Genomic DNA, 71,118 nt, shown 5'->3' with positions numbered 1-71,118 from the left:
CTGTCCTGGACTAGCTCTGTAGCCCAGGCTGGCCTCGAACTCACAGAGATCCACCTGCCTCTGCCTCCCGAGTGCTGGGATTAGAGGCATGCGCCACCACCGCCCCGCCTTTTTTTTTTTTACAACCCCCCCCCCCCCCCAGGGTTTCCTCTGTGTAGCTTTGCGCCTTTCCTGGAACTCTGCCCTCGAACTCAGAGGCAGGAGATAGGATGTTGATTATTACAAGGCGTAAGAAGCTGAGTGGAGCTGGACTTGGGGGAGCCACTGTTGAATGGGTATGGGCTCTTTCTGGGGATGATGGAAATGATTTAGAACTAAAGGTGGTGGTTGCACAATGTTATGAATGTACTAAATGTCACAGCAGTGCTTGACTTACTATGACTAATTTTATGCTGTGAGACCCACTTCAGTTTAAGTATGTGTATGTGACGGAGATCACAGACCACAGGGGAATTCTGCTGCCCTCCAGAACTTTCTAATGGGAAAGTACGGAGCTCTGAGTAATTCTGGGCCCTCCTCTGCCTTTAACCCTCATTTTCTTGTTCACAGGCCTTACAGCCTGGCCTGGTGACTCACTGCTCCCTGTGCAAAGTGGCCACGAAGCAGATGTCCCTTTGGTCCCGGAGAGACCCTTATCTGAGCCTAAATCTCTGAGCTAGCACAGCACAATGCCCCTTTTGTTGTTTTTGCTATTGTGTTGATTTGTTTTGGTGATGGGGATTGAGTGAGTCCAGAGCCCTGCGCAGGGTAGGCAAGTACTCCAGCACTGAGTCCCCTGTGTGAGCCCTCTGGGTCTGGGGAAGGGTGGCAGAGGAGCAGACCCAGTTTTGCAAGAAGAGGAGTTTTGTTTGTGTGTCTAAGAAAGTCTCCGGTCCTTGTAGCTGTTGTTTTAAAAATGATAAGCAGGTTACCATGTGGAAAGGTCATGAGGCAAGAGCCACAATAAAACCCAGGGTCAGAGCTTTAGTAGGGGCGGGAGGGAGGGACTAAAGAACCAGGTCTGGGGAGGAAGCATGTGCAGAAAACAGAAAGATAGAGACAGACAGAGGTAATGGGGGGGGGGGGGAGAACAGGACAGAGTGGGCAGAGAGTCTGCATCCGGCTTTTTAAGGCGCAGGTGGGCTTACGGAGCTATACCAGCATGCGCAGATTGTGTGACCACTGATGACGTAAGATTTAAGACCCCCTTACTTAGCCGCTGAACTGTGCATGTGTGGTCCTGCAGCTGGAGTGGCGGCAGAATCTTAACAGTAGCCTGTGATCATTGCCTTACGTATTTGCCCCTGTAAGTGTGAAGAGCAGCTAATTGCTGGTGTCACGGAGATTAAACCTCAGTTACTGCATGCTCCAACTTCCATGACATTTCCAATAGTTTGTAGCACAAAGGGAACTAAAAACTTGTGACAGCATCGCGTGATCTCACCGAGTACTGACCTTTTAAGTTCTGGGAGGCATTTGTACAAAAGAAACCTGGGAATAGGTGGTGTAGCTCTGTGGTGGAGCCCTTGCCTAGCAAATACCAGGTCCCGACTTCAGTCTCTTATCTCCCTGCTTCCCACAAGGAGAAAGCTGGCCTTGAGGAGCAAGGACTTTATGAGACAATGGGCTTTGGTTAGAAAAGCAGAGAAGAAATACCTGGTTTTTCTATGATTTGAGAGTACAGCCTAAAACTCAGGTGTGGCTGGATATTAGATGGTCATGAGGCTGGAGGAAGTTGGGTCCTTGGAGGACAAAGGGAGCTTGTACAGAAGGATTGAGTTACTTCAGCCTCCCACCATTCCCAGGTGGGAAGTAGGGCCACTCCCCGAGGCTTGGCTTCTTGGTATAACTGGGCACAGCTGGCAGGTAATGGCTATAACAAGATGTTTGCCTAAGTCCTTTGTCCTTTGCTCCGCACAGGAGGCAAAGCCAAGGTTCTGGAGACTCACCACAGTAGACCCTTCACTCCCTTGCTGCTTTTCTCCAGGGGAACTCACATCATAAACTCAGGTCTGTCTGTCACTGACAAGCGCCTGCTGCTGCTACGATAAAATGACGCCTCCTCTAGCCGTGCAGCATCAGACTAGACAAATGTCATCAATGTTACCATGGTGTCCTCTAGTCGCTAGACTCAACATCTATTTCCCAATCTACAGAAAGTTGTATTTAGATCTGTGCCGTGCCCTGCACCTCCCTTGCCAATGCTGAGTAAGCTGTCTTGATTTTTTCCATCGGGCAACGACAGCCTTCTTAGACTCCAGGTTAAAGTGGCTGCCTTGGCATATTTTTAGCCTTTGTTTTCTTTATCCTTGAGATGATAGACTACACAACACTGGAATTTAGAGAATACTGAGCATTTCCTTTAACTAAAGTCTTGGGTTTCATAAGTCCTTCTTTAATCTATTTGGCTTTGAATTAAAAACAACCAAACACATAGAATATGCTGGTTTGTTTAAAATAATTTAATTAAAACAATTTGTGAGTGAGCGTGCATGTGAGCACGTAGAAAGCTAGGTCTCAAATGGTTAAATAAGTGTCACCATCAAATTAAGTCTCAGTGTGATGACCTTTGATGGGGGCATTCTCAATGCCTGACATCCACCTTCAGAATAGTTCTGAGTCACGATTTCATCCAGAGTGAGGCCAACTTAGGTTGGAAAGTGAAGTGAACGGGCAGAGCTTCTTCTAGCAGCCCTTAGAAGTCGAGATGCTGGTCTGGAGGCTGTTGTGGGAACACAGAGCTTCCACACACTGTAAAGTCTGCCTCCACAGATGAAGTGGACAAAACAAACCACCAAAACAAACCCCACCTTTCTCGCTGCTGCCAGGAAGCGTGTCCCCCCCCTCCCCGTTCCGTGCCCCACCCCCATCCCCCCCTTCCAGGGACATGGAGACTCTGGTCTGCTTCCTTTCCTCCTACTGCCAGAAGTGTCAGCATTCTTAGGGGGCTCTTTGTTCTTTGGGGGCAGACGTTCTGTAGACAGGAATTGACTGCCCAGCCTGGGCTGTAAGGTAAGAATTGCTCTCCTGGGCAGCTCTCCGGCGGCTGCTGCTGCTCCCAGCCTCTCCCAGGATTTCCATGTTGAGTCTTTGTGAGCATATGACTCATGGAGTCCTGACATTTCCCCAGGCTGTCGTATCAGCTTGTGGTGCCTTTGATTTAAAGCCAGCAGACTCTGTTTCCCCGCTGCTAGAGTTTAACCTGACATTACTCTTAGGAAGGGCAGGTTCCTGGGGTATGACTCGGTCTGCGCAGACTCTGCTTCCTTTTGATAGTTAAAGGCGCAGGACATGGATAGAGTGATGGGCTACAGAGGCAGGTCCCTGGAGTCTATATTTAAGCCCCAAAGCTCTCAAGACAGTGCAATCAGGTTGGTGGTGTCGCATGCCTTTAGTCCCAGCTCTCGGGAGGCAGAAGCAGGTGGATCTCTAAGTTTAAGGCCAGCCGGGTCTACACGGTAAGTTTCAGGACAGCCAGGGCTACACAGGTAAACCCTGCCTTGAAAACCCAAAAGAAGAAAAATAGAAGTTGGGGTGGGGGTGGGATAAGAAAAACAAAACCCACAAACTTACATCAGAACAATTAGCTTTAGAACTGAAAGCAAAGAAGACAATGGCGAACTTGTTCATATGCCCATTTGAGACTAAAATTGGGATATTGGAAAACTTCTACTTCCAATGCCATAACCGTTTCTTATGACTTTCTTTGTAGCACAAATCTTAAAGAGTCTCATTAATAAAATCAAACCTGAGGCCAGTTATTGGGGTGAATGCTGGAAGTTCAGAGAAGCAGAACAAGCCACAGCCACCTCACCTTGCCAATTCCTCAGCTGATCCCATTTCCTCAGACTGGAAGCCTCTGAGTCCTCATATCCGAATGGATCTCAGTTGAACTGCTGCTAAAAGCCTAAAAGCTTAACCAGCCAAATGCTGCTAGTTTCTGGTCCTCACCCTGTTTCTTATCAACTGATTTGTGTCCTTCCCAGCAATGTAAAGAATGGGTAACCTAGCTCATTCCACCTCTAATTTGGTTTCCTCAGCATCATCCCCTGGCGGAGCTAAAGGTGTGGGACAATTTCGGGAGCTTCAGGAACCAGTCAACCACTATGTCATTCGCCTTAAATTTCAATTTTAGGTTGTCTCAACACTACCTTCGTGTGTGTGTGTGTGTGTGTGTGTGTGTGTGTGTGTGTGTGTGTGTGTGTTTAAAGCCAGGGTCTCACTATGTAACCCTGTGTGGTCTATAACTTGCTATGGAGACCAGGCTGGCTTTAAACTCACAGAGATCCACCTGCCTCTGCCTCCTGAGTGTTGGGATTAAAGACGTGGGCCACTGAAACTAGCATGCTTATTCTTTTTTGGATGCCTGGAAATTTTATAGATTATTACCGTGAGAGCAGCAACTGCGGATCATGAATGTGTCAGAGCAGAGAAAGGAAAGTCACTGGGTGAATCCTAGAACTCTGTGAGCCGCTGTTCTCGGGGGTCTGGACACACCCAACCTGCAGACTTCTTGCTGCTCGAAGTAAGGAGTTTGCTTGCTGTTAATGGGAAATAAGAGCCTTTCCCCGCAGACTGTTTCCTGCTAAGGAAATTCTAAGTTAGAGGAGACTTTGTGTTCTCTGTTGGTCTTAAGCATTACCACCATCCCCCGCTGTCACACTCAGGAGAGAAAGAAGTAGGCTGGGTAGAGAGGCCACGAAAGATATGCTTAATGGCTTATTTCCAGCTCAAAGTCAACGTTATTTATGGATTCTACCCTGCATGCTAACTCCCACCCTTTATTATTTACCTGCTTTCAAGCCCTCTGCCAAATAAAGATCTTTTCCTACTGAGTAGGATGTGGGCTCTTGAAAACCAACAGGCCTTCCCCAGGGATTGTGTTCCATTTCTAGCCTGAGGCTCAAGAGACCTCTAGACTGGGTTATCTGGAGAGACCTTTCCTTTTGAACTCCAGAAAGCTTTCTAGGATTTGAAGGTGATGAGCAGCTGCTTGGGAGGCGTGAGGAAGAGGACAGAGGACAGCAATGGAAGACAGAGGAGGGAAGTTTGCTTAGCATCAAGGTCAGCGTGACCTTCCAGTATTGAGCATTTTATCAATGCACTGTCCTGAAACTGGGTTCCATAATCACCATTAGCATCATGGATCATTAAGCCTCTGGCCAGATAATTTTTGAATAGGAGCCCAGATGACTCCAAACTCAGCCACTCTTGCGGCTCCCATCTCTAGTTCACCCTGACCAAGACAGTGGCCTTGGACACTTTCTTCCAGTCATAAGCCAGGCCCAGGGCAGCCATGCAGTCGATGAAGAATGTGGTGAAGTTGATGTGCCAGCGGTACTCACTGGCAGAGTAGTCGTAGGGGAAGGTGTGGTGGTAGTTGTGGAAGCCCTCGCCTGGAACAGAAGCATGGAGAACAGTTAGGGGGCTCGGTGATTGCTGCCTCCTGCTCTTTCCACACCTCTTACCTGGAAGGTACCTTAAACCTTAGAAAATCCTAATGTTGCTGCGTGAATGAACAGACCCAGTATTTTCTACACTGGAGTAATCCCAGGCACCATAAACAAGGATTTCAGAGACCCTGGTTACCTAGGACCTGATCTGGAGCCCCGTGAGAAGAAAGTTTCTGTCAAAGTATAAAGGTATAAAAGAGAGGCTGGTTTTGCTAGAAGGGTCTGCACTGGAAGAATTAGTGTGCAGATCAGAAGAGGAATGACCACTCAGACTCGGAGATCCGCCCGCCTCCGCCTCCCGAGTGCTGGGATTAAAGGCGTGCGCCACTGCCGGCCGGCTTATGGGTATGGTTCTTACAAAGGTGAGTAAGCAGCATCTTTTCATACAGCATTGGTGTTCCCTGTAAAAAAGCTACAAGAGAATGGGGAGCTTGACTGAAGAGTCAGAAGAAGGAGGTCTAGCTAGTAACCAGAGAGTTCCTTCAACCGCTGTAGGTTCACCACGGGCTGCTCTGGCTACTGATTCTCTCAGCCTTGACCCTTTGATGAGGGAAGTGATGTTAAGCAAAAGCACTCTGGGTGCTGGGAATGTAACACAAGTGATAGAATCCTTGCCTTCATGCACAGCATGCACAAAGCCCTGGGCTCATCCCTAGCATAGTACAAACAGGCCATTGTGCATACCTCCAATCCAAGCACTCAGGAGGTAGAGGCAGAGAGACTAGAATTTAAGGTGGTCTTCAGTTACACAGCAGAGTTAGAGGCCATCCTGAGGTACATAAGACCCTGTCACCTAAAACAGAACAAACAAAAACCCAGGACCACTCTCGCAAGCCTTAGAGATTCCCTCCCTGTGCCGCAATTCTGAGAACTCTCAAAATTAACTCGTCTCTCTGACTGAAAGGTAAATAAAGTTGTTCTTGACTCAAGATAGTTGGCATAGTGGATAAATGTGGAAACTCCACAATAGTTTACCAATTATTGGCAGCATTACTCTCCCTGAACCTACTCCAACACCAACAATGCTCAGCACTTATCAGGTTAGTGCAATTGACAGGAAATGAGAAGGGTTGTTAAACAAAAAATACCCCCAGCTAGAGTAGCAGATATATAAATCAATAAGCAAGATGAGCCTTACTGCGGAAGCAACTCTAGCCAGGGTTTCCCAAGGCATGTTCATCTGGTTTTCCACGTTAGGGCTGTACACTGTAAGAACATGTAACATGGGGAAGTTGCCAGAAACTAGAGGAGGGAGTCATAAAACAATGAAAAGATAAAAATTCCTTCAGAGTGGTGTGTTTAAAGTGTCTTGAAGCATTTCTTAATTATTTCCCCTATACATTATAAAGCATAGATCAGTATGAAACATTAGAATGTGGGCCTCTCTGATTCTACTGTTCGACTTATCTACCTCCTCCCCAAAACAAGACAGCAGGCCAGGTGACTAGAGAAAGGCAAATTATAAAGCCAATGTAAATGGCATCTGATGATGATTTGGGGACCAGACATGCTGCCTGATTCTATGGGTTTTCCAAGGGTGTGGCTTCTAGTTCACCATGGAAAGCGTGGGCTTCACAGATGGACTAGGCTGGTGTTTCTGGTCCTGTTATGCATATTCTAATCGGGAGACCACTAGAAGAAGTCATGCTCTGTCTGCAGTGCTAACTTATGGAAAGTTTCCAGTGAAGCCAGGCATGGTCCAGTACACCTTTAATCCCAGCATTTGGGAGGCAGTAGAAGATGGATCTTTGTGAGTTCAGGGCCATCCTGGTCTACACAGCAAGTTACAGAATAGCCATCCATGGCTACACAGAGGGAAAAAAATCAAAGCAAAGCAGAACCCCCCAAAGTTCCCAGTGAAAGACAGTCATTTGATCAGAGGTCAATGTTTTGTCATAGGGATTATATCCATAGAGATGGACAGCATGGCTTATCAGCCAAGTGACATGGCACCATAATGATTCTTAAGAAAGTGCCAACGCCAGGGCACCACTGTGAGCAAGGCGAAGCATGTTAACAGAGCAGCAGGTTTGCAGTACTGAGTCTGTGGAGGTGAGACTCTTACCTGCTTGTGTGTGTTCTCCAGTCTGGGCTGTGTTTTTCCTCTCAAACCATAAGGACAGGGCAGAAGCCGACAAGAGGGAGCAGTTGGAAACTCTTTGTTAAAGAGTAAGTTTTTGATGAGGCAATGCCTTCAATGCCTTTTGGAGCATCATCTCATTAGGCTCCAGTAGTCTAAAGGATTGGAACACTCACTCCCTCTTTTGGGAGGGAGGAATTAAAACTGGCTGTCCCCGTAGTCCAGACTGGCCTCAAACTCACAAAGTAGCCAAGGCTGGTCTTGAACTCTTGCTCCTCCTGCCTCTGCCCACAAGTTCTGGGGTTACCAGCGTGTACCACCATGCCTCAAGAATACCATCTTTTGACTAGAAACTCATAGTTCTTTTTCCTAGGAGTATAAGGCCATGTTGGTTTAACAGGTCAAATCACAAATTTACTTGTCAAGGGCCGCTGCCTAGGCTGCTGTTTATGTATTGTTGTATGTTGTGTGATATTTTGTTTGTATTCTGACAAATCTGGAGATCAGAGGGCGGAATTAGCCACTAGTTAACCATAGAGGCCAGCCAGTGGTGGCTCATACCTTTAATCCCAGCACTTAGGAGATCAGGAGTTCAAGGCCACTCTGGGCTACATGAGATTGAACTAGTCTGAAAGAGAAACAGAGCCAATCAGTAGAGGCTCACATCTTTAATCTCAGCACCAGGCTCATGCCTTTGATCCCAGCACCAGAGAGGTGGAGACAGGAATATGTAAGGTGAGTCTCGACCCATTCTGTCTGAGGATTCCTAGAGACAGAGTCTGCACCATTCAGTCTGAGAGTTTCATAGAGGTAAGAAGTCTGGTGGCTGGCTGCTCTGCTTCTCTGATCTTTTAGCTTTCACCCTGATATCTGAGTTTTTATTATTAAGACTAATTAGGGTCATGCTTCAGTTATACCTTCTTTCTGTAGCCTGTCTGCATCTTCAGTGTGTTACCCTGTTCCCTCTTACTTACTGGATTTATTCCTCATGGGTAGGACACTGGGTGTTCTTCACCAATACAGGTCAGTCCCTGGCCTGTCCCACTCATTTTTTTTCACAGAGTCCAGGTCACTGACATTCCTAGGGAACTGATTGATTGCCTATGTCACTACACAAGTGATATGTTTGGCTTTCTTGTCACTTAGAGTCTCTGCATCATCTCTGACACTGCCCCTGCCCTGGGCTCCTGGAGAATCCTTAAGGTTTCCCCCTGAGTGAGTTAACCCTAAGTTGACCTCTAGGTCTCCCCAGGAAGGGCTTCACCTGTCTTTATTGATCTGACAAGGTCAAGCCTTGGACTTGTGGCAGAAGCACTGGCTCTGGTCCCCGCTCACTCTCTTCCTTCTGATGCTGTGTCTCTGCTGCCTCCTGCTTAAGACAGTCTAACCCAGGTGAGTTCTCTTTTTGTGTGTTTGTTTTTTTTTTGAGACAAGTTTCTCTGTAGCTTTGGTGCCTGTCCAGGATCTTGCTCTGTAGACCAGGCTGGCCTTGAACTCACAGAGATTCGCCTGCCTCTGCCTCCTGAGTGTAGCAGGAATCTTAAAAAGTTCTAATTAATAAGATCAAACCTGAGGCCAGTTATTGGGGTGAATGCTGGAAGATCAGAGAAGCAGAACAAGCCACAGTCACCTCACCTCGCCAGTTCCTCAGCTGATCCTGTTTCCTCAGACTGGATGCCTCTCAGCTGAACTGTGCTGCTCCAAAGCCTAAAAGCTTAACCAGCCAAATGCTTAACCAGCCAAATGCTTCTAGTTTCTGGTCCTCATGCCTTATATACCTTATAAGGAGTGCCCTGGGATTAAAGGTTTACTTTCTGGGATTAAAGGCGAGAGTCACCATGCTTGGCTGTATCCTTGAACAGATGGATTTCTGCCTCTGGAATGCTAGGACTAAAGGCATGTGCTACCACTGCCTAACCTCTATGTTTAACATTGTGGCTGTTCAGTCTCTGACCCCAGATAAGTTTATTAGGGTATACAATATTTTGGGGAACACAATACCACCACACCCGAGTGCTGGGATCAAAGGCATGCAGCACTACTGCCTGGCCCTGGGTGAGTTCCTCCTTGAGAAAATGTTTCTTTCACCTCTCCGCTGAGCAGTTCCCCCTCACTGTATCTCTTGGGTAGAGACCACACTGTCCACTGTGTTGTGGTTTCTTGTGTGCTTGTTTCTACTCTCTCTTCCCCTCAAAACTGTGCACTCTGGAAGGGAGCTGCAGTAACCATCACCACAGTGTCTGTGTGTCCTAGTGAGGGACAAAGACTTAGACACGTTCTTCAATAAGCAGATAGAGCAAAGGGGCCATGACAGGGTAATGCAGACCTCAAATTTCTAAGCCAGCTAGCGTCTTCGTTACCCTCTTGACTTGAGACAGAAAGCCTGTGAGTTCAAGGCTGGATCAGGACTTGCTTTCAAAAACAGTTACTACGGGCTAAGCAGCCACTGTGTCCTTGTTTAAGCTGACTAACCCTAATTAGGGGAGGAATTCACCCTAGCTCTCCAGGGGAGCCTGGACTTTCAGACTCCGAGACCCCATCTGCTTGGCAAAGGGTCTTTCTCGCGTGCTTGCTGGGCCCTCTCAGCCCCTAATAAAACCATTTCTTCACTGTTGACTCTGTTTCTTTGTTGGAGAATTTCCCTACTGATCCTGTCTCATGTGAGAATTTTTCTGCCTTTTAATTCTTTAACTGGCAGAGAAAACAAACTTGATTAAGACCCCTAGATGGTAACAGTAGATCAGTGCATATTTATTGCATTTAATTCTTTTCATTCAAATAGCTTAGAGAGAAAGGAACAGAGAAATAATCCACAAGCCACTAATCTATTCTCTGTCTCTCTCAAAAGGAGGTTTGAAAGGATGATCTTTGAACAAGTGAGCCAAATACATCACTCAACTACTGTTTTATAATTCCCAAGAAGAAAGCAGGGAACATAAACCCCAGATGCCTGGGGCCCCATCTCTGCTTCCATCTGCCTTCACTCCTTTTGGTGGAACATCATCAGTTTTTTAGCTTTTTGGTCAAATATGTTCACCAAACCACCAATTTCTTTGATGCTGGGTGTTTGTGTATAAGCAGTCAGTCCATGGGAGGGCAGGAGAGGGGCGGGGCAGGGGGAGGGGAGTAGGGGCAGAGCACTTACAATCTTTTCTCCCACCAGTAGGAACCCCCAGTGAGATAGCTCAGTAGGTAAAGGCTCTGGTCTCCAAGCTTGGTGACCTTGGTTGATCCCTAGGATCCACATGGCAGGAGAGAATTGTCCCTCATGAAGTGTCCTCTGACCTCCACACGCACACTATGGCACACATGCTCCCCCACAAATAAATAAACAGATATCATTTTAAAAATTAACAAAGAAGGGGCTGGAATAGCTTGACAGTTAAGAACACTGGCTACTCTTCTAGAAGACCCACGTTTGATTGACAGCACTCACAGGGTAGAGCCTAAATATCTATAACTCCATTCCTGGAGGATCCATTGCCGCCTTCTGATTGCCAAGGGCACCAGGCACACACATGGCATAAATACACACATGCAGGCAAAATACTCATACACATAGAAATCAACAAATCTGAAAACATACTTAAAAAGAAAAGTGTACTACAGGAACTGCGTTTCTCTGAACTTCTGGCGGACACAGTGTTCTCAGGCCCACTCATGAATAATTTTCTGGAGAGACTGAGAAGAGTAATCTAAGACTGAGGGGAAGCGCTTTCTCGGGAGAATCCAATGCCAAGATGTTTGAAGGCCTTGGTCTCGAAGCTCAGCTGCGCACAGTCCCTGAGACTCGCTCTACAGGAGGTCCATGGTGTGGCCTCCCTCCTGCACTTGTCTTTGAAGGTTATGTAGAAAAACAACTTGAAGTTTCGGAGCACAGGAACAGCTCTCCTATTTCATGAGATGGGATGGTGGGAGGAGAGGCCCAGCTCTTAGACAGTCCTTCAAGATGTGCGGGACTGGGTCCTAACGCACTTACCAAGGCCTGAGCACAGAGCATATAAGGTCGATGGCCTTGAGTCCTAGAGTGCTGCTCGGTGATAAAGATGTGGCGATTGCCATCCTGATGCCTTCACTATTGATGGATCACCGAATCCAGTAACAAGGCCAGCATGGAACTCATGATCATGACCACATCTCCAAAAGATCTCATGGTTGTCAGGGCTCTTTTTGTTACCTCAAATATGAACCTCTCTGTTATCCTACAAAAGGACAGGAAGCTGAGTAGTGGCAGCTGATTGCCTGGAATGTTCTGGCAGTGGCAATGGTGAGGAAGAGCCATAGGGGTGACTGCATTTTCTAGGTTTGGTGGCTGCAAGGTCAGTGAGCTGCCAATGCACTATCCATGCAACTGAAATAGCAGAAAAATGCTGTGGGACAAAGCACTTGAGGAGTCCTCCAAAGGCAGGTTCCATTACAGAGAAGACGCCAGGGACACTCTCCAGTACAGCTCGTGACATGTTGTCATGGTGTCTTCTTTAGTTTGGGGGTAAAGATCTGCTTTTTCCCTGCACAGGAGGGATACCAGGATCCTGGGTGTACTCATTTCTTCCTAGTTGAAGGCATGGTAGAAACTGTTCAGTGCCCTAGTGTACACTTGTAAACAACAGATCTTCAGAGGCTACAGAATTTAGTTGAAGTTGGAGATGTCACACACTGTCCTTCACAAGTAAGAGTTTCTCCAACAGCCTTCTCCCCTCTCTGTACTTACCTCCTGAGTGCTGTCCTGTTCTTTCTAATGGATCCCATGGGAGTCAGAGTCAGTAGTTAAACAAGGAAAGCTCTGGCTACATTCCCTCTGAGCTGGGACAAAGCTCAAGGTGATTTGCTACCTCTGACCATGTTTAGATGGAGAGCATCCCACAGACAGGATCTGTTCATAGCCGGTGTAGAAAAGCCTCAGTGGACCTTGAGCCCTGCAGCCACGGGAGGAAAGAAAAGTTTTGGAGCCAAGTGGAAATCCTTCACAGAGCTCCCCAAACCATCGACAGTAGTTCCAGCCTGTACAGCACTCTGATTCTGTGTCCTCAAAATAACGTAGCATGGTGTCCTGATGGCAACTGGGACCAGAATCCAGGCATTCTGGTGCCTGTTGTAACCACAACTCTCAGGCCATGTCCCAGGTCAGTTCGCTTTGTTCCTGTCTGCAAAGGATGGACTGCTAGTGGCAACCCCGAGACTTAAGCAATATCTTATAGCGTTGCTCCCAGAGGGTGTCGGAAAAGGCTCTGCCCTCCATGTTGGCAGGACTGTTGGCAGAGCTGCTTCAGTTCTGCCCTCTGGGCTTTTCTGAGCAGCTGCAAAATGTAAGAGCCATACCCACCTCAAGCTGGGAGTCAGGCAAATGCTAGACCCAAATCACATTTTGGGGGGCTATAATAAGAAGAGGCCCCAGTCTGAAGGTTGGGGGTGATAGTCAAGCTGGACCACCTGCCCTTTGTCTTCCACTACAAAGATTTGGAACATACATCTCTCAGCCTAGCTGCTCATCAGATGATGCAGGCACAGGAGTAAGTAGGTCACCATGCAGGCTCTGTGTGCCAACTTTCTCTCCAAAGTTACAGCACACACCCATCAACAGAACACCGAAAGGTAGCAAGCACAGCCCTGGCTTTGGTTTTGTTTTGTTTTTCGAGACAGGGTTTCTCTGTGTAGCTTTGCGCCTTTCCTTGGAATTGGCTGGCCTTGAACTCACAGAGATCTACCTGCCTCTGCCTCCCCAGTGCTGGGATTAAAGGCTTGCACCACCACTGCCCGCAGCCCTGGCTTTGGGACAGTGTTCTGTTCCCTGTCCTAGCGGCTGAGATTATCCAAGCACAGGCAGCCTGTTCAGTTCTGGCCTGAGATCTACAGAAAGAGGCTGAGATGAAATCATGTGTGACGACTCCCCTCCTGGGAAGGAGTGGAGAGGTTGTCCACAGTCCACTGCTCTGGCTCTTGGTGCATAAGGCTGCTGCTCAGTCTCTGGGCTGCTGCTGTGGGTGCATGGGGCCGCTGCTCAGCCTCTGGGTTCTCAGAAGAACTAAGGAACAGAGCTACTCTTCTCCATCCATAATAAACAGAACGGATGGTTGGCCTGCATCCGGCCTGTTCCCACCATGGTCTTCTGTAGCAGTGAGAAAATGACTTGATTATAACAAAGTGACTTCTCTACTCTAGAACAATGCTCTGTTGATCATAATAGGCATCTGGGAAAATTGCTTCCCTGAGAAAGGAGATCTCAGTTTCATTTTGGTGGAGTGTCCAAGGGATTTCTGGAGGCAAAGTTAAATGGACCAAATCGTCCTACCTCCAAGGCCTAAGAGGCCCTGAGCTCTCTCACCTGGCCGGTCAATTTCTTCCCCCACTTCTCCAAGACAAAGCTACCAGGGTAGGAAACCTCATCTTGACTTCTGGAGATGATGGCTCTCCACCAGGCAGACAGCAGCGAATGGCCCTGGGTCGGTAGATCTTCCTGTTCCTCCTTTCCGATTCAGTCTTTATGGGTTAGAGGGGAAAACACCTGTAGTCTACAGAGCAGCTGTGCCAACTTCCCATGCCATGGGCCTCCAAGGAGATAGCTTAGGACGGGGGTGACCAAGTGACAGCTGCCTCTCTTAGTCAAGCATCTTGAAGACAAGGGTTGCCAAAAGCTCTATTCTCTGACCTGTCCCTGCCGAGGAAGGATGGAAGGTACTCGGTCCTTGGGATCTCTTGGCCTCAGTAGACACCGACAAGAGGAGACTGGATGGGGAATGGAACAAGAGACATTTCTGTAGCCTTGTTTCATTTTAAGAATATTTTGTTGGGCTGGAGAGATGGCTCAGAGGTTAAGAGCACTGACTGCTCTTCCAGAGGTCCTGAGTTCAATTCCCAGCAACTACGTGGTGGCTCACAACCATCTGTAATGAGATCTGGTGCCCTCTTCTGGCCTGCGGGGATATGTGCAGACAGAACACTGTATACATAATAAATAAATAAATCTTTAAAAAAATATATATATATATATATATATTTTGTTGACTGGCGTGTGTTGCACCCTGGAGACCTAACCTCCACAGCAAAGCTACACATCTGTCCACTTGAATTGTACAAGAACCTGTTTCTTCCGGGGGCAAACCAGCCAGGACTGCCCAGTGGGTGAGGTCCAGATAGTTTTGTGGATGACTGCCTATTGTTCATTCCTTTTCAACGGTCTTTCCTCTTCAGTAGTCTTCTCTTGCTCTGTCTTCTGGCTAAACTTAAAATGGCAGTTGGTTCCCATGCCTCTCAGCTAGGGACCCCATTCATTGTAACAGGCAGAGCTGGGATAGGCAGCCAAGCTAGTGACTCACACAACAAAGGTTATTCAGGGACAGCTGCAGCTCTGTCAGAGGTGTACCCACACAAAGGCCCTGACGCTCCTCAACACCCATGTTAAAAGACACCCCCTAAAAAAAACAGATAAAAACCAACCAAATAAAATCCTGAGGTGTCTTGCATCCCAATCCCATTAATCTCTATTTCTAGCTCAATGAGCCTTATAAACCAAAGAAGGTGGAAAAACCTGAACAGAGAAGGGCCACTGCCCTGGGCCAGAGGCTACCCCATTGAAGGACAGTGAGAAAACTGAGGGCATCTGGTGATCCTAGAGCCCGATGTAAAACTTGCAGGTGGGAACCAGAGTGGTCCCGTGCAGAGCTCCTACAAGCAGCAGAGCCATGAGGATGGTGTATTTCCCATTATGCTCCACCTTGGGCAGGACACTCTCTCTCCTCATCCTGGTAGCCCTGCTAACAGCCCACATATGTCTTGTTTCAGCGTGTGTGCCTTCTTCTGAGTTGCATGGCATCTTCTCTGAGAGACAGGTGATAGGAGGGACGTATAATCCATAATAAGGGGTCATGAAAGGAATCTGCATGTACATGTTATTAATGGCTCAGCACAGTTAATCCCCTAGCCCAGGTGGTACCTGGAGGAGCACAGAAGTGATACCAACAGTCACCAACAGGCTCAGCATCCCGAGTCCTGAACCCAACTGTCCAGAGACACATTAATGAGAGAAAAGTATGAGAGATGATAAGGAGAAGCGTGACAAGCTCAGGGATGAGGCTGGACCACCTCATCAGAGGGACATGACCTTTGGGATGACTTTGTCCTGCTCCTACCCCAGCCTGCTGTCTGGAGATGAAACGGAAGACAAATGTCTGTGGTGTCAACACATTGCCCTTCTGTAAAACGCAACCTAACCACTGGATCCCCATCTCCGTTCACTGGCATTTGTGATGGTGACCTCACAAGCTGCTTCTCTGGTAGCACAGCCTCTGTCTTCCATCCTTCAGGCCCCTAGAGAGAGGCACTGTAAGGGAGAGGGGGTTCTGTAGGAACTGAGAGCTGCCAGGAACAGAATGAGAGCGGAGAAGAGAGCAGATACAACGCAGCTGGAGGGGGCACTTGATCTGGAGGGAGTACTTGATCTGGAGGGAGCACGTGATCTGGAGGGGGCACTTGATCTGGAGGGAGCACATGATCTGGAGGGAGCACGTGATCTGGAGGGGGCACTTGATCTGGAGGGAGTACTTGATCTGGAGGGGGCACTTGATCTGGAGGGAGCACATGATCTGGAGGGAGCACGTGATCTGGAGGGAGCACTTGATCTGGAGGAAGTACTTGATCTGGAGGGAGCACTTGATCTGAAAAAAAAGCATTCACCTTGACCCCCTGTCCAAGTAACAATGAAGGTGAGGTTTATCCCATGATGGATCAGTGTCTGGAAACTATATTGATAAGGTTGGGAGTGAACCACACCATGAAGGGGCTTCGGAGTGGGAAGAAACATCAGCCCCTCTGGTAACAAAGGAAACTCCAATGAATACATAAACACATGTCATTTGGTCGGTGTTGCCACCAGGCTTTATTGCTGCCGGGCTCTGTCACCTTCCTTTCCCAGCCTGTCCCCTCCCAACTGAGCCTCCCCATTGTTCCTGTTGCAACATCACATTACAAAATGGCCTCTGAAACCAGACTGCCAGGGAAGTAGGAAAAAATAAAAAGTCACCAACCATTTGTCTAGAGATGGGTTACTTGAAGGAATTGAATTTTAGTCAAACCTGGCCTGGAAGACAATGATTCTCTAAACATCACATCTCCATGTTGGGGGAGCTTGGTGTTTTGGAATTTCACAGGAAAAAAAAAAGATTAAGGTAAGACAATGGGCAGGAAATCTAATTGCTTGGCTCAGTGGTAAAGGACTTATCTAACATCTTTGAAACCCTGGATTAGTCTCCATTGTGCGCGCATACACACACACACACACACACACACACACACACTCACAAGTATGGTGGGGGAAGTACACATACTAAAAATTATACCACAGGAAATAGTAAGTAAACATGAATTCATACATAATACAAAAGGCAATATGATGTGAAGAATGGGAAATTGCACTGATAATATGTACATTCAAAATGCCAGCAAATGCATACAAACCAGATATTTTAAGCCCTACTATACAAGTACTTACAGGGTCAGTATAACACCAGTACCCACATATATGCAGCAACAATGGTAGACATATATAGCTGTTTCTAAATTGAAATACAATTATACATATATATGTATATAATATCACATAAATATATATGATTGTATTTCAATTTAGAAACAGCCATACCATTAGCAGCTCTTATAATCTGGGCACCACAGCCTATGTAATATATGGGATTTTGATTTACCCTATGACCCCATAGCAGCAGGCATAGACAAAAATTTAATTACAATTATTACCAGGATGCTCACCTTACCAACTGAAATCCTTCAGGCATGTTTCCATCTACATTAGAGAGGGTAAGGAATTAAGGGAAGCCCAACTCCTACTTAAAGACGTCGGTTGGAAACAAAGAAGAGAAACAGAGATGCTATTCAGTTGTAAAACCCATGGATAAAAGTATGTCCTCCCAGGAAAGCTTGGCATTGGAGACAGAAATTCCCACTGGAAAACAGCAAGGGTCCGTGACATCAGTAATGAGACATCAGCACTTTCAGCCTGACTGACTGGGGATAGTGGGAGAGTCCCATTGTCCACACTGACGCCTACAGTCCTGACTACCACAGCAGTGACAGCAGGGACACTGTCAACCTGTGCAGAAGCCAAGAGAAAGCTAACCCCTGTGATCTCACCTGTGGCTGTGACACTCGTGTTCAAACACTCACGTTCTAGTTTGACCAAACGTAATGGAGTGGTCAGCCATTTTTCTTCTTATGCTCAGCCATCATACCATATCATTGTTCAGATTCTTTTTTTGTGGTTTCGAGACAGGGTTTCTCTGGGTAGCCCTTGCTGTCCTAGAACTTGATCTGTAGACCAGACTGGCCTCGAACTCACAGAGATCTAGCTGCCTCTGCCTTTCTGGTGCTGGGATTAAAGGCGTGTGCCACCACACCCAGCCCATTGTTCACCATGGCTACATCTTATCTATTTTCCTCACAAAAGGAAAATAGTATTATTATTGTCCATCTGCTTGTAGTTCACCTGCATCTACCATAGCATGGTCACCAGTTCCATAGGTCAGTGTATAGAGAACAGTGTAGGAAGCTCACTAACTGAATCCTTCGTGTAATGTAAACTCTTATTGAGCCAAAATGCTTTACCAAGTCAGTGGATACATCATGACAAACAGAATACAGAATACAAACTTTTAAAAACCAACTGTACTACACATGACATGTAAAGGCTTATATATACCAGGATAGTACATAAACAAGGATTGGTATATGTATGACCATTATCAGTTTGTTATACACTCAAGGATATTATCCCCACCCCATAGGTTCAATAAATATGATGGCTATACCCACATATGTTAAGAATATGGAGACCCTGTATAGGTAATGTGTCATAAGTCAGTCACTGAGGTACATACAGGTTTATAGTTGTACCCAGCATCAAATGCTTGAATTATTACAGATTCAGAATGCATAAAGTGATGAATTCTATTTATGTAATGTTGGGTGGAAAAACCTTTCCTAGCCTCATGTGCTCAGGAAATGTCATATAGAGACCTGCCTATACCATGGCATGGAAAAATCCACAAAATCTCATGGGTAGGCATGACACATGTAGGCACAATTATTGAAACAAGCCAAGAGGCACTCAAAATTGCATCTGGTGTCTTCCACAAACAATTGACAAGTGTAAAGAATTCAGTTGGGCCCAGCAAGAGTGCAGTTACAGGACTAAATACAAACTCCACTACAGTGATAGAAGATATTAAAGATATTCATACAAAATACACGTTCTTCTAAATCAGGTCCTCAAAGGACGTGTATCACACACAGGTTGACAGTCTCATTGCAACCCTCTGATATGGATCATGACTGGCTAATCTAACCTGTACCATGAATTTTGGCCTTATCTAAACATTGGTCTTATTGTTTGTAATTATATTGGAATTTTCTCTGCTTAAGCCTTTGTCACCCATTTTGTAAAAGGAACAATGTGTGATTTCTCTTGAGCAGAACCCTTGGTTCCTGACCTCAGGAATCAGGGAGTGGATTGTGGAGATCATGCAGTCCCCTCCTCCAGGTTACTCCATATCATATGAAAAAGTAACTGTAGGGCCGTGCTGTGTCCTAAGTGGCTCCATTTCGTGAAATAGCACCTCTCTCCATTTTGAGTATAAGTGCTGAGACACGTATGGCTATACATTTTGTTTGAGCAGAGTAACAGTCACCATCTCTCTTGTACAAACCATGACACAGCCAGCCAGCTTATTCACACAAGTTAAACAGTACTGCCTATGAAGTAAATCAGGAACGTCCAGACACTAGGCAGAGGAAAAACATACCCGTGCCCATGAAGAGCCAGGCCCATGAACCTATTGAACACAGCAGACCAACAAAGGGTACATCCTCTCACCTAGACCACACAGGAGCAGGCATACCTTACACATAAAACCCCGCAGGACCTTGCTGGCACCCACCAACCTGTCCTCAGATTACTTGGTGTGTGCAACAAAACAGCTCTATCCCAGATTTTCCACTCAGCACAGTCTCCCTGCTTGAAGTGGGCCACTTGAATTCCCATTCTCCTAGACATACATCAGGCACCCCTGCATCCTGAATAGCTCTGCATTGTAGTTCATAATAAAGTTTTATTTGTTTTATTTTGATTTGTTTGGGATACAGGGTTTCTCTGTGTAGTTCTGGCTGTCCTGAACTCCCAGCATAATCCAAGCTGGCCTCAAACTCACAGATATCCACCTGCCTCTGCCTCCAGAGTGCTAGGATTAAGGGTACGCACCACTGTGCCTGGCCCTACCACATCTTATCTAGTACCCTTGAGAGACACTTTCTTGAGACTCTGTCAGGCCCTTCACTCCATCTTTACCACAGCTGCCTGCCTGTCGCCTATTTCCACAGTCTTGTTGCTGTTCTGTAACTTATATTTCACTGTGTAGTGCAATGTGGGATCTGAAACTTAATGTTAGTAATCAAGACAACAGTAAAAGAATCTGTGACCGTCAATGTCCATATTATCAAGTGAAATCAGAATTCTCTGGTGAGTTCCGGCCAACAAAATCGGCAGCGCTTGCATATGTATCACTGTTGAATAAATTCTGACATTGTGGAAAGACAGACACTTCTGTCTTCATTTCTGACGCAGTAAACTCACAGCCGTGAGCACAAATGTCAGCATTGGTGATAACAGAGTGTAGTTTTAAATATTAGCCTAGATTGACTGGGTAAATGACTTTGTTACCTCTCATATGTTTAAGGTCCTAAAACCGCAAGGCCAGTTCCACTGAGCAAAAGCACAATGAAAACTAATTTCTTTGCGCATTTCACTTACGGAGATAGAAAGGAGATGGAAAGAAAACAACAACTTTAACTTCCTATTCTCTTTGCTTCTGAAATAATGGCACCAATGTTATACAAAAAATAAGTGTAAATGATGGCAAGCCTGGTTTTCAAGGAGAAATTAAATCATTTCCTTTAAAAATATTTCTTTTATTTTTTTGAGACTATAATATAAATATATCATTTTGCCCTTGGCTCTTCTTCCTTCAAATCTTCCCGTACACCCCTCCTTGATATCTTTCAGATTCATGGCCTCTTTTTTCAATAACTATTGTTAATGAAAAAAAAATATATGTGTGTGTGTGTGTGTGTGTGTGTGTGTGTGTGTGTGTGTATTCCTAAGTACATAAATACAACCTGCTCAGTCTATGCAATGTTACTTGTATGTATATTTCCAGGCCTGACTATTTGGTATTGGTGTGCTCTTTCCTGGGGACAATTTCTTCTGCTCTCAGCATTTTTTTTTTATTTGTTTTTGTTTTTGTTTTTGGAGACAGGGTTTCTCTGTAGTTTTGCACCTTTCCTGGATCTCGCTCTGTAGACCAGGCTGGCCTCGAACTCACAGAGTTCCACCTGCCTCTGCCTCCCAAGTGCTGGGATTACAGGCGTGCGCCACCACGGCCCAGCACATTTCTTTACTGCCTCTAGTTTTTTTGTATAAGGCTGAGGTCTCGTGGCTTTCCCTCTGTCCACGTTAGCATGTCTGTTGTTGACTTCAGTCAGCTCACATCCTAGCTGTGGTGCTGGTGAGACTTCACAGGTGCTGCTTCTGACATTACTACAAGTCATCCCACAGCAAACTCCTCGATCCTCTGCCTCTTACAACCTTTCCTGCTTCTTCAACTATGTATCTGTTGGGACAGATCATTTCTCAATTATGAGCAATTAGGTGAAGAACTGGAGTGATGGCTCAGTGGTTAAGAATGTTTACTGCTCTAGCAGAGGACCCAGGTTCAATTCCCAGCAGTCACATGGCAGCTAACAACTGTCTGAAACTCTAGTTCCAGGGGATCTAATACCCTCTTCTGACCTCAGCAGACTTTTGTATGCATGTGGTGCATATACACACACCCAGACACACACACCAAATAAATAAACTAAAAAACAATGAAGGCCGGGCAATGGTGGCACACACCTTTAATCCCAGCACTCGGGAAGCAGAGGCAGGCAGATCTCTGTGAGTTCAAGGCCAACATGGTCTCCAAATCGAGTTCCAGGAAAGGCACAAAGTTATACAGAGAAACCCTGTCTCAAAAAACAAAAAAACAAACAATCAAAAACAACAACAACAAAACCAATGAGTAGCTAAGTAAATGAAAAAAAAAAAAAGATAAATGTTTTGGTTTTGTTGTTGTTGTTTTGGTATTTCAAAGGCAGGGTCTTACCATGTAGCCCTGGCTGTCCTGGAACTCACTTTGTAGACCAGGCTCTGTAGAACTCAGATTCGCCTGTCTCTGCCTCCTGACTGCTAGGAATTAAAGGTGTGTGCCACCACTACCCAGCCCAAAAGATAAATGTTTATAAGTGAATTGTTCAGATGTTCACATTCTATTTAGTTAAGTTATATTTTACAAGTTATATTAAATATATATAGTAGCTTATTGCTTTATAGATTTTTATATCCTGAATCCTCTATGTTTCTCCAATCCAATAGTGTCCTGTAAAACTGCTAAGAACATGAGCTACTCAGGTCCTGAAGCCCTTTGAGCTGGAGCTGGGTAGCCAGATATAAATTTAGGGAGCAACTCCCCTGCCCGATGTGTAGGCCACACACACAGGATTCACCAAAATGTGCATGCATCAGCAGAGACATTCAGGTTGCAAACCAGTATGAAAGGGAACAATTTCTTGTTGTGACATCCCAAGACATCAAGAATAAGAAACCCACTCATGGGACATTAGCTCATAGGATTGCCACTAAACCACAATGTCACCACCCATGCTCAATGCCACATTGTCAAACTGAAACTTTAAGGAAGCAGACAGATTTTTCCCAACAAACTTCTACTTAAAAAGGATTTCCCCAACTGCCTTTTACTTAGAAACAGGATTATAGCCTACTGCTCATCTTAATAAGGAAGTCTTTTATTTAAGTCATGTAGCCTGAAGTCATCTGATACTTTTTGTTTCATGTTAAACAAACAAATCCAACCCCTCAAAACAAACTGAAATTCTGTTATTGATCAATAAGCCCCTTCACTGTATTTTGAAAAATGGGGGATATAAATTGCAAATTAAAGTCAACTATAACTAAATTTGCTATAGTTTTGATTTTTAACGAGCTTAAGAAACAAAATACTTGCCATGGAAACACAAAGCCCGGACTTTGATCCTTAGAGCCCAAGGAAAAAAGGGTGCTGTCACATACTTATAATCCCAATGCGATGGAGTTGGAACACAGACAGATCCCTGGGACTTGCTGGCTAGTCAGCCTACTAGGTTAGCTCCAGGCAATGCGAATGGTTGGAGCCTTCACACAGCAAATAGTAGGGAAACCATGGTAGGGCCCACCACTCATAATTCCACCATTCTCCCAGGAACACAGAACAAGGAACTTAGCTATAGTTTTGGACCAAGGACATAGATGTAACCTCTTTCTAACAGACACTCAGGGCAAAGGACAGGAAAGGTAATGGCATTGCCCAACCCATAAAATCCCAGGAGGCCAGACCAGTACCTTGAGGATCTGTGGCTACAGGTAGACACACATTCTGTTCTGTTTGCTAACACGGAGCTGCCACACCCATGTACTGGGCATGCTCTGCAGGCACGGACTTTTTAAGGAGCCACTGGGTGCTAGTCCCCACTGGCTCCCATTCTCCCATCCATAGTTCCAGAACACCAGAGGGACAGCAGACAGATTCTTCTGTTTATCAATTGGAATTTTATTGACCTTTCACTGTGACCCTAAGAGGTGGGTACTATGTGAAGAAAAACAGGACTGAGAGATCAAAGAACTCACCCTCAGGGCTGGCAAGGTAGCTCAGTGGGTAAAGGTGCTTGCTGCGAAGCCTGATGCCCTGAGTTCCAGCCCTGGCCGTGCATGGTGGAAGGAGAGAGCTGACTCCAGCCAGGTGTCCTCTGACCTCCACACATGTGCTGTGGTAGGCATCCTTCACCCCCACAGTTAAAATTTATTGTATGCTGTCCTAGTTATTTGTTGTTTTCTCAACCCCATAGGAGCTGGAGTTATCTGAGAAGATGGAGCCAGAACTAAGGAAAATGCTCCCAGAAGATTGGGCTGTACGCAAGACTGTGGGTCATTTTCTTAAATAATGATTGATGTGGGAGGGCCCAAACCCCCTGGGGTGCATAAGAAAGCTGGCTGAGCAAGTCAGAAGGAGTAACAAGCAGCATTCCTCCATGGCTGTGTTTCAGCTTCTGTCCTGAGTTCCTGCCCTAACTTGCTTTGATGATGGACTGTGATGCCGATGTGTAAGCAAAATAAACCCTTTCCTTTCCCAGCTTGCTTTTGGTAAATCATCACAGCAATAGAAACTGTAACTAAGACACGTGTGTATGTATGTTTCACGTACATGAATGCCCATTACACACCTCATGCCCACAAAGGGTAGAGACGGCATCAGATCCTTTGGGACTGAAGTTACAGACCGTTGTGAGCCACCATGTGTGCGCTGGGAATCAAAACCTTACCTCCTTGAGGAGCGACCAGTGCTCTTTACCACTGAGCCACCTCTCCAGCCCCAAGAAAATGTAATAAAAAAAGAGAAAAGAAAAGAACACACTCATAGTTATGCCAATGTGTTTGTAGTGGAGCTAGGAAATAAGCAGCAGACTCAGACTCAGGTAGAAAGATTGCAAATTCAAGACCAGCCTGGGCAACTTAATCAGATCCTGTCTTATAATTAAAAAAAATAAGTGAATACAAAGAAGCCTGGGGATATGGCTCAGTGGCACAGTGCCTGATTAGCCTGTGTGAGAACCTAAATTCTACACCTAAGTACTGACAAGCAAACAAAAAAACACAAGTAAATCGATATCACCCTTCCCTTCTGTGTGTTTCTAGTTTTATGTCAACTTGACACAAACCAGAGCCATCAGAGAGGAGGGGGACTTAGTTGACTCTATAAGACTGCGCTGTAGGCAAGCGTGTAGAGCATTTTCTTAATTAGTGATTGGTGGGGGAGGACCCAGCCCACTGTGGATGGGGCCCACCCCTGCGCTGGTCCTGGGTTCTATAAGAAAGCAGACTGAAAGCCCAGTGGTGGCAGTGGTGGCGGCGGCGGTGGCGGCATACGCCTTTAATCCCAGCACTCAGGAGGCAAAGGCAGGTGGATCTCTGTGAGTTCAAGGACAGCCTGGTCTACAGAGTGAGTTCCAGGACAGGTTCCAAAGCTACACAGAGAAACCCAGTCTTGAAAAACAAAACAAAAAGAAAGCAAGAAAGAAAGAAAGCAAGCAAGCAAGAAAGGAAGGAAGGAAGGAAGGAAGGAAGGAAGGAAGGAAGGAAGCAGACTGAGCAAGCCATGGGGAGCAAGCCAATAAGCAGCACCCCTCCATGACCTCTGCATCAGCTCCTGCCTCCAGGTTCTGGCCCTATTTGAGTTCCTGCCCTGACTTCTTCAATGATAGACTATGAGATGTGGCAGTGTAAGCCAAATAAACCCTTTCCTCTCCAGCTTGCTTTTGGCCACAGTGTTTGATCACAATAGCAACCCTGACTTAGACATCCTGTTTCCCTTCTCTCTCGCTTTCCTTCCTTTCTTCCCCTCTCTTCCATCCTTTCTACTACTCCTTTCCTTCATAATGATCAATCCAAACAACATTGAGTAAGCAAGGTATATGCATGCCTTCATGTTGGGTCCTAGAAGGCACACTAGAGCGTGTGGCTCTGGCAGGCCTTGCCTGTGGGAGCCCACAACTGACTCAGTTTCCCAGTTTGAATCTGAAGTCTATTCTGAGTCAATAGAGTTCAAGCTTGTTTGCTCCAAGGCTGTGAGAAAGTCTTGATTAGCCCACAAGAAGGGACACACTATCTAGCTAGATGCAGGCTGCCAATGCCAGCCAGAGGTACATTGAGATAGAAAATGAAACTGCCTGTTCCTTGATGCAAGGCAGGATAGATAGTGGCTGAATGCCTCTGTCCTTCAAGACTGTATATAAGCTGGCTGTGAAATAAACTCGGGGCTGTCCAGCATTGACTGGCAGACCTTTGGACTCTTTTCTGTCTTCTTCATTGTCTCTACAGTCCTCAGGCCTCTACCCAGCTACCCAGCTGACTGATTCCCTTGGCCTTGCTAAAAAGATTCAATTACATTCCTAAAGCTAGCCACCAAGATCTATTTCCTTATTTGGCCACTTCCTCCTCCTGAGGCTGACTACCAAGGTCCAGCAATCAGAAGCTCCCTTTGGTTCACCTAACATACCAATTAAAATTAAACACCCCATCCTAACACAGTTTCCCCTTTACCTTTATAAATTGCCATTTGCCTATGGGGCACGCCTGTCTCCTCTCCATCCAGAGGCAATCCTTTGTTCCTCTGGGACAAATATCCCTGCCCCTTCCCTTGTCCCCTTCCCCTTCTCTCTCGACCTTCCTTTACCATCCTAACACAGACCTCCCCTTTTTCTCTTCTTAAGAATGACACCTGCAAGGTCATAGGCTGCTGTTTTCCAGCCTGAGTCAGAAAGCACCCACTTTTTCTTCCCCTGCTTAATAAAGGATCTCTCTGTGCAAACAGGTGTTTGGGTGTGGTTTGTGCCTGAGTTGGGGTCTGGAGAGACACCCCCCCTGCTGTGCGGGAGTCCCCTTCAGGTCCCACAATATATGCAGACGAGGGGCCCCTGCAGGGGACTGCCTGGCACTGGGTGCTGGAGCTGGGGTGTGGTAAAGCAGAAACACCCACATGGGGAGACAGCCTGGTATGTGGTGTTGAACTCCAACACAGGGAAGAAGATGAACATTCAGTGAATGGGGATTTTGAATAATCTCCAGGAAACTTTCTGGAAAGGGCTAAAGTTTCCGCGGCGGGGGTGGGTGGGTGGTGTCTGCCCATGTCACCACTTATGGCTGTGGAACTCTGACCTGAGAATTCTAAATTAAGACCCAATCTTCAAGGCTGTGGCACATATGTTAAGGCAAAAGGAAAAGTCACACCTTCATCTTGTATTTAAGAGTGTTATGGGGCTGGAGAGATGGCTCAGAGGTTAAGAGCACTGACTGCTCTTCCAGAGGTCCTGAGTTCAATTCCCAGAAACCGCATGGTGGCTCACAACCATCTGTAATGAGATCTGGCGCCCTCTCCTGGCCTGCAGGTATACATGCAGGCAGAATACTGTACACATAATTAATTAATTAATTAATTAATTTTTAAAAAGAGTTATTTGTTTGCGTTAGAAACCCAGGTAAGGGGCTGGGGGAGATGGCTCCGTAGAAAAAGTGCTTGTTATGCGATTATGAGGACCAGAGTTCAGATCCTCAGCACCCTTACACAAGCATGGCTTAAGTGGAAGTCCATCTGTGTAGACCTGGCACTCAAGACGCTGACTCAGGATTCCTGGGCAAGCTAGCTAGCTAAACTAGCCTAGCTCGGGGGTCAGCGAGACCATGCTTCAACTAAACACAATGAGCAATCGAAGACATCATGTCAAACTGGTGGTCTCTACACACACGGGCTCCTCACTACACAGACCAGGCTAGCTGTAGCCTGACGTGCAAGCATTCTCGACTCTTTCATCCCTGGTGACATCAGCCTGGAACGCTCCTGAACACTTGGCTGGTGTGCTTTCTCACATGCTTTCACTACTCAATCTTTCCTGTGCTTTGCTAAGGTGGCACACTCTGCATCCTACGTGACCGCCTTGCCCTGCCCTGTTTCCTCTGGTCCCGAGACCTCTAAGGCAGCTGTGGACCAGAGCCCACACCCCAGGTATCTGCGTTTCTCCTCGGCTAAGAGGAAGGCCTGGGGTGGGGGGAGGGGTTTACAGCATCCCTTAGAAGCTCTCCTCTGATCCCAACGGCAGGGTAAGGTGTGGCCAGGGGCGGCGGCTCCAGATGGAGCAGGTGGGGGCAGAGCTGGGGCACGGCTGCTGATTGGCTGTGCAGGGTCAGGCGCTGTGGGCCGAGTGAACGCCAATGACCCACCGAGGCCGAGGTTTGGGGCGGCTCCTTGGGTTGGGCTAGGTGCGGGCTGGCTGATGGCCAGGTAGGAGTGTGAGCACCAGGTGTGGTACAGCAGGGCTGAGGCCTGGCATGCAGCCACAGCCTTCCACAGTATGGTAGTTTTTGCAGGGGTTACCGGAATGCCTGAGGTCTGTGCTCTTTAACGACTCCAAGCAGGTTGCTGCCTGTCCGCGCTTCCTGTTCTGGAAAAGGCAAGGCAGGAGGCTTTGGCTGTTGGCAGTCTTGTTACTTGAGGCACGGCTTCTCTCACCCTGTATCCCAGGGGTGTGTGTGTGTGTGTGTGTGTGTGTGTGTGTGTGTGTGTGTGTAGGGGGTGGTGTAGTTGGAGTTTTCTCTAGTCCTGCTCAGACCTGAGCCACTCATACCCAATAAACACACAGATGCTTATATTATTTAGACTGTTTGGCCTAATGGCTCAGGCTTCTTGCTCTCTAGTTCTTACAGCTTAAATTAACTTTTCTATTAATTTATAAGTTGCCATGTGGCTTGTGGCTTACTGGTACCTTACATCTTGCTTCTCATGGAGGTGGTGGCTGGCAGCGTCTCCTGACTCAGCCTTCCACTTCCCAGAATTCTCTCTCTGTATTCCGCCTACACTATGCTTCCTGCCTGGCTACTGGCCAATCAGCATTTTATTTATCAATCAATCAGATCAACACATTCACAACATCCCCAGCAGGGTGGCTTTCCTGGAAGGAGACAAGGGATTTATTTTTTTTGAAGAATCAAGCTCAATGCTTAAACATTGCTGGTAGGAAAGTAAAGTGGCCGAGACATTGAAAACAGCTTAGTGACCCCACAGACAGTTACATAGAGCTACATACAAGCAAATTACCCCTGGATATGTACCCAAATCAAATGAAAGCAGATGCCCAAATATTTGCGCACAAATATTTGCAAGCACTTTTCACATTTGCCAAAAGGTGGAGCCAGCTCAGTTGTTCTTCAGTAGATGAATTGGTACACCAGCCGTGGTACAACACTGAGTGGTCAGCCGGCAATAACAAGGAGTGAAGTATTACTTGAATGTTCATCCGAGTAATGGGGACCACTCCAAGGTATGATTGAGGAGAAAGTGTTTATTGTAAATATGAGTAGGGTACAGCCAGAGGCATCTGGAAGAGTCCAGAGCAGAGAAAGAAAGTAGTACACCAAACATGGTCAATAGAGAACCAGGCCATAGAGGAGGGAGAGATGGAGAGAGCAAGAGAGGGGGCCGGGAGGACCAAGAGCCAGGAGGGCAGAGTTATATAAAAATGACAAATGGGGGGGAAAGAAAGGCCGTGAGATGGAGTTTAGGGTAGGGGGCAGGTGAGAAGAGCTGAGAGGAGCCACAGGTACGGAGTGAGCCTGGAGGCCAGCCGACACTTTGGTATGCCAATAGGCACCCACTACAGTTAAGCCCTTTGTCCTAAGTTTTCTTTTGAACCTAACACTACCAGTTTATGCTACACAGTGGGGGGTTGCCCCAAACATAGTACCGGCAGGACAGCAGACCTGGGATATAAACTGTCTAATTCCATTTCTGTGAAATATAAGGCAAGTACCTTCATACAGACAGCACAGGGGTTGTTGCTGGGGGCGGGAGAAAGCTGGCTTGTGGGTGATAAGACTAGGTGTCATTGGTGAATGGTTATGAGTTTTGGTAATGAAAATGTAGAAAAAGCGGTGGTTAGATGTTGTGAACGTACGTTGCATTGCATTGCTCACTTTGGGCTTCTTTTATGTTATGAAATTCCACTTCATTTAAGAGTGGAAATGTGTGAAATAAGCACGGTTACCTTTTATATTGCTTTTCTTCCTTTCTCTTGGTTCTCTAGTGGCTCACAGTGTTTGCTATGGCCTGGCCCAGCCTGCGATACCCACTGCTCCCCAGAGGGAAAGGGCCCATTTGTCCTTTCTGACCAGGCCCTCACCTGGGCCCACAGTCAACATGAGCGAGTGCAGTACACACTGCTCCTTTAGGAGCTCTCTGTAGCTTGGAGAAGCCCCAGTATCCCCAGTGGAAGGGGTGAGGTGGGGTTAACCGCCTCTAGCAATCCCAGAATAGTCTCAGTTCTTTAGATCCTACAGTCTGTGGCATTTGCCCCAAGGTCAGTGTTGAAGAATCAGCCTTTTGCTAATGCTCCAGAAACTGAACTACCAGTGGTGGAACTGGGCCCTGTGGCATTTCCCATAGCTTCATGGAAGCATAATGTAAAGAAGTCATGAGGTCTCTGCTTCACTTCACTGAGTCCTGATCATAGGCACAAAGAGACATTTCCAATAGAGTAAGATGCATGTGAAGAGCCCAGAACTGTACAGGAGGTTAAAGTATGGTAGGAAAACTAGAGAACAATGTCAGCTTATCTTCTGTGGTTTGAGGGGTGTGTGTGCTTGAAATCAGGTGTGTTGAACATTAATATGGGCTTTTATAGAACCTTGTGCTAGGGTCCTGGACACAAGTCCGGCCATTGCCAGCTTGATAGGAAGTCCACACCACCAGGCTTTGGCTTTGGATAACGAGGTGTGCTGGATGGTTTTATGTCAACTTGACACAAGCTAGAGTCATCTGAGAGGAGGAGACCTCAATTAAGAACATGCCTCCATCAGTGGGCTGTAGGGCTGGAGAGATAAGTCAGTGGTTAAGAGCACTGACTGTTCCTCCACAGGTCCTGAGTTCAATTCCAGGCAGTCACATAGTGGTTCACAACCATCTATAATGGGATCTGATGCCTTCTTCTGGCATTCAGGCATATGTGCAGACAGAGCACTTGTATCTAAAAAAAATACACTTAAAAAAATCGGGCTGTGAGCAAGCCTGTAGAGCATTTTCTTAATTAGTGATTAGTGGGGGAGGGCCCAGCCCATGGTGAGTGATGCCATTCCTGGGCTGGTGGTTCTGGGTTCTAGAAGAAAGCAGGCCGAGCAAGCCACTGAGCAGCACCCCTCCATGGCCTCTGTATCAGCTCCTGCCTCCAGGTTTCTGCTGTGTTTGGGTTCCTGTCCTGAGGTCCTTCAACGATGGACTACAGTGTGGAAGTGTAAGCCAAATAAAACCCTTCCTCCCCAACTAGCTTTTTGGTCATGGCCTTTCACTGCAGCAACAGAAAACCTCACTGGGACACTGGACATCACTGTGAAGTAGCAGACTATGGTATGCCGTTTCTTTCATGCCCAGGTTAGCCAGGAAGCAAAGCTGAAGTTCTAGAGCTGCAGAACTAGTGGGGGAGTGGGGTCGGGGCAGTGAAGTGGGACTCAGCCGCCTTAGGAGTCAAGATCAAGTTGTAGTGCTCGGCTGTCCCGCCTCAACCAGAAACTGCCGTTGTGTCTTCCATCTGGTGGACTCCGAATGTGAGTCTCCTGCTCCTGAGAAACTTGAGTTTGTGTGTTTGCAGTGCCTAAGCCTTCTACTGATGTTGAAGGCGGAATCTGGAGTTCTTTCAGCTCTGAGACTTGCTCTTCTCATGTGATTCCCTGGCAAGTCAGAGATTGAAGAACTTGCCCTTTATAGTGATGAGAATATAGCATGCTTCTCTTCATGAAAAGCTTCAACTTAACCAACACTTCATTAATTTATTTGGGTTTGAGTTTCAACTACAAGTTACGGTAACAACAATAAAAATCCAGGACATTTTTTCCTCCCACAGGCTTTGTGATTAAGCTGGGTAACCAGTACAGTGATTTAACTTTCTACGGTTTCATCAGTCCCCATAAAACAATGCCTACTAACAGCCACTTCCCTTTGTTGTTGTTCTATTGCCCGTGGCTACTTTCAGGCTGTTAACTGACTCTCGATTTGTGTATTCGGGACATTTCATATAAAAGGAATTATATAACATACTGACTTTTGTGGGTTGTTTTTTTCTTGGCCTCAGAATGGTGTTTTCCAGCCCATCCACTTTATATCATATATCAAGACTTCATTCTTTTCTATGCTGAATAAAATGCCAGAATATGAATGTATTACATTGTTTATTCAGTTTTGGATGGATATTTGTGCTGGGCTATTCCATAGTGCAGCAGTGGACATTTACGTACATGGGTTTTTGTGGATGTATGTTTTCATTCACTTGGGTATACTAAAGAATAGAATTACTGGGCCACACAGTACCTTACATTTTAACTTTCTGAAGAATGGCCAGTGTGTTTCCCAAAGCAGCTATGCCATCTTAGATGGCCCTCATCAATGGGTTCCAATTTTTCCATATCCTCAGCAACATTTGTTTTCTGCTATTTTTTAAGTATTATAATTACAGCCATTCTAGTGAATGTGGAGTGCTAACTCATTGTGTTCCTGATCTGTATTACCTTGGTGGTTACTAATGAACTCCTTTTCATGTAACAATTGACTGTTTCTGTTTCTGCTTTGCAGAAATGTGAGGTCCAACACTTTTGCTAGATTAGAACTGAGCTATTTGTCTAAGGTATAAGAGTTCCTTTTGTAATCTGAGGCTCATCTCCTATGAGATACATGGTTTGCACATGTTTTCTTCCATCCTATGGCTTACCCTTCCTTCTGTTGTCTTTTTGATGCAGGGTCTCATAATGTAGTTGAGGCTAGCCTCAACCCTGTGATCCTACAAGTCTTTCAAGAAGAAAGAACATCCAAGGTAGGGAGAAGAGTGTGCAGAGAACAGAATGCCATACCAAAGCCAAGGTTGTCCTTGCTACCTTTCAGGTGCCTGCTCCATGGCTGGCTCAAAGCTACATCAGCAGCATTGGGATTGGTCAAGACTTATGAGAGAGAAATGTCTGAGCCAGCAATATCTCTCGAACAGTTTTGCAGAAAAGAGTTTGTCTGGGGTCATCAAGGTACTAGAAGCCCCAAAGGTGGACATGGAGAGGGTCTGGAGGCCTAGGAACGTGACAACCAGCTCTGTCTGCTGAAAACAAGGAACAGCTCCATGGCATTGTGTCTATAGGAGGGGAGCTGCTGGGATGCAGACCCTGGCTGTCCTGAGTACACACCAGAGGCCTCTGGGGAGAGGAGAAAAGTCCAGGAACAGAACAGATCAGCAGGAGAACAGAGAAAGGTAGAGCCAGGAAGGCAGAGTGATTGAGTCAGAGGTTCCTACCCTGCCCCCAAGACAGTCCTACAGGGCGGGATGGTTCAGAGCAAGGACTGTGGGAGAAGAGGCATAGCACTGCAGGCAGGGGCCTAGATTTTATCAATCCAAGAAGCAATTTGGATTACTAAAGGGACCTGCCATTGAAACTGTTTCTGTTGAACATAGTCCCTACTCAGGAAGCTGACAATCCCCTGGGTATCTTTTTTTTTTTTTTTTTTTTTTTTTTTTAACCAGAGCTGAGGACCGAACCCAGGGCCTTGCGCTTGCTAGTCAAGCGCTCTACCACTGAGCTAAATCCCCAACCCTCCCCTGGGTATCTTGTAGAGCCTTCTTCCAGGAAGTTACTTCTGAGAAACTACCAACACTGTCCCTCAACCTCTCCATCACTGTCTTAGAATGGGAGGAACAGGGGACCAGATATTCCCTCTGCTGTCTATTCTGTGTCTCCTTATGAGTCTTTTTCAAAGACAGAAACTCAGAATCACAATCAGATAATGAGGTCACCACTCATTCTGGTCAGCCCAGCTCTCTTTCTGCTCCTTTCTTGCTTAGGGAGTTTATAAATCCAGAGCCATCTTACAGCCATTAGAGGCAGTCTAGTATCCTAAAGATGACAGCAGAGGAATGAAGGAAGCTGGGTGAGCAGCATCTCATGGACTGCTCAAAACTCTAAGGATGTCTTACCCACTGTTCTGGACACACCCTATCTGAATACCTCTTGTTCTGTGAAATAAGATATCCTGTTATAACAGAAGAGCCAACTCCTTTCCCAGCTGAGACCACTTACTACATAAATGCTTGTTTTAGATCCTTACTCTAAATAATATTTAGATGTTGGATTTATGGCTGTGTTTTGACATTGCCAAGCTCTGGGGCTCACGACAGAAAGGAAGGATGCTGTGTGTGTGTGTGTTGGGTGGGGTGTTCCATCGCTGCATGGAAAACAGCTCAGTCTGATCACAGAAAGACTTCCTTATAACTCACTTCACATAACACCAATTCTGCTTAAGAATGTTACCTGGCATGGCAACTCTTTCCCATTTCAATTTGCATGCTTTGCAAACTCTGTTAAGTAAAGTTCTTGTCCTCTCTCATCTAGCAGACCATAGATGCATGACAATTAAGATATCCCACTCAGACTTCATTGCATCTCCAGATTAAGCCACCTACCATGAAGTACAGGGCACTTCAGTGAAAGCTTTCTGAGGCAGACTTTACTACTGGACTATGCAAAGGATGCTACACAAGAAAGTACTGATGAGTAACACCATTGGTGTAAGAGATGAGGGAGATACAGAGAAAGGATAGGATGAAAAGGTAGTGTATCAGCTTAGCATCATAAAGGAGAGGTATTGCCTTTTGATACCCGAGCATTTTATAAGAGTGCTGTACACAGCAGGGCTGTGGTGGTGTGGTACACACCTTTAGTCCCAGCACTTGGGAGGCAGAGGCAGGTGATCTCTGAGTTCAAGGCCAATCTGTTCTACAGAGTGTGTTCCAGACAGCCAGGGCTACCCAGAGAAACCCTCTTTCAGGGGAAAAACAGTGCTGCACAGGAGTAGGTAAAGGTCATCTTTTTGTTCTTGTTGTTGTGTTTTGTTTTTCAAGTCAGGCTTTCTCTGTGTAGTTCTGGCTGTCTTGCAACGCACTCTGTAGACCAGGCTAGCCTTGAACTCACAGAGATCCGGCTACCTCTGCCTCCTAAGTGCTGGGATTACAGGCATGTGCCATCACTGCCTGGTGGGTTAAGGTCATCTTTAGCATCCTTGTAGCATTCTCTATAGTTATCAGCAGAACATTAAACTTCTGCCCAGGTGACATTGGGTACAGGAACTCAGCCACTCTTGCAGCTCCCATCTCCAGTTCTTTTGATCCTGGCCAAGACAGCGGCCCTGGACACTCTCTTCCGGTCATAAGCCAGGCCCAGGGCAGCCATGCAGTCGATGAAGAATGTGGTGAAGTTGATGTGCCAGCGGTACTCACTGGCAGAGTAGTCGTAGGGGAAGGCGTGGTGGTAGTTGTGGAAGCCCTCGCCTGGAACAGAAGCATGGAGAGCAGTTAGGGGGCTCGGTGATTGCTGCCTCTGGCGCTTTGCACACCTCTTACCTAGAAGGTACCTTGAGAAATCTCAGAGAACTCTGCTGCTGTTAACTGAATAGATGATCCCATGTCCTTTACCCCGAGGAACTAAGTGACCTCAGAAGTATTTTAAATATATTGTGCGATCTCACTTACTGATGGCGTGTAGTGTGTTTTTTTTTTTTGGTGGGGGGGGGGAGTCTGTTTCTTTTTCTCTTGTGATAACTGGATGAGGGAAGATAATTTTGCTGGGAAAATATTCTCCTTGGAAAAGGCCAGAGCAAACATAAGTACTGAGCCAAGACGGCACCAGCTCTGTGTCTGTGTGCATGTGGCCTGGAGGGGAGAGGAGGCTCTGTATGCTTCTAGCAGAGGTAAGCAGGCTCATGCTTTCCATGCTACTGGTGTTTCCTGTTAAGTGTGGGAGGTTCCAACAGAAAAGGCCGAAGCAGCCAAAAGTCAAGGGAAGGAAGGCCAAGGACAGAGTTCCCTGGGCTCCAGGCAGTTCCCTGGAGCTGCTGTCTTCTTTGATCTGGGGTGAGGGAGGTACTAAGAATTCAGAACCATTCTGAAAATGCTTAGAGATTCCTTCTAACTGGATATTCCGGGAACTCTTAAGATGCGCATTCACTTTGAAAAAAAAAATCCACATCTTTAGATCCGGGATAGTTGTTGCGGCAGGTAAATGAAAACCTCACAGATTGTCAGCTGCTGGCAGGGCTTTCCTTTCACCAAGTCAGCATAAAGAACAACTACTAAGAGAGCTGGAAGCTGAGTATCTCCGGATAGATTAGGGGTGATTCAAAAAACAAGCAAGTGAGGGGATTTGGGACACGGAACTTCTAACCAGGGCTCCTGGCTGTTGTGCATTCATTCTATCTGCATGTGGAGTGGTTCACAGTGTAGACTAGGCAGCGGGTGGGGGAGCACCTGGCTGGGGCTACCAACAAAGGACTGTGATTTCTATATCGGAGGCACTGAGCGTTAGGTCTAAAACAGAATGGGGCAAGGGTTCCGTAGAACAACTGGGACGTCCAAAAAGAACTCTTCAGAGATCAACTTTCTCAGATAACTTGAGCATATGACAGTGAGGGAGGTCATTCAAGAAGCCAAAAACAAACAAACAAACAAACAAACAAAACAACCCCCAAAACCAGCATGGCAGGAAACAGCTGGAGAAGAACCAAGGGTGAGGTAAGCACACAAAGACAAAAGACCAGATAGGACGTGAGGTAGGGTGAAGAAAGGCTGGCAGCCACTCATTAAAGACGCTCACCTCATTTCCAGTGACAAAACAGAGCGCAGCTCAGGCCACATTATTCTATGAAAATCTAGTAACTGTCGAGTGAAAGTAATTTATTTCTGGAGGATCACAGTAAGAGGTAGAAAGTACCTGATTTAGAAAACTAGGGCAGAAAAGATGAAGATCTATTTAGAGCTGGAATTGAGGGAATGGAGTCGGAATTACTATGCACTTTGCATAGCATGATTAAATGCCGCACACTCAGCTTTACTGACTTTGCTACCAACCCTGCTGTTTAATTTATTCCTTTCCTAACCCAAGCAAGATCTGAGCCAACCACAGGAGACAGGGGAAGGACACTCTTACAAGGGCCTAATGTAGGCTGGGTGTAGTGGCTCACACCTTTAGTCCTGGCTCTTTGGAGATGGACACAAGTGAATCTCTGTGAGTTCAAGGCCAGTTAGGTCTAGATAGTAAATTCCAGGACAGCCAGGGTTACACATCGAGTCCCTGTTTAAAAGTGGCTTGATGCACACGGCACTTGAAGACCATTTTGGAACCTGATGTTCTTCACCATTTCGTTTATAGTAGGCATGTTGCCTGACTTTCATTCACTATATTCATATATAATACCTAGCTTGTTGTTGTTCTTTGTTTTTGAGACAGGGTCTCACTCACTATGTAGCCCTGGCTGGCCTGCAACTTGCTATGTAGACCAGACTGGCTTTGTACTCAGCTAATAAACCCTAGTTTTAGATAGAAGAATTAAGACACAAATTACATTAAAAACAAAGTTAGGAGCCATATGTAATGGCTCATACCTGCAATTCCAGCATTTTGGAGGCTGAGGCAGGGATACTGTTGCAACTTTGAGGCCAACCTGGGCTACAGAGTGGATTCCAGGCCAGTTTGGGTTACAGAGTAAAATGAATCTTCTTTCTTTCCTTTTTTTTTTTTTTTTTTTAAGCTGAGGATGGAACCCAGGGCCTTGTGCTTGCTAGGCAAGCACTCTACCACTGAGCTAAATCCCCAACCCGAAACAAATGAATCTTATCTGGTCTTTCAGATAGCAGAAAATCCTAACTAGTAGACCAATGGATGTGGTCATGCTATAGACAGTTGACTTACCCAGAGTTCCCACTGAAGTTAGCATATTCTCTCTGGCTGCAATGTTCTTGTCATAAGGGCGAAAGCCATAGAGGTGGGCGGCACTGTTCACCAGCCAGGTGGCATTGAGCACCAAGGCATATCTCAGTAAAGCGGCAACATAAAAGCTGTGTTGAAAAGTCTCTCCCCAGAAATACCAGGGCACCAGTGTGGGCAGGATGAAGCACATCAGCAGGATGCCGGGCTTGTAGTACCTATGTGGAGAGATCACACACTGAGTCTGTGGAGAGGTCACTCTTACACCTGCCTTAAGCATCCACTCCTACAGTGTACCTGTGATTTTCCTTCTACCACTCTGAGTGTGGGCGAGTGTGAGGACAGACACCATCAGAAGAGAAGGGGGTGGAAAATCTTTTGAACACATGGTCTCATATAAATTTTAAATGAGGCAATGTGGACACATATAATGACTTTCCTAGAGTCACAAAACTAGAAGCCAGAGTGTCCAGTTATAGAACCTCCTGTTTCCAGACAAGAAATCCATTATTCTTTCCCTCAGAGGAACAAAACTATGTTCTTCAGACAAATTGGGGTCAAATCACAGCCTCATCACCTCATCAGCCAAGTTCTGCTGTCTGGGATCTTGTCCATCTGCCTTTGAGTTCCTTTTGTTTGTTGGTTTTTCAAGACAAGTTTTCTCTGTGTAGCTTTGGCTGTCCTGGAACCCACTCTGTAGACCAAGCTGGCCTCAAACTCAGAGATCCTCCTGCCTCTGCCTCCCGAGTGCTGGGATTAACATTCTGCATATTCTGGGCTGGAGACATGACTCAGAGGTTAAGAGCACTGGCTGCTCTTCTAAAGGATCTGAATTCAATTCCCAGCAACTACATGGTGGTTCACAACCGTCTGTAATGAGATCTGGTGCCCTCTTCTGGACTGCAGGCATACATGCAGGCAGAACATTGTATACATAATAAATAAATAAATCTTTAACAACAAAAAAAATTCTGCATATTCTGTCTTGTATCATGATTATTTCATACTTGCCTTGTCTCTCCACCTCAATAGGCGTGAAATTCCTTGAGGAGAAAGGCTCAGCTATATTCACTTTTATGTCTATGCCTATCTAGTTAGATCAGTGATAGTTAGATCAATTTGCATTTAATTGTGTTCACGAAAATTGCTCAAAGTGCATGGAACTGCACCAAACAGTAAAGTATCTTTATGGTCTCTGAGCCATTAAAATGGGTCTTAAACATACAAACCCAGAAATCTCTCAGCTTTTATTTACACATTATGTAAGAGAAAAGGTGGAGTCTCTAAACCCCAGGTGCCCTGGACCCCATACCCCTCTGACTCACCTCCTCTGGAACATGATCAGCTTCTCAGCTTTGAGGTCAGACATGTCCAGTTTTCCACCCTTCTCTTTGACAGCCGGGTGTTTGCGCACGAGCAGCCAGCCCACGTGAGAGAAGAAAAAGCCACGTCGAGAATCGTGAGGGTCAGCGTGTGTTTCTGTGAACTTGTGGTGGGCGCGGTGATCTCGGGCCCATTCATACACATCATTCTGGAGGGACGGGAAAGAGGACCCCAGTACTGAGAAGAGATGCCCCCCTGGGGGAATGAATGCAAGGGCCGTAGGCGTCTCACAGAGTTCCAGGACTGTCTTCCAAGGAGGACTTGGGGAGCCCTCTTCTGCACACTTGCCCCTGAAGCTTATGTGGAAAAGCAACTTAGAGTCTCGGACTCAGGAAACAGCACTGCCACTTCCTGAGGTTGTGCAGGAGTAAGAAAGCAGGTTGGTCACAGCCCTCAGTTTCGTTAGCAAAGAACAGCAGCAGTTCTTCAGTCAAAGAATATTGGACAGGATCCTAATGGATGGCCTAATCCTTGAAGATGGGGAATAAGCAGCAGGTGGCCTTGAGCCTGGAGTGGTGGTCCGTGAACACAGATGGGGGAAGCTCTATCTTAGACTTCCACAATGACAGGTTACTCAACTAGTAACAAGACCAGCATGTAACTTAGGAGCTTGGACACCTAACCTAAGGACCTCTTGCATGGGACTCTTTCTAACCCTTTAATTATGCACAATAACATCACCCTCTTCCCTTTTGCCCACAGAGAGCAGGAGAGTTCAGGGTGTAAACTGCTAGGGCAGAGATGATTATACACATGGGCTGGGAACCTCCAATCTCACCATGCAAGAAAATGAATTTTGTTTCCTGGTTTCTCCTTATCCCACAATGAGCCTCACATTGATGCCCTCCTCCCAGATGACAAGATATTTGGTGCCAGTCGCTATAACCTAATACCAGCAAAAACTGCCTTCTCCAACTCCCTTCCTTCTGTGTTATGAACGTGTGCCTCAGACAGCCTCAGGAGCTGATGTAGCCAGCATGGCAGCCACAGGTGGCATCTAAATACACAGGTCTACGAGACTACTTATTAACCCAATTTCCTCATCTGAAATGAGGGATAATAACAGTACCCACCTCTTAAGACAATCTGAAGACTTAATGAGTGCATCTATGCCAAATGCTAGCACAGTGCCTGCAACAGACTCTCCCATTAGACATGCCTGCGTTTACTATCTGAAGCAACAGCCTTTGGGTCTGCACCACTTGATTTCCATTCCCATCATGGTGGGATCCTAAGACAGGCATCACAAGTGTACGTTTAACGTTTATTGATGGTCTAAAAAACCAGGGTCAGTGCCTAACTATGCAGGATGGCCTTTTAGACTGAAGGACCACATCTGTTACACTCTGTGAAAGCATAGGAACATGGTAAAAAATGACCCAGTAGTAACTAGAGACCCCTTCCTCCTGTCTCCCTACCCATGACTCAGAAGGACCTCCTGCTCTGTGGACCTCAGAACTAAGCACATATTTAGATGACCACAGAAGCCTGGGGGGGACAATGGCTGCCCTGTTGGCTCTCCTCAGGACACTGATTCCCTCTGGTCTGCCCTGGATCGTCAGTAGAAGTGACACACAGTGCTGAGCAGGACCAGACTCTTACCTGGAAAGCCATGGTGTTGGCTATGATGAGGAAGAGTCTCAGCGGCAGCCGTGCTTTATAGGTTCGGTGGCTCCACAGGCGATGAGCCCCTGCTGTGATGCTCAGGCCAGTAACTACATATGACACATACACTGCAGGAAAAGACAGTGGAGATCAGGAAAGTTCATCTGCTAAGAATGTTAGGACACCTTTCCGAAGCTCCATGGTGTCTTTGTAAGGCTTTGGGATGGGGATCTGTTTTCTCCTGAATCCTAGAGATATAAATAGAAGCGGCATCCTTTGACACTTAAAGCAATAGAAATGAGACATATCCACACCATGGATATATCGGCAAGACATTCATGACTTGTGCAGCTCTCTGACCAAAGGGAGAGCCGAACCTTTATCGATTTGCTCAAGAGGCAGCACGTGCACAGAGAGACCTATCATCTTTCCGAAGAACTTTAGGTGCACAAGCTGGTGTGGCTGCCTAAATAACCAAAGGACAGGTATAAGCAAGCACGTGCCAAGCTTTCAGCCAGTAACTAGCTGAAGGCCTATGAGTTTATTTGCCACTGTCCTATTGGGGTGTTTCTGTGTCGAGGATGCTTTGTTCTCTAAGGCTGAAAACATTCACTGCTTGAAGAGAATCCCATCCACTCACAGACAGTCCACCTGAAAATGGAGCTAAGCTGAGGAGGTCTAGGTACTGAGGAGGTAGGTCAGGGAATGGGGTTGTAGTCATTGTCCTGCAGGAGCATCATGCCAGGTCCTGGGTCCTTTGATCTTCGGCTAACTTTCTCTGAAGTGTTGAAGGCCATCAACTGTACCCACAGTGCTAAGGACCATAAACACGAGTGTTTATGAGCCAGATCAATCTGGGCACTGCCAAATTAGAGGAGATCCAAGTGGCAAGGGACACACATGCAATGCAGAGCTGGGACTCTGTAACAGTCAGTGCATGTCGTTACTGTAGTAGAAGAGTAGCTGTATCAGGGACAGGCAGCCCTGCATACAGTCACATTTGCACAGAGGCTCGAGCTTCACCAAGGATATTACTATTCTTATATTCACTGTATACCTTAAATGGGTCAGGTGCTCCGAACGTGACCTCACAGTTGAGGAAATGCATGGAGTAAGTGGTATGTTTTTCTAGTCCTACAAGACTGGTAAAAGTGGAACCATGGTTTGCAGCTAGGGTTTCTGACAACAGTCTTTTCTGGCTCCAGCTCTGGCATGTACTTGTGGACAACAGGAATACCAGCATTGTCCTACCCTACTGACCTCAAAGACCACAGCTCAAGAGGCATTGCATAATCCATGATGGAGAAGGGACACTGAGTGTAGCCATCTGTTCCTTTGATTGGTAGCACTAACATAAAAGCTGGGACCTTGGTTAAAAACAAAACAAAACAAACAAACAAGCAAAAACTATGTACAATACTCTAAGGGCCAGCTGGAAACAATGGCTCCTCAAAGACTACAGAACCTTAAGGTCTGAGATCCCACACATTGTGTAAATGGCCCTATGTTTTTTGGAAGCCAAAAATAAACAGATTACTAATGGAAAGATACCAAAAAGAGAGCAAACACAACCTTGGCTTTGGGGTGTCATTCCATTCCTGCATGAGCAACTGAGGTGAGGCCTGCCAAACAGACAGTTTGGTCAAGCTCAGAATTGAACTGAATGATGCCTACAAGGAGGGCCCAAGTGGAAGGGGAGTCCATAGTCTATAAGGGAACGCTACCCACATTCTGTGTCCATTATGCTGCAACTCAAGTTTGGGGTTCTCAGAAGACGAGTACAGACACCACCCAGCTGCCTCAGTGACCACGATCCTTGGCCTACAGGTAAACCACCCTGCTATATATGGGAGTGTGACACCATGTGATGAGAACAAGCTATTTCCAACCTGAAAGTGTGCTTTAGGCCACTGGGACAGGATCTTGAGGAAGGAAGTGTGCACAGTTGCATTTTCCTGAGGCATCTGGAAAATTTCCAAGATAAAGCTCCAGAGTCTAGATCTCACCACTTATAAGACCTATGAGGACTGGGCCAGATGCAGCTAACATCTGGTCAACTAGCCTCATTCTACCACTGCTCTTCAAGAAAGAGTGCCCAGAAAGAACCCACACCTGACGCTGCTCTAGACGACATCCCAGCATCTTCCTGAAGAGAATTTGCCCGAGCGGCAAGTGGTCTGCATCTACACAGGTCCTGCTCCCTCTTCCTGTTCAGGCTTCTGGGGTCACAAATGAAAACACCTGCAAAGCACATCTGTAGATGCCAGGAGCAGCACTACCATCAACTCCAGGCCCGAGAAGCCCCAAGGGCCTGAGCAAAGGCAGGCCAGGGACACACTGCTTTTCTCAGTACAGCATCCTGAAGATTGGGATAATCAAGGGTTATAATGTCTGCCAAAGAACTGTGTGTTGGAGACAGGGAAGACGTGTGAGATCATGCAGATTCCATAGTACTGGAAGAGATGAGATGAGCAGCAGGAGGCTGGATGGGGACTGGAACATGAAACACTTCTGCAATCTTATTTCATTCTACAAACATCCTGACCGGCATACCCCGCACCCTGGAGACCTACAAGGAGTAGGGGAGCCTACTGTACACTTGAATCGTATAGGAACCTGTTTCATCTTCCTCCCAGGCAAGCCAGTCAACAGCACTGGCCCAAGACAAGGGGAGCTGCTCACCGAAGAGCCAGGTGTAGACCTTGCAGGAGGGAGCCAGTGTGATCCCATACAGGGCCCCCAAGTGCAGCAGGGCCATGAGGATGATGTTTCTCCAGACGTACTCCAGCTTGGGTGGGGGCCCCTCCTCATCCTGGTAGCTGGGGTCATGTATGTCTTCCTTCATTTCAGGGCGGATGTCTTCTCCCCATTGTTGGAAAATCTTTTCTAATTTCTCCCCCTCATTCTCTAGCACCCCAGAAAGAGGCTTTGTGATGGTAGTGGTAGTTGTGGTGGTCATGTAAGAGCTGGAGATCTGTAAGAAGAGGGACTGGAAAGTCAGTAGGCAGCAAGGGAAACTGTTCTTCAGTGTAGGGCAGGGCAGGATGGAGTACAGGCACAGGCCGGGCCTCCGGGCCCAAGTTAAATAGGATTAGCTGGAAGAGAAGGCCTGTCAAACCATGAATACAACTGAGAACAGACTGCACAGTGAACATCATTTGCTCAAATCAACTTAGTCATGGAAACAGAAAGCAGAGGAAGTGGCTGTAATTACCTTATGCTTTATATGATTCAAGGAATCATTGTTGTTTGTTTTTTAGATGAAGCCTTGTATTAGCTGACCTGCATCTTAGAATCCCACCATCCCAGCCTCCTGAGTATTGGGGTTTCAGATGAGTGCCACTAGGTTCTGCACCCCTATTTTTCCTAATTTCCAGATCTGTCATAAAATAACTAAGTCTGGAGTGGTTGGGTATACCTGCATCTCTATACTATGGAGTCAGAAGCAGGATGACTGAGCTCACAGCCAGGGTTGATCTAATTGCGAGCTCCTGACCAACCTGAACTATGGAGTTAGATGTTGTTGCAGTGTTAACCCCACCCTCAAAACAACAACAAAACCCACCTTGGAAGATGAATAGCCATCCTTTCCATGAACAGTTAAAAATATTGTTAACAATGAGTTAATTAGGTGAATGCAAGTAAGAAAAAATTTATAAGTGAACTTGTAATCCTTTTGAATTATTTTAATACAAAAACCTCAAAGTTGTATTATATTAAACTCATTTGGTAAGAATTTGGCTATAAAGAGTAAAATTATGCTTCTGTGGCAGAATATTCCTTTACACTGTGTGAAGATGTGTGATTGGTTTAATAAAGAGCTGCATGGCCAATAGCCGGGCAGGAAGAGGGTGTGTGGGGGGTTTTCTGCGGACAGAGAGGACTCGGAGAGGAAGAAAGGTGGCGTCACCAGCCAGGCGCAGAGAAAGCAGCATGAGCAGGATGGAGAGAGGAGGTAACGAGCCACGTGACAGAACATAGATCAAAATAAATGAGTGAATTTAAGTTATAGAGCTAGTGGGACAAGCCTAAGCTAAGGCCAAGCTTTCATGATTAATGATAAGTCTCCGAGTCACTACCTGGGAGCTGGCGGGACAGAGAAAGTCTTGCTTCATGCTTCAGAGTGTTCTTGTCCTGAGATTGAAACCCTCATCTTTGATTTCTCCTTACAGGTCCCAAACATTTCCAGATGTGTCCATTCCAATGTAGTTCCACCCAATCACTAGGAATAAGAATTAACGGGGTCCTGAAGCCCCCAAGCTAAAGCTAGGTGACTCTGTCCTGGCTGATGTGTGGACCACACACAGTATTCAGTATTCACCAAAATATCTCACACATAAGCAGAGACATTCTAATTACACAGCAAAACAAAGAAGTGGCAAGTTGGTGTTGTTGACAGATGGTCTCAAAACTATCAGGACAAAACTCCTTACCACATGAAACTCTTACCTTTGGCTTTCTCCTTGCCATGCCTTCCTCTTTGACTTTACAAGATATTGCTGTACAACTAATTTTAGAATCAAATATTGCTGTCCCATCAAATTCAATTATTGCTATGGCCATTGGTCTATCCGATTTTAGGTGATTTGTTTCAGAGGGACCTCGGCTAAGCAGCATGTCAAGTCTTACTGGGAGCTTAGCCACTAGTTTACGAGCAGGTCCCATGTTTTTGGAGTCTATGTACACTGACAGGGAGTCACTGCTTAGAAAATCCCCTTCTCTTTTTGCAAGTATGCTGGCCCCCAGATGCCCAGAACTTACCAGAGCTGAATCCACAGGCTAGAATTGGGCACTTCCAGGACTGAGGCTGGATTTCTGCCTCAGAGTGTAGGGCTGTGTAGCAAGGCAGGTGCTGAACTTGGAACTGTGTTCTGTCGTGTATATATATACAGTGGCTGACCAGGCTCTGCCTCACTGTGTGGGCTGTTGCCCAGAGCTGTGGATTTAAAGGCACCGGGTGGCTAAGTCCTTTATTTCCTCATACGCCTTTGTCCCCTGCCAAAAGGGGCAAGGTGTGCAGAGGTAGCTGGCCTATGTAGCCCCAGGCAGAGATGAGGTTTGAAGAATAGAGGGAACAAAAAATCCAGGCACTGGCCAAATCCGAGCAGGATGACGTTACACACATCCATGTGATCTTAACATAATATTACCCCAAATCCTATCCCTGTCTTTTCCCATGAGAAGATGTTAAATGGGGCTGAAGAGATGGCTCAATGATTGTGAGCATTGGCTGCTCTTCCAGAGGTGCCAGATTCAATTTTCAACACCCACATGGTAGCACATGAGCATTTGTAACTCCAGTTGCAGAGGACTCTACACCCTCTTCTAGCCTCTGAGGGCATTAGGCACTCAAGTGGTGCACAGACATACAAATCGGCAAAACACCCATACACATAAATAATTTTTCAAAAGTTAATAATACATTTGTTACTTCTGACCTCCTCATTGGTCGAAGACTGCTTGATGTTACCTTAACCTCCGTCACGGGCTCAGCTCCATCTTCTGTCCTCTTTCTACCCACCTCTTTTCCTCCTTGCCTTTTTCCCTCCTTGTCTTCTTCCACTAGCCACTGGGCCTCTCCTGTGGGCATGGGAACACTTGAGATTTCATTCTGGAAAACGGTATCTAGTTCAGCAATACAAGCCCTGAGAAACCCAGACACATGGCGAATGGTTGGGCACTGGGGACATTACACGGGAGAGAATGGGAAAGCCATGATGGCAATGGCCACCCACAACACTACCCAGCCACCTAGTCTTCCAGGAACTCGAGAGGGAAGACATGGCAATGAGTTTTGAACCAAGGGCTCCATTGTAGCCCTTGTCTGTAGAGGAGAGCTCCTGGCTCAGGGAAGAATTACGGCACCGGTCTTCCCAACTCTGAATGCTATCCTGACTCTGCAGCACTATATCCACACACACACTCTGAGCTGTGTGCATGCACACCCGGTACTTAGTTAATGGGCAGGCTCTGCAGGGTAAAGACTCTGCCAGGAATCAATGGGCATTGGTTGACCCTGGGTCCACTACCTATGTCTGTGCCCTCAGAACATACTGGGACTGTTTGTTTGGTTTTTTGAGACAGGGTTTCTCTGTGTAGCTCTGGCTGTCCTGGAACTCGCTCTGCATAACAGGCTGGCCTCAAACTCAGAGATCCACCTCACACCTGCTTCCTGAGTGTTGGGATTAAAGGCGTGCGCCGCCACTCCCGGGTCATACTGGGACTTTTGAGAGATTCTTGGTAGCCTCTGTAAATTTTGAAGTGTTTGTGTAAAAGGGATAGGAAGCACAGAAAGGCGTTTATACCCAGCAGAGGGTGAAGGAGTAGGTAGGCTAGGGATTAAAAATAGAGAGCAGAGCCGGGCGGTGGTGGCGCACGCCTTTAATCCCAGCACTCGGGAGGCAGAGGCAGGTGGATCTCTGAGTTCCAGGCCAGCCTGGTCTACAAAGCAAGTTCCAGGAAAGGCGCAAAGCTACACAGAGAAACCCTGTCTCGAAAAAACCAAAGAAGAGAGAGCAGATATTGAATGATCTCTCTGAGATTCATTCTGTTGAAGCCTCACTCTCTGAGGTGGCTAATCCATGCTTCCGTTTTAAAGTGTCAAGTGGAGTTATCAAATAGCTTGGCCACGGCCAGTCATACCGGCCAGTTTACGGTAGAAGGAGGAGTTGAGAAATGTGAGGCTGATGCCCAAGCTCCTGAAGCCCAACCCTAATGCCCTATGCCTCCACAGCCCGGGAGAAGCGCTTCCCGGGCACCTCTGCCTAGCCTCCAGCATGGGTGGCCACTTCGCGGTGCAAACTGCAGGGGCGGCGCCCCGGGATGGGAGCGGGTGCCGGCCGAGCCGCAGCGCGGCTGCTGATTGGCTGCGCGGAGTCAGGCGCTGTGGGCCGAGTGAACGCGAGTAACCCCGGGGGCGGTGCTGACCGAGAGTAACCCCGGGAGGGGCCGCACGCCGCTCCCTTTGTCTCGGTCGGCGTTAGGCTGGGGATCGGCTGGCCTGCCTGGGCAGCGACGACAGGGCGTGGGAGCGGGGCGGGGCTCTGTGTGCCCGAGCCAGCACCCGCCACCAGCAAGGCCGAAGCGTTAGAGCACAGCTGCTTCCTTCTGCCCCGGGCCCCAGCTTTGCAGGAGTTAAGTGGGGTTCTGTGTGAGGCCGAGCGGAGGTCTCTAGGAAAGAAGTTTATGGAGATCCACGAGTAGATGTGGCGAGTGTGACTTAGTGACTCTGGAGGATCTTTTGTAAACAGCCTTAAACAGGAAACGGCTAGGCGACTTCTCCTAGCCTGTACGTCGTGGGTAAGGAGTCTGGAGACCCGTCCTGGGACAGTTTTGATAATGCAGAGTCCAAGTCAGGAGTGCGCTTAAACACTGCTCGTGGGGGTGGAAATCGTTGGTAACCCGAGATGGGTTGGAGAATTACCGCAGGAGCACACAGCTCCCACTGTGTTACACACCCCAGGCAGTTGGAAGCAAGCACTCCAGTAACTGTGCACTCTGTTCATAGTGGTGTCACCAGGCACACGGGGCCAAAAAACTTGCCACCTCAGTTTTCTCCTTGTGATTAATTTTAATTGTCAGCTAGACTGGACTGAAACTCACCGAAGGGTATACTTCTTGACTGTGTCTGAATGCGCTGACTGAGGAGGGGGAGAGCTACCCTGAGTTGGGGTAGCATCTTGGCACACGCTGAATTAAAAACAAAAAGAGGTCGCAGGCAGCTGGGCAGGAGCGTTTCCTGACTACTGACACAATATCACCTGATGCTCCTGCTGGTGGAGCTGGGCACCTCCCTGAAATGCCTTCCCACGGGAGCCTAAAGGAAAGCGTCGGTCTGTAAGTTGCCTTTGTCCGGTATTTTATTAACGGCCAGGAGAAAACAAAACAAAACAACAACAACAAGAAGAAAAAACCGGATACACCCGTGTTTCCACGAATTAGGAAATAGACTTGGGAAAGGAAAATGAACCTATTTACAGTTTGACCAAAAGTCTGGGGATCTGCTTCCCACTGTGGCTGTACATCTTCAGTCTGCAGAAAACGAAGAGATGGAAGCTAGAATGTATGCAAATTTAGCTGTGAAATAAGTTAACTGGGGGAAGGAGACGGCTCCCCAGGATAAAAAAAACAACTGTTCCGGGGAGGTGGCTCAGTGGATAAAGTCCTTGCCAGACAGGCTTGAGGTCCTAACTTCAAATCCCGGAACCCAGGGAAAGCCAGATGTGGTAGTTAGTGCACATCTGTAACCACAGGGCTCTTATAGTGAGATGGGGGGTGGGGACGGACAGATGAATGTCCAGGAGTTCCCAGGCCAGCTAGTCTGGCTTAGACCACACTGAGGAAATGGATAAAGAGATTGTTCTAGTCACACACAATGGAATGCTATTGAAAAATAAAAGGAATCAACTGCTGATGTGCTATGCCGTCAACAGATGCGTAAATCATGCCGAAAGAAGAAAGCCAGATTCTATTTCTGTGAAAAAAATAGTAAACCAAGAGAAAAAGAGAAATTGGTTGTTGTCGGGGGTGGGGACTGGGATTGGGAGGTGAGAGAGGAGAATAAGGGTTGAGGTGGTGTCGTGTCTCTTCAGAGTGAGGGAAATGTTTTGAAACTAAGGTGTGTTGGCTCTACAACAGTGTGAGTGTACAAAATACCATAGAATTGTTTGCTTTAATATTTCTCATTTTTACTTTGTTTTTATTTTTTAAGGTTTATTTATTTATTTAATGTATATGAGTGCTCTATCTGCATGTACAACCTTATGCCAGAGAGGGCATCAGATCCTGCTATATATGGCTATGAGCCACCATGTGGATGCTGAAACTTGAACTCAGGACCTCTGGAAGAACAGCCTGTGCTCTTAACCACTGAGTCATCTCTGCAGCCCCCTCATTTTTACTTTAGATGAAAATTAAATGATTTACAGTTACCATAGCTTGTACCAAGGTCTTAAGGAGGATAGAGGAAAGAAACTTGCCAAGATAAAATTCCTAGGAGCCCAACGGGGCATGTTTCTGACTTGAGTGTCAACTGATCACTGACTGTCCCCACCAGTGTATCCAGACCAGTAGATTGCCTGAAAACTCAACCATACCAGTACTAGTGTGGCGGGGGTGTGATTCTAGTCTGTATAATTGTCTATGTTAAAATGGCCAATTCTTTGTTGGGGAAAACCACATCATTTTAAATGGCTATACCAAGAAAAAAGTTTGTATGGGGGATGTCTTCTAGGTCATGTAGATAGAATTTGCTAAGAAATAAGAGGTGCTAACAGCATTCTTGCGCCCTCTGCTGGCATTATAAAAGAACTCGCTTTCCTTTTCCTGATCCTAAATATCACTATGTGAAGTGACCCAGAATGAATACCCCTTTGGGTTTTTTGAGCAGGTCCTCATGTGGGCCCAGACCTACCAGGAATCAGCACAGCCCACCTGCTCCTTTACAGTTTGGATACAGAAGCCTGGGGCGGGGTGGTAGTGGGGTGGGACAGAGCTGCGTGCCCCAAGGAGGAAGTTCTTTTGTCTCCAACAACTCTTAAGCACACGCTTCATTTCCTGTGCCAAATTCAGTGAGCAAAGTAAGTCTTTGCCTGCATCATAGGAAGTTAATACAGGTCACAAAACTGGACTTACACTCACATGACCTCATACTCATGTGACCTCTACCATGTTGAACCAAACACCCTTGAGTTGTCTTCATTTTGCACTGACTGTCTAGTCACAAGGAGACCTTCTAGAAGGGGAAGGTGCCCTTGAGTAGCTGAGAATGTAATAGGGTGGACTGTTGTTGGAAGAGGGAAGCAATGTCTGCTAAAACTCAGCTGTGGTTTAATGGTAAGCTACTCTAATGAATCCAAGTACTGGGGAGGCAAAGACAGTGGGTCTCTGTGAGTTCAAGACCAGCCTGGGATACATAGTGAGACCCTGTCTCAACCAACCAACAAACAAATGAATGGTTCTGTAATAACTACTCCTGCACTGATATGACCAAATAAAGAACTCAACTTTATAAGCGACACCTGGATGGAGGAAGGATTGATTGGGGTTCCAGGTTTTAGAGGCTGAGGTCCATCCCAGCAGGGAAGGCATGGTGGAGCAGAGCATGTCACATCATGGGAACACAGAAGGGAAAGAAGCTTTGATTCTGGGACCTGCTTGGCCTTTTCTATTTACTGTGAGTCAAGACTCTTCAGCTACTACAGCCAGAACTGTCTGTGGTGATGCTGTTTTCTCAAACACCAATGTCGAAAACAGCAGATACATAGCACTTTAAGGCCAGAATGCTTGTAACCTTGTGGCTTGGCACTCCCATCTTGGCCCTAAATCAAAACAGTGTGCCTCATGAAACCAACCTCCAGTTTCAACTACAAAAGAAGATTCTTAAAATCTTTTGAAAGAAGATAAAAGATAAGGAAAATAAACAAAAGGTAAGGAAAATAAACCAGCTCATGGAGTTTTAACTTTTAAACCACGTTTAAAAATGTAAGCATCACTTGGTCTTCAACCTTGTTGTAAATTATGTCCTTTCAGGAACATAACTTAGAAAGCCACTGGATGATCTATCTAGCCATTGCCAAAACACTTGTGGCAGACTTTCTGTGTCTCCCTGTGGCCTCTGTTACCCTTTCTTTCTCTCCTGTTCTTGCTCAGTCCCAATATCTTCCCAACTAGTCCCTTCTACCTTCATGTCTTTAAACAAATATGTATGTATGTATGTATGTATGTATGTATGTATATGTATGGTGCTTTGCTTGCATACATGTTCATATACATTTGTTCGGTACCCAGAGTGGCTAGAAGAGGGCACCAGATCCCCTGGGACTGAAGTTACAGACAGTATGAGCTGCCATACGGGTGCTGAGAATGAAACCTAGGTCCTCTGGAAGGGCAGAGTTCTCAACCACACTCATAACATCCGCTTAAGCCATCTCTCTAGCCCTCTCTTCCATTTTCATGTCTTTTCACTTAATTTTTATTTTTATATAGTCAACAGGTTTCATTAGAATTACTTATATGACCGTGGGAACGGGTTTGTTTACAGAAGTGGTTACATCAAGAAAGAAAGAGAGATAAAGGGAGGGATGGAGGGAGGAAGGGAGGGAGGGAGGGAGGAAGGAAAAGCTATCACTCTCTCATGAGCCCCACTGCTAGGCATGACAGGATGGTGACAGGCCCAATCTTAGATAGACGTTTCGCAGGTAATCACAGATGCTGTAAGTTCAAGAGTTCAAAGGCCATGCCCTGCCTGGAAGGCAGTGTTCTATTCCATCACAGACCTTTTCTTGGGCTCTAACACTCTTTCTGCTGCTTCTTCCATGATATTCCCTGAACTTTGGAAAAGTTGGTATGGATGTTGCATTCAGGATTTAGCACTCAGTCACATATTCTCAGTACTTAGACAAACTGTGAGTCTCTGAAGGTAGTGCTGACCACTACAAAAAGAACCTTCTCTGACCAAAGCTGAGCAAAAACATAGCTGTTCAGAAGGTAATTTGATGGACATATGTCCATTTAGGAAAACAGTAATAGTAGCTTCCTTACTAAGACCTGTTATTGAATACCCAGGGGTCCCGAGGATTTTACTACATCCAGTGTGGTTTATCCAAGGGGAAAAAAAACCTATGTACACTATGTTCTTATGTGTGTTAACGTTATTCCTCTAAGATAAAATTCTATCAGTATAGCTACAGCTCCATCAGGCGTTCAGGGCAGGAATAACTCCAGACATACTAAACTCTTTATCCATCTGTTTTATTTCTCTGGGATGAAATCCAGTCTACATAGCTTCAGTTCTGTCCAGTTCCCTAGCTCATAGTCCTGCCAACAACTAAACTCCTATGCTTCTGGCCTCATCTTCCTCCTCCATTTCCTCATTCTCCATTTCCACTACTCTCTACTCCTGGCTCTCAGAAAACTCTACCTGAGATCTGCTTACCCTCTCTGGAACCTCCCTCTTCCTCTCTTCTCTCGCCTTGCCATTCAGTCTGTCTCTACAGAAAATGCCTGTCCTCCTCTCCCTGGCCACTTGTTCTCTGCCTCCTCAGGAATGTTCCTCCACCCTACCTTCCACCTTGATATGTAAAATCCTCTTTTGTTCTCAGTCAGTTGCTCTGGAATGCCACTAGGCCTCAAGGCCAGGGGATGGTCTGAGCTTCATTTGCACAAGAAACACAGCTGTGCATCTCCTGCCTGCTTGCCTTTGCCTTTGTGACCTTATCCAAGTACTGGATCCAGCAGGGAAGTTCAGCAGGTCTGGGGAGCTGAACTGTTAGCCAAATGGTCTGGAAATATTTTGGCATGCAAGAATTTCATAGCAGAAGACAGCTGAAATATCAAAGTCTGGATAACACCAAATATTCATAATAAATGGCTTGCATTTTGATAGACCCTTGGCCAGTCAAAGTATATAGCTTTAATACACAGCTGAATCTTTATAGTATATTCTTGTGGCCTGCGAGAGCCTATCAACTCCACAACAGTTACAGGCTTTAAAAAATTACTACCATTATTTGTGTGTGTATGATATGTGTATGTGTGGGGTGCACATGTAGGTCACAGGACAACTTTTGGGAGTCAGTTCTTCCACCTTGTTTTTGAGGCAAGGTCTTTCTTGCCAAGCTACTTCCAGCTAACTGGATGGCAAACTTCTAGGGAATTCTCCTTTCTGTGTCTCCCATCTCTCTTTAGGAGTTCTGGAAATACAGAAACTTACCGTGTTCAGCTTTTTACATGGTCTCTGTGAAAGAGTTTTGTCCTTAATTACGTCATCATCCTGGGACAAGGGCCAGCCTAAAAAGAGGGCGGCCCTCTCTGTGACCCCGCCCCCCTTTCCCCTTCTCTCTTCCCTCCGCGAGGTCTCTCTCTGTCTCTGTCTGTCTGTCTGTCTGTCTGTCTCTCTGTCTCTTTCCCTCTCTCCCCCACTCTCCCAATAAAGCTCTAGAAAGGTAACCATGGCTCGTGATTCTTCTGCCAGCACACACCTCCCTGCCGCGGGCAGTGGCCAGTCACCAGCGCAGCGCCACTTTAACCAACATTTGGAGTTTAACCAACACTCTGGAATTGACCTTAGCTCACCAAGCTTTCACGGCAAGACCCTTTGCCTGCTGAACCATTTCTCTGGACCCCATGTAAGGGTTTTGTCTTTAATTATGTCATCATCCTGGGATGCAGGCCAGCCTAAAAAGCAGGCGGGCCCTCTGTACCTTTCCCCCTCCTCCCTTCCCTCCACGCTGTCTCTCGCTGTCTCTCTGTCTCTCCCTCTCTCTCCCTCTCTCCCAATAAAGCCTCCCTAGAAAGGTAACCATGGCTCGTGATTCTTCTGCCAACCAGCATGCTCCTCCAGCTGGCTGTCGCGGGGGGGTGGCCAGCCACCAGCAGATCCACTGCCTTGTCACCAATTCCAGTGGAATAAGGTATCACCCCTTCCTTTCCCAACTAGGGCCACACAGAGCTGGAGGCAAAAGGACCATCAAAAATATCCAGGTGGTAAGGATATAACAGTCTGTCACTGTTCAACACTCAGCAACTGATCGTCTGTGTTTCCTAAATGCTAAACTAACAAAACAAACAGGTGCCTTAAATAAACTACCTCTAATAAGATTTGTCTCAGGTAAAAATTAAGCAGAGTACTAAAACACCATAATAATCATTAATTTTATCACAGCCACCTTTTTAACATGTCTCCATCCGGACAGGCCAAATCTGCCTCAGATAAGTGTCAACTCCAAAAATAAAATAATAATGATTCTTTTTCTCTAAGCTTTTTATGTCACCAGTATCTTGTCAGACAGAAGGTTCCCAGCCACACCATGAAGGACGGACAGCTGCAGGACAAGGGATGACAGAACTTCATCCCAGGACTTCAGGAGCCAGCCTCCCCATTTCCCCCAAGAGCCAACTGATGCCCACCATTCAGCCTGAAGCTCTTTGAGAGAAACGGCGTCCCATACCCACTCATCCACATTTTTTTCTTTTTTTAGAAAAAAACAAGTCAGGAATGATATGAATTCACAACATGCCCCTACAGTTGGGAATGCCCTGCGGACCTAGACACTTTTCAGTTCAAAATAGCCATTTTCCGAGTCAAAAACATCTGGTGTGACTAGGACCCCGTGGCTTTGCATGGTTGCATAAAGCACACGTGCAGCCATGTGATCTATGTGTATGCATGTGCGGCCCACCCTTTATAAGCCGGTGCCACCCCCCCCCCCCCCCCACTCTTTACCTTGACCACGTGTGTTTTCCACAGGCCTGTTCATGTCTGTCTCTTTCTTTCCTATCTTAATAGAAACTCTTGTGGATTTGTCGTGTTTTGGGATGTTTCCTTGCAGGGTAAGAGCGCCACCAAATAACTAACACCCCAGCCACAGGCTTTTTGATGGTAAATTCTCTTCCAATGAGTGGGTCTCAAATCTACACAGGAAACAGTTGGTTTACCCCCAACAGACTTGCTGCTATTGTACTGGTGAGCACATTGCCTGGCCAGTCATTTTGTTGAATATAGGGTCCACAGTTGAGGAAGACTGTTGATGAACACCCCACCCCCCCAGCAGCCTGCTTAGCATCTTCCAGCTGTTTCATTAAACTAATTATATGATCAATCAATCCAAGCAGCAACTTGGACTAATAAAGAGACCCAGCTTGGAAACTTTCAGAAGGACATGGAGTCACCTACTCAGAAAGTCTTCAATCCAAACAGCTTTTCCTCAGAAAGTTATCTATGAGCTGCTGCTTACCAACACCATCCCTCAACCTCTCATCTCTGTCTTGAAGTGGGAAAATTGCCTTGCCAAGCTCTGGGGCTCAGGACAGAAAGGAAAGATGCTGTGTGGAGGGACTCCATGTCTGTTTGGGAAGCAGCTGGGTCCAATCACAGAAAGAACCTCATACTTCTTTCACGGAACACCATCCCCACTTAAAGATCATAGCCAGCCTGCTGACTCTCTCCCCTGATAGTTTAACAAAATGCAAGCCCTGTGCCAAGGAAAGGTTGGATTTTTTTTTTCTGTCTTTGTTGTTGTTGTTGTTGTTGTTGTTGTTGTTGGTGGTGGTGGTGGTGGTGTGTGTGTGTGTGTGTGTGTGTGCATTTTTTTTGTTTGTCTGTTTTCATCTTTCCCATGGCCTGATGGTAGTTAATAGACAATGTCCAGGAGGACCTGGCTGGAGTTTTAGCCTGAGACATCTTCCTTGAAGCTCAAGAGAGATCAAAGTAAGAATGCTACCTGTGGAGTCCTCTAATTTAAAATATTTGCTGAGCTTTCAAAGGTCTCTTCTAACCTCCTGCTCACCTGCACTTACCTGGAAGGCAATGAAGTAAGAAGGAATTGAGAAGGACTCAGCAATCGGAAAGCCCCGGGACAGAAGACTAAATGGAAGGCTATCTGCTTACATCATAGAAGAGTCTTTGCCTTTTAATATTTGAATATTTTACAAGAATACTGTCTTGAAACAAGACTCTTTAGAACATTGATGGTGTTTTTCAGTATTTAAATAACATTATTAAACATCTGCTCAGCTGGCTTTGGGAATAGAAACAAAGACAACCCCAAACTCAGCCACTCTTGCGGCTCCCATCTCCAGTTCTTTTGATCCTGGCCAAGACAGTGGCCTTGGACACTTTCTTCCGGTCATAAGCCAGGCCCAGGGCAGCCATGCAGTCGATGAAGAATGTGGTGAAGTTGATGTGCCAGAGGTACTCACTGGCAGAGTAGTCGTAGGGGAAGGCGTGGTGGTAGTTGTGGAAGCCCTCGCCTGGAACAGAAGCGTGGAGAACAGAAGCAGTTAGGGCCTCGGTGGTTGCTGCCTCCTGCTCTTTCCACACCTCTTACCTAGTAGATAACAGAATACTTGGCTGTTGTTTGGTGAATGGTTAACTCACTGGCTTCTACTCTGAAACAATGAGTTGAGAAGCCCTGGTTGCCCTTAATATTTGAAAGCACTGTGGAAGAAATGTGTCTCCAAGACTAACAGGATAAGAATCTGATTATTCTGGAGGAATATTTTACATTGGAAAATGCTAGAATGTCAATATGCTCTGAGACTCTGTGGGCTCCTGGACTGGGTACATATCAGTGCCTGTGTTTCTCACAAAGGTAAGAAGGCAAACACACCTTTCCCCATGGTACTGGTGTGCCCTGTAAGAGTAGACAGCTACAATAGAAAAGGCAAAGGGTAGCCAAAAGTCAGAGGAACTGGGGCCCAGCCGAGGTGGGACTTCTCTCAGCCACTGCTGGTTCACAGTGGCTACTGTTGCTGCTACCTCGTAGAGCTTCGACCCTGGTGCAGGGGGATGCTCATAAGATAGAACTCTTTTAATAAATTCCTTGTATCATCTGCTATTTAATTTTTTTCTGAAACTTCTGGTTTTGTTTGTTTGTTTGTTTGTTTTGTTTTGTTTTTTGAATGATAGTTACTTTTATAGTGGATACTAGATGTAAAGCAAAGGATAACCAGACAACAACCCACAGCTCCAGAGAAGCTAGGCAACAAGGAGGACCCTAAGAGGGACACATGGGTCGCTCTGGGAAGGGGAAATAGATGAGATCTCCATGAGTGAACTGGGGATGGGGGTGAGCAATGGAGGGTAGGGAGGGGATGAGGGTGGGGACGTGAAGGAACAGATGGTCAACTGGGACAGGGATGGAGTAAGAGAGCAATTGCGCTCTCTCACTTGTAGCTACCTCGACGCTTGCTCTCACCTCCCTCACTAGCAAGTCTGCCCCTTTACTGGCCTTTGTCTTCTGGATTCTGGCTGTACGGAAGCCCTCTGAGACACCGGGCCTCTGGACAGAGCAACTACTGGATTCTTGTCCCTTCAGTTTGCAGGCAGCCATTGTTGGACTAGCCCGATCACAGCCTGTAAGTCATTCTAATATATATTCATTCTGTAAGATCATTACTCTAGAGAACCTGACTTTTCTAAAATTCCTGATTTGGATGAAAGTGTGCTATTTGTTTGTTTGTTTTTCGAGACAGGGTTTCTCTGTGTAGCTTTGCACCTTTCCTGGATCATGTTCTGTAGACCAGGCTGGCCTCCAACTCACAAAGATCCACCTGGCTCTGCCTCCCGAGTGCTGGGATTAAAGGTGTGCGCCACCACAGGCTGGTGAAAATGTGCTATTTTTACAACACTGAGTATTTAACTGAATATTTGCACGAATATATTATAAGAAATATAAACGGTGACTTCAAGAAGTATAAAAATCATTGGGCGGTGGTGGCATGTGCTTTTAACCCCGGACTCAGGAAGCAGGGTGGGAATGAATATTAGACAAGCCCTTGACTCCGGGGTCTGGATTTATATGTTGTTTCTTGGTACTGGCTGTGATTCCGGCTACCTAGAGGCCGAACCAGGAGATAGAAAGTTCAAGTCTGGCTGGGACGAATTAGAAAGACTGTATTTCCAAGATAAAAATAAAAAAGAGCTAAGCAAATAGCTTATTAGTAGAAATTCACGGTCAGCCTGAGCTGTGGAGTGAGTGAGGCAAGGCCAGCCTAGACTGCACAGTGAGCTCTTGACTCACAAGGTAGAGTAGTGTAAAGAGGGCTTGGGGCCGCAGTCCAGAGATGGGGCATTTCCACAAGGCTGTAAGGGTAGACCCTCGTGCTTCAGGGGGTCAGGATAAAGCAAAAGGGGAGAGGGGGGTAGGGGAGAGGAAGTTGAGATTAGGGTGGTAGGAAGCAGGAAAACAAGACAAAGTGAGGAAGGCCGAGAAGCTGTGGAGAGATAGGGCAAGGAGATGAAGCAGGGTGCTGGCGCCACCTCCAGCAGCCACGTCCTGAAGAGACTGCACTGGGGAAGCTCGTTTGATTTCAGTGACAGAACGCGTCTCAGCCCACGTGACTCCGTTTCTACAGCAGTCTAGGAATTGTAGGGTATAGCTTCAGTAAGTAAGAGTCACTTGAACATTGGTGAATGGAAGAACACACAGAGGTGGGGAGTGCGTGAAACACACCAGGGAGGTGAAGCTGTACTCTGAAAAGGCACACTTTAAGTCCATTGAACAAAGTCATGACTTCCCTTCTCTTTATAGCATGGCTAGTCAGGACACACTAGGCTTACTGTGTTCTCCATTGACGCTGCTGTTACAGCCGCGAGTCTCCTGACCCTCGCAGGAGTGGCCCAGAGAAAGGAATCACAGATGCCTGGAGAAAGGGACACTTAACCAGGGTCATTCGGAGGTTTTGTGTTTGTGTTTTGACCTTCCAATCAAAGGCAGTATTTTTTATCCTTCCCTTTTCCAACGTCAACCGTGTTGCCTGCCTGTCCCGTTTCCCCACCATCAGGACCCCTAGTTTTACAGTGGGAGGTATGAGACACAAAGTGCCGATACAAACAGATGACTCCCCTCTTCTTCACAGCTCACCAAGTAAGGAGACTGAATGGCAAGAAGAAACAGCAAAGGAAAAGAACATGGCTGCTCCTAGGTGTGGTGGAGGAGGGGGCTCATTGGAGACATGTGGGAGAGCACAGCCAGAGGCAGGGTCATCTGGAAGAGTCCAGAGTGGACATAGCCAGACTGAGCTGTGCCATGTGAGCAGAGTGGGGAGGGGAAGGGAGAGGGAGAGGGGGGAAGCAGGTGCAGCAAAAGTACAGAGAGAGCAGGTAACCAAAATGATTAGATTATATAGGGGAGAGCAGCCCAGCAACCCCCCCCCCCATGCTGGGAAGTTTCAGGGCAGGGGGCAGGGTGTGTTAGCCAGGAGGGCCCTGTAACAAGTAGGGACTAAGACCTGGTAGCCAGGTCTGCTCTGAAATGTTAAATAGGCACCTCAGCCATTTGTCCCAGGTTTGGAACCTAAAAGAGACCACTGAATGCGATGATGCCATAGACTGCTGCTGACTTACCTAGAGATCCCAGGGAAACCAAGGCATTCTCTCGTGGGTCAATGTTCTTGTCATAAGGGCGAAAGCCATAGAGGTGGGCGGCACTGTTCACCAGCCAGGTGGCATTGAGCACCAAGGCATATCTCAGTAAAGTGGCAACATAAAAGCTGTGTTGAAAAGTCTCTCCCCAGAAATACCAGGGCACCAGTGTGGGCAGGATGAAGCACATCAGCAGGATGCCAGGCTTGTAGTACCTATGTGGAGATCACACACTGAGTCTGTGGAGAGAGGATTGGCTCTTCTCGGTGGGAGGGGCTGTTGTCTTTCCTCTCGCCATGAGTGCAGGTGGGAGGTGGGAGCCCCATCAAGAAGGAATGGGGGTGGAAAATCTTTTCAATGCAGAGTGTTATTATCACTTTCAAGATAAGTCTATGCTGAGCTGAGATTGTCCTAAACTGGTCCCACCAGTTGCCAATAGAACAAGGTCTCCATTGTTCTTATTCACAGAGGGAAGAGGCCAATTAGCCAACAGACCAAACCAAATCCTCAGCCTGTGAGGGTGCCTGGGTGTTTTCCATCTGCCCCAGGGCCCCCTTGTCTCTCGGGTCAGAGTCTTTGACATTTCTCCATTTCCTGCTAACCTCCTCCCTCAAGGTCTTTGCTCTGCTCTGGGAAAGCTCCAGGAAGCATAATGAATGTCCTTGACCACCTGCAGCTTCTGTCCTCCTAGAGGTCTTGTCCTAGAACCACTGATTTCCAGAGTGGATTGATTGATGTCCCCTCAGCAGTCAGGTCCTCAAATTCCCCTTCACGGGCCTGGCCTGCATCCAGCTTTCCCATCTTTTGCTGCTTCCCTGTTCTGAATCCTCTCTATGGTCCTCGCTGCTCAGGCTCAACGTCCTTGTCACCTGACCTCCCCTGACCTGACCTTCAAAGCACAGCTCTGATTGTGCCACATGCTGTAGGAGAAACAAGCTCCTCATGGCCAACTGCGTTAATCCCACCTGTGTGGAAAACGCTCGGGATGACATCAGTCTGTCTGTCATCTATTTTTCCTGTCATATCTTGTAGGTCAAGGAAACAGACTATGTTTCTGGATCATGCATCAGGCTTTAGTTCATTTTCATACTTCTGTCTGTACATAAACATGCAGGATACTGTTTTTCTGTTGTTTCTGATGCTCTATTTTCTTCAGCCCTTCTTCTCCTCCCGGAGCCCTCTCTGGCCCTTTCTTGCCTCTCACAGTACAGACAGTATTTTGCCTTGCTTCATGGTAACTTGGTAAGTGTATTATTATTCCTCACCCTATAGGCTAAAATCTCCGGGATCATAAGGGCTCAGTTGAATTCATTGTGTCTGTGGCTCTCCTAGATCAGTGAATATTGGTTGCATTTAATTGGTTTAAAAAATAGCTCAGAAAGTAAGGAACAGAGTAACACCCCATGACTGTGGACATCCAACCATTAAAAACTGGGACTTGAGGGGGCTGGAGAGATGGCTCAGAGGTTAAGAGCACTGATTGTTCTTCCAAAGGTCCTGAGTTCAATTCCCAGCAATCACATGCTGGCTCACAACCATCTGTAATGAAGTCTGGTGCCCTCTTCTGGCCTGCAGGGATATGTGCAGACAGGACACTGTATACATAATAAATAAGTAAATCTTAAAAAACAAAAACAAAAAAACTGGGATTTGAAATGATTTGTTTGTTTTTATTTTTGTTTTTTGAAACAGGGTCTCACTATATAGCCCTGGTTATCCTGGAACTCACTATGTAGACCACGCTGGCCTCAAACTCACAGAGATCCACTTGTGGCTGCCTCCAAAGTACTAGAACTAAAGACATGTGTGCCACCACATTTGGCTGATGGACTTTTTTTTTTTAAGATTTTTTTAAAAATTATTTTTTATTTATGTATATATGTGTATGTCTGTGTGAGTATATGCCACATGTGCACGTGTGTCTGTGAAGGCCAGAATTGGGTGTCAGATTCTTTGGATCTGGAGTTATAGGAGTAAGCCTCCCAACTAGGGTGCTCTGGAAGAATAGGAAGTACTCTTGACTGCTGAGCTACCTCTTCAGTCCCCAGAGTATCTTTGTTTTTTTTGAGACAGTTTCATTATGTAGCTCTGGCTGACCTGGAATCCACAGAGATCTGTCTGCCTCTGTCTGTCCAGTGCTGTGATTACAGGTGTGCGTTATCATAGTTGGCTGAAATGACTGTTTTGGTCATATAATCCTAGACATTCATTCAGCTATTCTAAGTGCTAAGAGAAGTGTGTCCATCTTGAAACCCCATCTCCCAAGTTCCATCCCCCTGACTCACCTCCTCTGGAACATGATCAGCTTCTCAGCTTTGAGGTCAGACATGTCCAGCTTTCTACCCTTCTCTTTGACAGCCGGGTGTTTGTGCACGAGCAGCCAGCCCACGTGAGAGAAGAAAAAGCCACGTCGAGAATTGTGAGGGTCAGCGTGTGTTTCTGAGAACTTGTGGTGGGCGCGGTGATCTCGGGCCCATTCATACACATCATTCTGGAGGGACAGGAAAGAGGACCCCAGTACTGAAAAGAGATGCCCCCCTGGGGGAATGAATGCAAGGGCCTAGGCGTCTGCCAGGGCCTGGAACTCTCAGTCCAACTCACAGAGTCCCAGGACTCTGACTAGTAAGGGAGGGGTCTGGGGGAGCACCCTCTCCGGAACACCTGTCCCCAAAGCTTATGTAGGAAAGCAACTTTAGGGCCCAGAGCTCAAGAAAAGCAGTGTTGCTTCCCAGGGTTATGTGGTGGTGGGAAACGGGAGGTGAGTCTGAGTGCTCAGGGAGTTTCATTAGCAGAGAACATAGTGACTCTTTAAACAAGTGACATGACACAGGGTTCCCCTGGAGATGTCTGATCTGGGGGCACAGAGTATAAAGCAGAAGGCCTTGGGCCCCGGGGGCTTTTCTAAACTTCATCCATCCCTTCAAGAATGTGTCAACGTTTCTCTTCTTCCTCTTTGTCCTCCAAAGGTAGAAACTGGGAGCCTTCACTACATAAATTATCAGAGCAGAGGTAATTACACACACGTGATAAGAATCTCAGCTATTGTCCAGGCAAAATAACTAGTCCATTTTCTGGTACGATCGCCTCCTCACCCAAGTCAAGCCCCAGACTATAAGCAGCAGCCTGTGGCTAGGTGAGCCCCCTCCCCAATTTCCTATAATCTATCCATTGCAAGATCCATCATCAGAACTTGACCTGTCCATCATGTAGCCCTTGACAGAGCAATAGGGTCAGCCTATTTAATGGCACAGTGACTCAGTTTCTTCATCTGTTCAGTGGGTAGAACAATAAGTGGTGTGGCCAGGAACACTAAAAGAGTTAGCCAGCACATGGAACTATAGACATCTTTGCTCTTATTGTCTGAAATGAGAGTGTTCTTGAGTCTGTGACACATCCCACTCCAATACCATTCTAGTAGATTCCTAAGACAGTTAGATCAAAACATGATTTTTTGTTGGCTGAGTGTTTATGAAACCATCATCAGTGTCTTGATGATGTTCTATGGTCCTTTATAACAAAGGACCACAGCAGCCACACGATGTGATAACCCAGGGAACTTGAGGTCAAAATAAAAGTTATGCTAGAGAACCTGTTCTACTTACTTCCTGTTCCCCTTCCCAGTGACTCTGAGGTGTCCCATGTTGTGGGGAGCTCTGTAGCCAGCATGCACTTGAGAGGCCCACCAAAGACTGCCTCTCTGGGTACTCATGTCCTCCAGTCTGCCCTGGCTCATACATAGAGTAGACACAAAAATGAACATCGGCAGCTTCTCACCTGGAAAGCCATGGTGTTAGCAATGATGAGGAAGATCCGCAGCGGCAGTCGAGCCTTGTAAGTTCGGTGGCTCCACAGGCGATGAGCCCCAGCTCCGATGCCCTCAATACTGATCACAAAGCAGACACATGCTGTGGGACAGCAAAGGAGTCAGCTAACTGGTAAGTATGCTACCAGGAGAAGCACATCGGAACACTCTCCTGACACCAGAGTACGCTTCTCTGGGTTTGAAGGAGAAAGTCTCTGAGACATCATAGCGTTCACCACCTCAAAACATCATCATCACCTCAAACCACTCCCCCTAGGAATGGATGTGAGTCATGAAGACCCAGACACAAAGTGAGCAGAAAGGCAGGATGTGGAAAGAAGGCAAGTCGTCAACTCTGTCTAGTTTTCACTGTCAGACCATAGGAACATTTTTCCAGGTTCTTTGCCCTTTGACCTTCAGATCATTTCTCCAAGGGGTTCAAGGTCATCTACTCCTCCAGACCTAAATACCCGTAATCAAGAATGTTTGGAAAATGGCAGTCAGAACTCAACAGGACTCCTCAGTTGAAGAGGAGACTCACGGGACACAGCCTGTTCACCTGTTGTGGCTGCAGCATTTCAGCACTGTCGAGGGTCTCAGGGTGAGCCAGCCCCGCACACAGTCACATTTTCATGGAGGCTCAAGCTTTCCTGATCGTTAGCATTATCATAGTCACTGTGTATCCTAATGGGTTGGAGTCTAGTAATACCACGTGTGGGGGGATGTGAAGACACGGATGGTGACGTGGCTGTGTCCTCAAGAGCAGGGATGGAAGGGTCCTGTACGTGGCAGTCCTTGTCACCAGAGATGACTCTTTGGGTGAGCATGTAGATGAAGTTAAAAGCCAAGTGTTAATCCAGAGCCACAGCACTGGGGAAAGTGGACCCATGGTTTGAAACTAGGTCTTCTACTAAGAATCTGCTCCACTTCCAGCCATATCGGACATTACACAGTAACACAGCACCCTAACTTAGAACCTATAAGATCAGGAGGTACCGTGTAGGTACTCTTTAATGAGGAGAGGTCACTGGGTGTACCCAGATGTTCCTCTTATTGTAGCAATGGAGCTGAGGCCTTGTTAGAAGCAGTGTAAGATACTTGAGGGGTCACGTGGAGACCATGGAACCTCAGGGGCTACAGAACAGCCAAGACTGGAGAAACCAAACATCATACAAACTACCATGTGTCCTGAATCAAGAGGCAGCCATTTCCTAAGTGGTCTCTCTCTTCTTCTCTTCTGCCTGCTGTGTCCCATCCTGTTTATTCTACGGGATCCCAAGGACAACCATAGAGACAGCATCTGTCCTCAGGAAATTGCTGGTCATATTCTTCTGAACTGGGATGTTAGACCTCGGAAGATCTCCAGCCTCTGGCTGTGTGGTGGCTGAGATCTTCCCATATAGGGGATCTGGCTGTGCATGTAGAGAGAAACCAGGGGAGGGTGAGCCCTGAAATCACAGGAGGAAAGGGCTTTGGGCAGAGTGGGAGGACCAACGGTGTCTGCCGAATTTGCTTCACGCTGCAGGTTGCCCAGGTATCTTGGCTCCACAGACAATGCTGTCTTAACAGTGGGGACCCCCACACACTGAGTCATGTTTTTATTCTGCCAATAGCAGGTCACATGGATCCCTTCCCTGTCCCCAGGGAGGGTGGTGAAACTGCTCCCCCCTTAGGGGAGGGTTGGGGAGATGCCCTAGTCCAGAGGTCTCTACTGAGTGGTTCTAAAAGGGGAGAAAAGCTTTTAAAGAGCCCAAGTCAGGAAAATTGGTGCAAATACAGTCAGTTGCTAATTAGTCATTTTCCTTTGGGGTAAAACAATAAAAGCCTCTAAAAACTGAAGGAAGACGATTCCAGCTGAGACTTTGGTCCTTCTTGTTCCCAAAGAGTTCCACTAACCCACATTTCACGACTGCCATTCTGTGAGCTCAGTGGCCAGAGCCTGGGGACGAGTAAAACAATTTACCATGCAGGTTCCATGTGCCAAATTTCCTCTCCAAAATCTTGGCACACACCAAAGGGCGGGGTACCAAAAAGCCAATGACCACAGTTTTGGCTTTGGATGGTATCTTTTTCCGGAAGTAGCAACCGATGCCAGCCAAGGACAGGCCGTTTGGTCAAGCCTGGGACTGAACTGAATTAGGCTTGTGTGGAGTACCCAGGCTGCAGAGGGAGGAAGCTTGCTTGCAGGGAATCAAACTACTCTGCAGACTCCTCTCACCCCCAGTCTTCCTGGTTCTGATAATGTGTCGTTGCCTTAGTTAGTAACTAGAAAAACCGAGATCCCAAGAAAGGGGATTTCCTAAGTGGTATTTTCTTGGGGCATTAAGTGGATTTCCGAAGATAATGCTTAAGGACCCAAATCTGACCACCTACAAGATGGAAGAGGTCCAGGATGGAAGGATATAACACCAGCTCTTCTACACCAATACACTGAGAGAGAGAGAGAGACAGAGAGAGAGAGAGAGAGAGAGACAGAGACAGAGACAGAGACAGAGAGACAGAGAGAGACAGAGAGAGGGGGAGTTGTTGAAGAGTTCTAACACCTGGCTCTGTTCCCCCAAACTTTCCAGGAGTATCTGGGGGAAAATGGCTGGTTCACCAGCCCTCAGAGAAAGCAAGGGGTCCTGGGTCTGCAGAGCTCCTGGAGTCGGGGCTTGTGTTGACCAAAGCCTTCTTCAAGGCTCTGTTCTCTGGCATGCCTGTCCCTGCCCAGGAAGGATGGGTAGAAGGTAAAGACAACTGGTGTTAGGAAGTCTTAGCCCCGTGGCATGATACAGCTTCAGGAGAAAGAGACAGCCACAGGCCAGGGAGAGAATAGAGCATGAAGCATTTCTGTAATGTAACTATTCAAAGAACATCTTGTTGACTGGTATGTGCTGTACCGGAATACCTACCTGGAGCGGCAGAGCCACTCACTGTACTCGTGGGTGTTATGAGATCCTTCTTCACCCTCCTCTAGGACAACCAGCCTGGTCCGGCCAGGGACTTAGGTCTGAATGGTGGTGTAAATAAGCAACCCTCTTTGTACTTTCCTTCTCAATGACTTCTCCTTCTGTTCAGCATCTCCTGTGTCCCCTGACTGAGCTCAACATTTAGCCTATGGAGTTGGTAAGGTACCTTTCCCCATGTCCCCCAGGGAGGGCCTGGTTCTCCTGTGGCAGGAAGGGCTGGGACAGGCAGCCAAGCAAGTGATTCACACAGAAAAGTTGGTTGGGGCTGGTTGCCTTGTTGCCAAGGTGCTACCCCTCAGTGAGTCCTGCTCATGGTTTCAGGGCTTGGTCTCCAACACTCATGTCAAAGTACCCCCAAGGGTTAAGGATAGGACCCAGTGGTAGAGTACCTGTCTAGTATGCCCGGGATCCTGTGCTTACAAACAAAGACAAGGAAACAGCCCAGGCTACTTTTGCCGGATATGGTAGCTCAGGATATAATCCCAGCAGGCTGAGGCAGGAGGATTACCATGGGTTCAAAGCCAGTCTGGACTGCATAGAGAGTTCCAGGACAGCCTAGGCGATAGAGTGAGATTCTGAAAAACCAAACAAACAAAACAGTTGTGGTGATGGACACTGTAATGTCTGCACGTGGGAAGCAGACCCAGAAAATCAGAGACTTAAGGTCATTCTCTGCTATGGAGTGAGTTCCTAGCCAGCCTGGGCTACATGAGAACCTGTCTCCTTAAAGACGAGAGAGAGAGAGAGAGAGAGAGAGAGAGAGAGAGAGAGAGAGAGAGAGAGAGAGAAGAAAAACAAAACAGACACTGTTGCTTTCCAGTCCCACTGGGCTGTTTTCAGTAAGTTCAATGAAGAACCACAGAGAAAAGCTGGGGAAAGCTGGACACAGAGGGGCCACTGCCCATTGCAAGACCCCTTTCCTTAGAGCGGGGGGGGAGAGAAACTTGGGACACTGGCCCAGAATGAAGAAATGTACTTACCCCAGAGCAAGGTGTAGACCTTGCAGGAGAGAACCAGCACAAGCCCATACAGGGCCCCCAAGTGCAGCAGGGCCATGAGGATGATGTTTCTCCAGACGTACTCCAGCTTGGGCGGGGGCCCCTCCTCATCCTGGTAGCTGGGGTCATGTATGTCTTCTTTCATTTCAGGACGGATGTCTTCTTCCAGGTAGAGGGGCACAGTCTTTAACTTCTCTTGTCCTGTCTGCATAACTCCAGAGGGAGGCGCTGTGATGGTGGTGGTGGTGGTATAGGTCATCTAGAGGGATAGGGAGTAGAGAATTAGGAGGGCAGACTCCAGTAGGCACTTCCCTCTGGCATGCAGCTGGAAGAAGGGTGCATTAGAGGTCCAGCCCTCATCCCAGGGTCTGGTTTAACTAAGGGCTGGTGGAAGAAGAAGTCTGCAGAAAGTGTGCAGATTGGTTGTTGTCAAACCTCCGGGTGGAGGGGCAGTAGGAGAGGAGAATGAACCTCTTACATCACCGGCAAGCCAAAGAGAGCCCTACATGTACACACAGAGGTTCAGGCAGGGCCCGATTATCCTTTAAAGCCTGGGAAACAAAAATTGGGAAATCAAGTATCCGAAGCACCATCCACATCTCTACCAACGGATGGCAGCCAATAACGGGGAAAGGAGACTCCCAGAGACCAGCTCCATCTGGACACAAGGTTAAGACTGAACTTTGATTCGTCATCTTTGCTCTGGTTCTTTAGAGAAACTCTAGAAGAAATCCTGGGAATCAGCTTTTGCTCTGACTTCTGAGTGTGGACTCTTTGACTAAGACGTTACTTAAAGATTTAATTCCTGGGTTTTATGTATGCAAAGGGCCATATGGACCATTTACATGTAGTCTGATGTGCTATGAAATGGTCTTTTGTATGCTATGAATATGGGTTGCTACCATTGGTTAATAAAGAAGCTGCTCTGGCCTATGGCAAGACAGGTTATAGCCAGGCAGGAAATCCAATAAAAAATACACAGAGAAGAAGGGCAGAGTCAGGGCAGATGCCAGCCCGCTGCCCAAAGAACAAGATGCCAGCAGACCGGTAATACCACAGTCATGTGGCAAAACATAGATCAATAGAAATGGGTTAATTAACAATGAAAGACCTAGCTAGCAAGAAGCCTGAGCCATAAACAAACAATCTGTAATTAATATTAAGCCTCTTATTGGTTATTCAGGTACCAGCAGGTGGGAAAGATTTATCCTTCTACACTGATGGCCAAAGGGAGGGACATGTAACTCTAGAATATCTCCTCTCTTGCCAGGGCAGTTAAATTTTCCCTCTTTAGTTTTAGACAGTTGAATTAGGGTGATATTCTGGATTTGCTGTAAAAATTTCTGAAATATCCCAGTTTCTGAAACAAATATAAACAGAAGTGGGAGCCAAGATCAGGACACATAAATTTGTGTCTAATAACTGTGCATAAGAATCATTTCCCCATACAACATGGGCAATAGCAATAGCCTATAATATTTGAGGGGCCTCTGGAACAACCATGACCACCAACTCAAAAGAGGGCTTTAGTAGTACCATTTTTGGTTTTTTTTTCGATTTTTTTTTTTAGCTGAGGATCAAACCCAGGGCCTTGTGCTTGCTTGGCAAGTGCTCTACCACTGAGCTAAATCCCCAACCCTGTAGAACCGTTTTGATTAAATAGTCTAGAGTTGTTTAACAACAACAATTATTAGTCTTCCCATACACAAACGACAGGTATCAAGGGAAAGAAATCAGAGAAATACCACCACCCATGATAGCCTCACAAAAGAAGTAAAAGATGTGCGTATACAGTGAACACTTTACAAGATTGAAAGAAGGAATTAGAGAAGATACCAGTGTAAAGACTTCCCGTGCTCATGGACTGGCAGGGTTAATACTGTGAAAATGTCATCCTACCAAGAGCAATCTATGAATTCAGTGCAGTCTGCATCAAAATCCCCAAGCAATGCTTCACAGAAGTTAGAAAAATGATTTTAGATTTCATATGGAAACATAAAACAACCAGGACAGGAAGAGGAGGAAGAGGAAGAGGGGGGGGCGAGATGGGGGAGGAAGAAGTCCTGAACAACAACAGAACAAAAATAAAACAAAGCAAAAACAAAAAACAAAATCTGCTGGAGGTATCACCATTCTAGATTTCCAGCTAGACTACAGAGCTATAATAATAAAAAGTTCATGGTACTGGCATAAAAATAGATACATTGATTAGTGAAATAAATTTGAATGTCTGCATATAAGCCCATACCCCTAAAGCCACTAATTTTTTTTTTTTTGAGGGAATGTGCTTTAAGACAAGGTGTCTCTGTGCAGCCCTGGCTGTCCTGGAACTTGCTCTATAGATCAGGTTGGCCTTGAACTCATAGATCTACCTTCCTCTGCCTCCTGAGTGCTGGGATTAAAGGCATGTGCCACCACTGCCTGGCTTAAGCCACTGATTTTTGACAAAGAAGCTGACAATACACATTTGAGAAAAGAGGCCATCTTCAACAAATGGTGCTGGTCAAAGTGGATAGCTACTTGGAGAAGAATGAGTGAAATGAAATCCTTATTTCTCACCCTGTACAAAACTCAACTCCAACTGATCATGGGCCACAACATATAATCTGATGACCTAAAACTGGTAGAAAAAGAAGGGGAATGTGCATGAACTCATTGGCATAGGGATGGACTTTCTGGGCAGGGCCCTGGTAGTGCAGGCATTAAGACCAACTCACAACTGGGGCATCATGAAACTAAAAAGCTTCTATACAGCAATGGACACCACCATTCAAGTAAATTGGCAGCTCACAGTATGGGGAAAAATCATTACTAGCTACACATCTGACAGAGGGTTAGTATCTACAATATACAAAGAACTCAAAAGCTAAGAATTAAAAAAAAAAAATGCCTTTAGTCCCAGCACTTAGGAGGCAAAGGCAGGGGGATTCTGTGAGTTCAAGGCCAACCTAGTCTACCTAGTATGTTCCAGGACAGTCAGGGCTACATAGAGACCCTCTTATTTAATAACAAAAAAAAAATTAATGAAGAAAGAAAAAAATCAAATGTGAAAGTGGGGCATGGAACTCAGTGTAAAGCTCTCAAAGGATGAAATACAAATGGCTGAGAATGTTTTTTAATGTTCAACAGGGGCTGTAGAGATGACTTAGCAATTAAGAGTACATTTTGCTTTTGCAGAGGACCTGTGTTCAGTTCTTAGCACCCACAGAGCAGCTCATAACCACATGTAATTACAGTTCCGGGGATGAGATGCCCTCTTTCCACTTCTGTGGACCCCAGGCATATATTTGGTGCACATATGTACATACAGACAACACACATGAAATAAAAAAATAATAAATCTTTGAAAACAATGTTAAAAATGTTCGCCATCCTTATTAGCCACCAGAGAAATGCAAGTTAAAACTACTTTAAGATTTCATCTTATACCAACCAGAATGGCTAAGATAAAAACAAACAAAAAATGATGATGAATGCTGGCATGGATGTGGGGAAAGAGGAACACTTATTCACTGCTCATGGGAGTGCAACAGGTGTAGCCACTGTGGAAATCAGTGAGGAAGTTCCTCCAAAAGCTAGAAACAGATATCACACACAATCCAGATGTATTACTTGTGGCCATATCCCCAAAAGACACTACATCCTGCTACAGAAACGTTTGCTCATTCATGTCCATTGCTCCTCTATTCACAATAGCTTGAAAATTGAAACAGATGAGTGGATAATGAAAATATGGTATATTTATACAATGGAGTATTATGTAGATGTTATGAAGAAGGGAATTATGAAATTTGCAGGTAAATGAATGGAACTGGAAACAGCCATTCTGAGTGAGGTAACCCAGATATCCAGAAGATGGAAGACAAATGTCACATTTTCTTTCTTTTTTTTTTTATTAAATTTTTCTTTATTATTATGTGTTTTAAATTTTATACATCACCCATGGGTTCTCCTGTCCTCCCCACTCCCGCCCCCACCCCCACCTTCTCCCCAGCCCCTCCCTTCCATTCCCATGTCCTCCAGAATCAAGGCACCCCTGGGGATTCATTTAAACCTGGTGGATTCAGTACAGGCAGGTCCTGTCACCTCCTTCCAGACTGAGCAAAGTGTCCCTGTGTAAGCCCAAGGTTTCAAACAGCCAGCTCATGCACTAAGGACAGATCCTGGTCCCACAGACTGGGTGCCTCCCAAACAGATCAAGCTATTCAATTGTCTCACTTATCCAGAAGGCCTGATCCAGCTGGGGGCTCCACAGCCTTTGGTTCATAATTCGTGTGCTTCCATTCATTTGGCTATTTGTCCTTGTGCTTTTTGCAATCTTGGATTCAACAATTCACACTCTTGCAGACCCTGCTCTTTCTCAACAGTTGGATACCTGGAGCTCTATCTGGGGCCTGGCTGAGGATCTCTGCCTCCACTTCCATCAGTTATTGGATGAGAGTTCCAAGACAACTGTTAGCGTGTTTAGTCATCTGATAACCAGACTAGGTCAGATCAGGCTTTCTCTCTACCATTGCCAGCAG

General features: G+C 46.5%; 2 protein-coding genes across 2 annotated transcripts; both read right to left on the bottom strand.

Moving 5' to 3' along the window:
- Positions 1-34,360: 34,360 nt before the first annotated feature.
- LOC118578332 (stearoyl-CoA desaturase 2-like) lies at positions 34,361-48,003 on the bottom strand. The gene is made up of 9 exons (XM_036179193.1): positions 47,957-48,003; positions 47,582-47,668; positions 46,749-47,149; positions 45,450-45,559; positions 42,662-42,953; positions 39,977-40,107; positions 38,317-38,522; positions 36,977-37,209; positions 34,361-34,560 (listed from the first exon to the last, which is right to left on the bottom strand). Exons 1-9 carry the CDS (start codon positions 48,001-48,003, stop codon positions 34,361-34,363), a joined length of 1,707 nt encoding a protein of 568 aa, XP_036035086.1.
- A 7,487-nt stretch (positions 48,004-55,490) lies between these two features.
- On the bottom strand, positions 55,491-66,854 carry LOC118578326 (acyl-CoA desaturase 3). The gene is made up of 5 exons (XM_036179181.1): positions 66,578-66,854; positions 62,619-62,749; positions 61,130-61,335; positions 58,827-59,059; positions 55,491-55,729 (listed from the first exon to the last, which is right to left on the bottom strand). The coding sequence occupies exons 1-5, from the start codon at positions 66,852-66,854 to the stop codon at positions 55,530-55,532; spliced, it is 1,047 nt and encodes a 348-aa protein (XP_036035074.1). The 3' UTR covers positions 55,491-55,529.
- Positions 66,855-71,118: the final 4,264 nt, after the last annotated feature.

Source organism: Onychomys torridus, chromosome 1 (genome assembly GCF_903995425.1).
Source record: "Onychomys torridus chromosome 1, mOncTor1.1, whole genome shotgun sequence".
NCBI classification, from domain to species: domain Eukaryota; kingdom Metazoa; phylum Chordata; class Mammalia; order Rodentia; family Cricetidae; genus Onychomys; species Onychomys torridus.
Note: the sequence above shows the minus strand (reverse complement) of the source record. Positions and strands in the feature narration are given on the sequence as shown.

What these genes read in the sequence shown, in the direction of transcription:
- LOC118578332 (XM_036179193.1), bottom strand. Translation starts at nt 48,003, where the DNA reads ATGTACAGCCACAGTGGGAAGCAGATCCCCAGACTTTTGGTCAAACT. An exon ending in GGTCTACACCTGGCTCTTCG is followed by an intron (nt 40,108 to 42,661) that starts GTGAGCAGCTCC and finishes CTTTTCCTGCAG; the next exon opens with TGTATGTGTCATATGTAGTT. An exon ending in CTGATCATGTTCCAGAGGAG is followed by an intron (nt 37,210 to 38,316) that starts GTGAGTCAGAGG and finishes CTCTCCACATAG; the next exon opens with GTACTACAAGCCCGGCATCC.
- LOC118578326 (XM_036179181.1), bottom strand. Translation starts at nt 66,854, where the DNA reads ATGACCTATACCACCACCACCACCATCACAGCGCCTCCCTCTGGAGTT. An exon ending in CTAACACCATGGCTTTCCAG is followed by an intron (nt 61,336 to 62,618) that starts GTGAGAAGCTGC and finishes CTGTCCCTCCAG; the next exon opens with AATGATGTGTATGAATGGGC. An exon ending in CTGATCATGTTCCAGAGGAG is followed by an intron (nt 59,060 to 61,129) that starts GTGAGTCAGGGG and finishes ATCTCCACATAG; the next exon opens with GTACTACAAGCCTGGCATCC.